Here is a 60,948-nt window from a genome sequence, read left to right as displayed (position 1 = left end):
TGGGAGTGGGGCACTATAAATACAAGATGCGATCAGATTGGGAGTGGGGCACTATAACAATACACGATGCGCTCAGATTGGGAGTCGGGTACTATAACAATACAAGATGCGATAAGATTGGGAGTGGGGCACTATAAATACACGATGCGATAAGATTGGGAGTGGGGCACTATAACAATACACGATGCGCTCAGATTGGGAGTCGGGTACTATAACAATACAAGATGCGATGAGATTGGGAGTGGGGCACTATAAATACACGATGCGATAAGATTGGGAGTGGGGCAATATAAATACACGATGCGATCAGATTGGGAGTGGGGCACTATAAATACACGATGCGATAAGATTGGGAGTGGGGCACTATAAATACACGATGCGATAAGATTGGGAGTGGGGCACTATAAATACACGATGCGATAAGATTGGGAGTGGGGCACTATAACAATACACGATGCGATAAGATTGGGAGTGGGGCACTATAACAATACACGATGCGATAAGATTGGGAGTGGGGCACTATAAATACACGACAAGATGCAATAAGATTGGGAGTGGGGCACTATAACAATTCACGATGCGATAAGATTGGGAGTGGGACACTGTAACAATACACGATGGGATAAAATTGGGAGTGGGGCACTATAAATACATGATGCGATCAGATTGGGAGTGGGGCACTATAACAATACACGATGCGATCAGATTGGGAGTGGGGCACTATAACAATACAAGATGCGATAAGATTGGGAGTGGGGCACTATAAATACACGATGCGATAAGATTGGGAGTGGGGCAATATAAATACATGATGCGATAAGATTGGGAGTGGGGCACTATAAATACACGATGAGATAAGATTGGGAGTGGGGCAATATAAATACACGATGCGATCAGATTGGGAGTGGGGCACTATAAATACAAGATGCGATAAGATTGGGAGTGGGGCACTATAACAATACACGATGCGATCAGATTGGGAGTGGGGCACTATAACAATACACGATGCGATAAGATTGGGAGTGGGGCACTATAAATACACGATGCGATAAGATTGGGAGTGGGGCACTATAACAATACACGATGCGATCAGATTGGGAGTGGGGCACTATAAATACATGATGCGATAAGATTGGGAGTGGGGCACTATAAAATACACGATGCGATAAGATTGGGAGTGGGGCACTATAAATACACGATGCGATCAGATTGGGAGTGGGGCACTATAAATAATATACACGATGCGATAAGATTGGGAGTGGGGCACTATAAATACACGATGCGATAAGATTGGGAGTGGGGCACTATAAAATACACGATGCGCTCAGATTGGGAGTGGGGCACTATAACAATACAAGATGCGATAAGATTGGGAGTGGGGCACTATAAAATACACGATGCGATAAGATTGGGAGTGGGGCAATATAAATACATGATGCGATCAGATTGGGAGTGGGGCACTATAAATACACGATGCGATAAGATTGGGAGTGGGGCACTATAAAATACACGATGCGATAAGATTGGGAGTGGGGCACTATAACAATACAAGATGCGATAAGATTGGGAGTGGGGCACTATAAAAACACGATGCGATAAGATTGGGAGTGGGGCAATATAAATACACGATGCGATAAGATTGGGAGTGGGGCACTATAAATACAAGATGCGATAAGATTGGGAGTGGGGCACTATAACAATACACGATGCGATAAGATTGGGAGTGGGGCACTATAAATACACGATGCGATAAGATTGGGAGTGGGGCACTATAAATACACGATGCGATAAGATTGGGAGTGGGGCACTATAACAATACACGATGCGATAAGATTGGGAGTGGGGCACTATAACAATACAAGATGCGATAAGATTGGGAGTGGGGCACTATAAATACACGATGCGATCAGATTGGGAGTGGGGCACTATAACAATACACGATGCGATCAGATTGGGAGTGGGGCACTATAAATACAAGATGCGATCAGATTGGGAGTGGGGCACTATAACAATACACGATGCGATCAGATTGGGAGTGGGGCACTATAAATACAAGATGCGATCAGATTGGGAGTGGGGCACTATAACAATACACGATGCGATAAGATTGGGAGTGGGGCACTATAAATTCACGATGCGATAAGATTGGGAGCGGGGCAATATAAATACACGATGCGATAAGATTGGGAGTGGGGCACTATAAATACAAGATGCGATAAGATTGGGAGTGGGGCACTATAAATACACGATGCGATCAGATTGGGAGTGGGGCACTATAAATACACGATGCGATAAGATTGGGAGTGGGGCACTATAAATACACGATGCGATAAGATTGGGAGTGGGGCACTATAAATACACGATGCGATAAGATTGGGAGTGGGGCACTATAACAATTCACGATGCGATAAGATTGGGAGTGGGGCACTATAACATACACGATGCGAGAAGATTGGGAGTGGGGCACTATAAAATACACGATGCGATAAGATTGGGAGTGGGGCACTATAAAATACAAGATGCGATAAGATTGGGAGTGGGGCACTATAACAATACACGATGCGATAAGATTGGGAGTGGGGCACTATAACAATACACGATGCGATAAGATTGGGAGTGGGGCACTATAACAATACACGATGCGATAAGATTGGGAGTGGGGCACTATAACAATACACGATGCGATAAGATTGGGAGTGGGGCACTATAACAATACACGATGCGATAAGATTGGGAGTGGGGCACTATAACAATACACGATGCGATCAGATTGGGAGTGGGGCACTATAAATACACGTTGAGATAAGATTATGAGTGGGGCAATATAAATACACGATGCGATAAGATTGGGAGTGGGGCACTATAAATACACGATGCGATAAGATTGGGAGTGGGGCACTATAACAATACACGATGCGAGAAGATTGGGAGTGGGGCACTATAACAATACACGATACGAGAAGATTGGGAGTGGGGCACTATAACAATACACGATACGATCAGATTGGGAGTGGGGCACTTTAACAATACAAGATGTGATCAGATTGGGAGTGGGGCACTATAACAATACACGATGCGCTCAGATTGGGAGTGGGGCACTATAACAATACAAGATGCGATCAGATTGGGAGTGGGGCAATATAAATACACGATGCGATAAGATTGGGAGTGGGGCACTATAAAATACACGATGCGATAAGATTGGGAGTGGGGCACTATAACAATACAAGATGCGATAAGATTGGGAGTGGAGCACTATAAATACACGATGCGATAAGATTGGGAGTGGGGCACTATAACAATACACGATGCGATAAGATTGGGAGTGGGGCACTATAACAATTCACGATGCGATAAGATTGGGAGTGGGGCACTATAAATACACGATGCGATAAGATTGGGAGCGGGGCACTATAAATACACGATGCGATAAGATTGGGAGTGGGGCACTATAACAATACAAGATGCGATAAGATTGGGAGTGGGGCACTATAACATACACGATGCGATAAGATTGGGAGTGGGGCACTATAACAATACACGATGCGATAAGATTGGGAGTGGGGCACTATAACAATACACGATGCGATAAAGATTGGGGAGTGGGGCACTATAAATACACGATGCGATAAGATTGGGAGTGGGGGCACTATAAATACAAGATGCGATTCTTGCGGCAGGATTGGATGAGGAGTGGGGCACTATAAATACAACGATGCGATTCAGATTGGGAGTGGGGCACTATAAATACAAGATGCGATCAGATTGGGAGTGGGGCACTATAACAATACACGATGCGATAAGATTGGGAGTGGGGCACTATAACAATACAAGATGCGATAAGATTGGGAGTGGGGCACTATAACAATACACGATGCGATAAGATTGGGAGTGGGGCACTATAACAATACACGATGCGATAAGATTGGGAGTGGGGCACTATAACAATACACGATGCGATAAGATTGGGAGTGGGGCAATATAAATACACGATGCGATAAGATTGGGAGTGGGGCACTATAAATACACGATGCGATAAGATTGGGAGTGGGGCACTATATAATACACGATGCGATAAGATTGGGAGTGGGGCACTATAAATACATGATGCGATAAGATTGGGAGTGGGGCACTATAAATACACGATGCGATAAGATTGAGGAGTGGGGCACTATAAAATACACCGATGCGATCAATTACACGATGCGATCAGATTGGGAGTGGGGCACTTTAAAATACACGATGCGATAAGATGGGAGTGGGGCACTATATAAATACACGATGCGATAAGATTGGGAGTGGGGCACTATAATTTACACCGATACGATAAGAATTGGGAGTGGGGCACTATATACAATACACGATGCGATTAAGATTGGAGTGGGGCACTATAACAATACACGATGCGATAAGATTGGGAGTGGGGCACTATAAATACATGATGCGATAAGATTGAGGTGGGGCATGGGCTATAATTACACGATACGATAAGATTGGGAGTGGGGCACAATAACAATACAAGATGCGATAAGATTGGGAGTGGGGCACTATAACAATACACGATGCGATAAGATTGGGAGTGGGGCACTATAAATACACGATGCGATCAGATTGGGAGTGGGGCACTATAACAATACACGATGCGATAAGATTTGGGAGTGGGGCACTATAAAATACAACGATGCGATAAGATTGGGAGTGGGGGCACTATAAATACACGATGCGATAAGATTGGGAGTGGGGGCACTATATATAATACACGATGCGATAAGATTGGGAGTGGGGCAATATAAAATACAAGATGCGATCAGATTGGGAGTGGGGCACTATAAATATTGATGCGATCAGATTGGGAGTGAGGGCACTATAACAATACAGCGATAAGATGTGGGAGTGGAGGCACTATAAATACACGATGCGATCAGATTGGGAGTGGGGCACTCACTGTAAAATACCAAATCATTTAAGAAAGATTTACAATGATATCATTTACCAGATAATTTTTCCCACCATGTCAGATTATAAAACAAAAAAAATCCATCAAGTATTTATTGGACAGTTTACCATGAAGATATACAGGCAATTGATCACCCATGTTTGTATATAGAAACATCATTTAAAGTTATGTATCCCCACCTGTCAACACGTGCCATCACCCAAATTTTGTATTAGAAAAATTACCCAATAACGTCAGGATTATCAATTCGAGTTTTGTTAATATTCAAATTTTAAAGAGACACCAGCTTTAAAGCGTGGGTCTTTCAAAACATGAAAATTACTAACGAGAGTTCAGTTGCACATGATAAATATCAAATCACAGTTACGCACTAGGGAACTTGTTTATCCCATAACTTTATATTTATTCCGTGGTGATAATTTGTTTTTCTCGACTAAATTCTATTAAGCTGTTTAATCATTGAACTATACGTTCGTAATGCCGTATTTAACCAACGATGCTATTTTTATAAACGTAAAAATGTTCGCTATGAAAAACACTTGTATTTTTATGATGTTGAAGGCAGTCAGAAATCAAGCTGATGTAAAGTATTTTGCCGTAAGATGTGTCACGTGATCAAACACTTAACCAATTGTTCGCTTGGAAACTAAAATCTCCAGATGCGTTCATACCTATCAATGTCCTAAATAAAATCGGATGTGTCGTCAACATTTTAATAATAAATTTTATCTGAAGCATATTTTAACTATAAACATTTATACTACAAATCAAGATATATTAACAATAATGCGATCTATTGCGATCGTATAAAATACTTTCGTATTTTAAAATAATGTCTCAACACACGATGCGATATACACATACAAACTCACGGATTATATATACACATACAAATACACGGATTAAGATACACATATACAACACATGGGATATATACACATAAAAATACTCATGGAATATATAAACATACAAACTCACGGATATATACACATACAAACTCACGGACTATATACACATACAAAAACTCACGGAATATAAATATACAAACATATCACGGATATATACAAATACTACAATAAACTGGATCACGTTCCTACAAAACTATACAAAGCAAACTCAAATATATATAAATACTCACGGATATACAAATACAAATCACGGAATTATACAGACACATACAACAATGGCATATATACCTACACATACAAAATCACGGATATATACACATGATATAAAACTCACGGATATATACAATACAAACACGGATATATACACATACAAACTCACGGATATATACACATAAAACTCACGGATATTATAACAATAAACTCACGATATATATACACATACAAAAATGGATGCATATATACACATACAAATTCACGGATATATATACACATACAAATCACGGATATATACACATACAAACTCACGGATATATACAAATACAAATCACGGATATATACACAACAAACTCACGGATATATACACATACAAATCACGGATATATACACATACAAACTCACGGATGATATATACACATACACATCACGGTATATACACACACATACAAACACGGATATAATATACACATACAAATCACGGATATATACACATAAAAACTCACGGATATATACACATACAAACTCACGGATATATACACATACAAACTCACGGATATATACACATACAAACTCACGGATATATACACATAATAAACTCACGGATATATACACATACACAAACTCACGGATATATACACATACAAAAACTCACGGATATATACAAATATACAAAACTCACGGATATATACACAATACAAACCCACGGATATATACACATACAAAAACACACGGATATAAATACACGGTATATATATACAAACAAACACGATATATATATATATACAAATTAAACTCACGGATATATACACATACAAACTTCACACGGATATATACACATACAAACATCAAACCACGGATATATATATAATACATACAAACCCACGGATATATACACATACAAATACGGATATATACACATAAAACTCACGGATATAAATACACATACAAAACTCACGGAATATACACATACACACTCACGGATATATACAATACAAACCCAGTATATATATACACACAAAACACAAATAGGACGGTATATACACAGTATATACAATAGTAAACTCACGGATATATACACATACAAACTCACGGAATATATACACATACAAACTCACGGATATTATAACACATACAAAACTCAGATATATCATTAATACATACAATTTTCACGGATATACACACATATACAAACTCACGGATATATACACATCAAACTACAATAAAATACTCAAATATACATACAAACATATATACAAAACTTTATATATACAAATACAAACTAAATACAATATAAACAAACTACGGTATAACACAAAACTCAAACGAATATATTACACACATACACGGATATTATACAAACAAACTCACGGATATATACACATACAAACTCACGGATATATAAAATACAAATCACGGATATATACACATACAAACTCACGGATATATATAAATACAAACTCACGGATAATATACATACACATACAAACTCACGGGTATAAACACATACAAACTCACGGATATATATACACATACAAACTCACGGATATATACACATACAAACTCATGGATATATACAAATGCAAACTCATGGATATATACACATACAAACTCACGGATATATACACATACAAACTCACGGATATATACAAATGCAAACTCACGGATATATACACATACAAACTCACGGATATATACAAATATAAACTTACTGATATATACAAATGCAAATTCACGGATATACACACATATAAACTCGCGGATATATACAAATGCAAACTCACGAATATATTCACATACAAACTCACGGATATATACACATACAAACTCACGGATATTTACACATACAAATTAACGGATATATACACATACAAACTCACGGATATATAAACCTACAAACCCACAGATATATACACATACAAACCCACGGATATATACACATACAAACCCACGGATATATACACATACAAACCACGGATATATACACATACAAACTCACGGATATATACACATACAAACTCACGGATATATACACATACAAACTCACGGATATATACACATACAAACTCACGGATATATACACATACAAACCCACGGATATATACACATACAAACTCACGGATATATAAACATACAAACCCACAGATATATACACATACAAACTCACGGATATATACACATACAAACTCACGGATATATACACATACAAACTCACGGATATATACACATACAAACTCACGGATATATACACATACAAACTCACGGATATATACACATACAAACTCACGGATATATACACATACAAACTCACGGATATATACACATACAAACTCACGGATATATAAACATACAAACCCACAGATATATACACATACAAACCCACAGATATATACACATACAAACCGCTATTATAAAGGAATGTTTGTTTGTGTTCTAGTCCTAAGTATTATACATGTAGATATCGTTACAGAAATAAAATATGCCTTCCCCTTTTGTACCACTGATATATGTAGACATCGTTACAGAAATAAAACAAATATATCCAATTTTTGTACCGCTGTTACATGTAGATATCGTTACAGAAATGAAATATATTTCCCCTTAATTTACCGCTGTTATAAAAGAATGTCTTTGTGTGTTCTAGTCCTAAGTATTATACATGTAGATATCGTTACAGAAATAAAATATACCTTCCCCTTTTGTACCGCTGATATATGTAGACATCGTTACAGAAATAAAACAAATATATCCAATTTTTGTACCGCTGTTACATGTAGATATCGTTACAGAAATGAAATATATTTCCCCTTAATTTACCGCTGTTATAAAAGAATGTTTTTGTGTGTTCTAGTGTTCTACAAGTATTATACATGTAGATATCGTTACAGAAATAAAATATACCTTCCCCTTTTGTACCGCTGATATAAAGGCATGGCTTTGGCTTTGATACTGGAGGGAGATTGTTGAAGTGTTATCTGAATGTCGTAGGAGAAAAATACCTGAAAGTAATATCTATTTAATTAACCGTTGTAATGAGATTGAAGCCGTCATGAGGTCCATCCTCGTTAAGTGTACATATTTAACCAGCAACATGTCTATTCGCATACCTTATTTACAAACTCCTTTTTTTCCGTCGATCGTGACTTTGAATCGGTTTTAAAAGACAGTACCACCTTTAGTTTAGATCATTGGGATTTGATGTGTGATGAATCACACATTTACTGATTTTCTAATGCAGACAGGTTTTGTTTTGGCCTGCCGTCCATTAAGTGTGTCGGAGGCTATTGCTCCACCAGAAACAAAAACAAACACGAGAGTGAAGAGTTACAGTTGATCTGATAGTGATGAGCCCTCACGCTATCGCCAAAGTGTCGGATTAACGCCCTAACAACTGACACATGCATTATAACCTGAAGTATGGACCTGGAATGTGTACAAAACTTGGTTTAATCGTTTATGTAGCATTTCTGTTTGTAAAACTGTTGTGATGAACCCCACACAGAAAGTTATGTCAGAGGCAGTAAGGGTTAAAGGCGAGATCACTGGATACAGATTAGCGGTCACGAGTGGGATTATCGGCTCAGAATCACAGTTATGAATTCAACATCGTCAGTGGAGGGTCATTGTCCATATCTAACCATTAGATACATGGGACCTCAGACATAAAAACAGCGACCAACAACCATCATACTCTGTATGACAGGATTTTCGGTTTGTGGTCACCGAAAGAAAGTTGCAGTTTTGTAAACAAATGATTTTTTTTTAAATCAAGATGAGCGGATCACATTGATAGGCCCATAATTACACGGAAACGATAACATCTTCGTGTGCTGATCGTTAGCGGCCCGGAGCACAGTTCTAAGATTACAGATATTGTCATTTAGTGATAGAACCCGAACTACAGACACATACAATGTATAAAATCCGCGTTTGAAGGCCACACTAGTTATTGGTGCATAATTACAGAAATACATAACATTTGATTCGATCTAGATCTTAGTACAATGGTCAGTTTATATAACTCTGTTGGCCTATATCATCGGTCAGACCATCCAAATCTCAGACGATATTGGCGAGTAAATCTAAATGAGAAATTTCTTACGTTTTACTCTCCAAACATTGATGACTCAAGATATTTATTCAGCAAATTAGATAATTCTAACGTCTATAAAGAGCTACAAACATTTCATTCTGTAGGTAACTTAAAACTTTTGTTGATTTGCCATGTCAGAAAATCTTTTGTACCGATCAGATTACTGTAGCTCGTAATGCGAAACACCCGCGGGAACTACAAACACTAACAGCGCGCGAGCGTATTTAATGAACTTGAGGCTACACCATGTACGTAGTAGGTTTATTGTTACCGAGCTGGTCATCTCAATGGTCAGTGAGACACATGGCGGCCCCTTTAGACAACAGCACGCTCTTAGATGATGTACAATGGGAGAGAATTGTCATTGGAATTGTTATGTATGCCATCATTCTTATTACAATATTTGGGAATGTATTGGTACTAACAGCGGTGGCTAAAAACAAACACTTACAAACAGTGTTTAATTACTACGTAATTAATTTAGCCGTGACAGACACGCTGGTGGCGGTCACTGGAATGATTTCGTACGCTACAGAAATACTCTTAGGTTACTGGCCTTTCGGAGAGTTCTGGTGTGGTGTGTGGATATTTTTTGATTATGGGATGACTTTTGCATCCGTATTTACCCTGTTGGTCATCTCTATAGACAGGTTCTGGTCAGTAACTTGGACAATCCACTACAGAGTTCATCACAACACCAACAAGTGTGTTCGTCTCATCGTTGCTGTTTGGTAAGTGTTGTTGCTACCCATGCACAACTTTATTGCTACCTTCTCGACGTTTGTCACACTTAATTCATTACCATGGAATGTTACGTGTTCTATAAAACATTATTTAGTTATATGTATGAACGTCTTAAAACGTTGTTTGTTCTAAAGGTGTCACTTCCTGTATAATGTTTTTTCTCAATTGGTTCCTATTACATAAGCCGTTACTCATTTAAGGGTGTCGTTTCCGATATAATGTTATTTTAAAATTTGATCCGAGTATAAAAATCGTTGCTGGTAACAAACAAATTATTTCGATCAATATTGTTGTTCCTTAAGTTCTTCTCTGTAAAACGTAGCTTATTTGAAGGTATCAAATATGTTATACTCCATCGTCAAAGCCTGTGTGATTTAAAGGTATCAGGTATGTAATACTCCGCCGTCAGAGCCTATGTGATTTAAAGGTATCAGGTATGTAATACTCCGCCGTCAAAGCCTATGTGATTTAAAGGTATCAGGTATGTAATACTCCGCCGTCAAAGCCTATGTGATTTAAAGGTATCAGGTATGTAATACTCCGCCGTCAAAGCCTATGTGATTTAAAGGTATCAGGTATGTAATACTCCGCCGTCAAAGCCTATGTGATTTAAAGGTATCAGGTATGTAATACTCCGCCGTCAGAGCCTATGTGATTTAAAAGTATCAGGTATGTAATACTCCGCCGTCAGAGCCTATGTGATTTAAAAGTATCAGGTATGTAATACTCCGCCGTCAGAGCCTATGTGATTTAAAAGTATCAGGTATATGATACTCCGCCGTCAAAGCGTATGTGATTTAAAGGTATCATGTATGTGATACTCCGCCGTCAAGGCCTATGTGATTTAAAGGTATCAGGTATGTAATACTTCATCGTCAAAGCCTATGTGATTTAAAGGTATCATGTATGTAATATTCCGCCATCAAAGCGTATGTGATTTAAAGGTATCAGGTATGTTATACTCCGCCGTCAAAGCCTATGTGATTTAAAGTTATCAGGTATGTAATACTCCGCCGTCAAAGCCTATGTGATTTAAAGGTATCAGGTATGTTATACTCCGCCATCAAAGCGTATGTGATTTAAAGGTATCAGGTATGTAATACTCCGCCGTCAAAGCCTATGTGATTTAAAGGTATCATGTACATTTTTCCGCCGTTAAAGCCTATGTAATTTAAAGGTATCAGGTATGTAATACTCCGCCATCAAAGCCTATGTGATTTAAAGGTATCATGTATGTGATACTCCGCCGTCAAAGCCTATGTGATTAAAAGGTATCAGGTATGTTATACTCCGCCGTCAAAGCCTATGTGATTTAAAGGTATCATGTATGTGATACTCCGCCGTCAAGGCCTATGTGATTTAAAGGTATCAGGTATGTAATACTTCATCGTCAAAGCCTATGTGATTTAAAAGTATCAGGTATGTAATACTCCGCCGTCAGAGCCTATGTGATTTAAAAGTATCAGGTATATGATACTCCGCCGTCAAAGCGTATGTGATTTAAAGGTATCATGTATGTGATACTCCGCCGTCAAAGCCTATGTGATTAAAAGGTATCAGGTATGTTATACTCCGCCGTCAAAGCCTATGTGATTTAAAGGTATCATGTATGTGATACTCCGCCGTCAAGGCCTATGTGATTTAAAGGTATCAGGTATGTAATACTTCATCGTCAAAGCCTATGTGATTTAAAAGTATCAGGTATGTAATACTCCGCCGTCAGAGCCTATGTGATTTAAAAGTATCAGGTATATGATACTCCGCCGTCAAAGCGTATGTGATTTAAAGGTATCATGTATGTGATACTCCGCCGTCAAGGCCTATGTGATTTAAAGGTATCAGGTATGTAATACTTCATCGTCAAAGCCTATGTGATTTAAAGGTATCATGTATGTAATATTCCGCCATCAAAGCGTATGTGATTTAAAGGTATCAGGTATGTTATACTCCGCCGTCAAAGCCTATGTGATTTAAAGTTATCAGGTATGTAATACTCCGCCGTCAAAGCCTATGTGATTTAAAGGTATCAGGTATGTTATACTCCGCCATCAAAGCGTATGTGATTTAAAGGTATCAGGTATGTAATACTCCGCCGTCAAAGCCTATGTGATTTAAAGGTATCATGTACATTATTCCGCCGTTAAAGCCTATGTAATTTAAAGGTATCAGGTATGTAATACTCCGCCATCAAAGCCTATGTGATTTAAAGGTATCATGTATGTGATACTCCGCCGTCAAAGCCTATGTGATTAAAAGGTATCAGGTATGTTATACTCCGCCGTCAAAGCCTATGTGATTTAAAGGTATCATGTATGTGATACTCCGCCGTCAGAGCCTATGTGATTTAAAAGTATCAGGTATGTAATACTCCGCCGTCAGAGCCTATGTGATTTAAAAGTATCAGGTATGTAATACTCCGCCGTCAAAGCCTATGTGATTTAAAAGTATCAGGTATATGATACTCCGCCGTCAAAGCGTATGTGATTTAAAGGTATCATGTATGTGATACTCCGCCGTCAAGGCCTATGTGATTTAAAGGTATCAGGTATGTAATACTTCATCGTCAAAGCCTATGTGATTTAAAGGTATCATGTATGTAATATTCCGCCATCAAAGCGTATGTGATTTAAAGGTATCAGGTATGTTATACTCCGCCGTCAAAGCCTATGTGATTTAAAGGTATCAGGTATGTAATACTCCGCCGTCAAAGCCTATGTGATTTAAAGGTATCAGGTATGTTATACTCCGCCATCAAAGCGTATGTGATTTAAAGGTATCAGGTATGTAATACTCCGCCGTCAAAGCCTATGTGATTTAAAGGTATCATGTACATTATTCCGCCGTTAAAGCCTATGTAATTTAAAGGTATCAGGTATGTAATACTCCGCCATCAAAGCCTATGTGATTTAAAGGTATCATGTATGTGATACTCCGCCGTCAAAGCCTATGTGATTAAAAGGTATCAGGTATGTTATACTCCGCCGTCAAAGCCTATGTGATTTAAAGGTATCAGGTATGTTATACTCCGCCGTCAAAGCCTATGTGATTTAAAGGTATCATGTACATTATTCCGGCGTTAAAGCCTATGTGATTTAAAGGTATCAGGTATGTAATACTCCGCCGTCAAAGCCTATGTGATTTAAAGGTATCAAATATGTAATACTCCGCCGTCAAAGCCTGTGTGATTTGAAGGTATCAGGTATGTAATATTCCGCCGTCAAAGCCTATGTGATTTAAAGGTATCAGGTATGTAATATTCCGCCGTAAATGCCTATGTCAATGGATAACAATATTTAACATATAAATGCATAAAATTAGATCTTTTGGTATTGCTCATTCAGTACTTTATTTCCTTAACGTTATATAAGGGATAAGCTTAAACTTTGCTTGTGTACTAAATATTAGGGATAAGCTTAAACTTTGCTTGTGTACTAAATATTAGGGATAAGCTCAAACTTTGCACTGGTGAGAACAATGTAAATACAACATTAATATTATATCAAGACCATTTTCTTTGCATTCATTTATTCGTTTTTTTTTTTCAATTCATATCTTTATTCTTTTATGAATATTTCATGAAAAATTATAAGTATTTCTAAGAAATATAAATAATTTTAAGTGCCGAGTATTAGCAAATAATGCGAGAAAGAACATTTTAACAACAAGAGAGGATAAGAAAGCTAAATAATAATATAAAAAACTGTGCTTTAAGACTATTCGTCTATACAATGCATGCCTTTGTTGTGTAAAAAGACAATTTCGTCTATGTACAATGAATGTATTTATAGACACGTTGATCTAAAGCAAAAAGTCACTATCTCGTGTTCTTATTTGATAAGAAATGTTTTTAATGTCCGAAGGGTATCTATCCCTTAACCTTGTTCTATACAAAGGAAAAGTCATAATGGGCTAGAAATCTGTATTGTATTCATAAAATGTATCTGCACAATGTTCTATTATTATATGCTTTGGACGGCCGTGGCGTATTAATGCGTAATTTTGCATTTGGCTCATTTCATGCACCCCTCTAGAGCCCCATTGAGACCCTAGAAAACTAAATATTATTTTGTTGAAATCAGGTCTAGAGACCAGGGCCTGGCGCCTAAAACTTTGTCAGACATATTTTTTACTCAAGACTACATAAAATCATACATTTGAGTAAACATCTATCTGAGGATAGTTTTATGGTGCCGGTGTAACGTGAAAAAGGACCCCCGTTGATAACTGACCTCGGGTCATTTTTCAACGTTGAAAAATGATCCGAGGTCAGTTTTCAACAACACAACACGACACCATAACACCACGAAACCACACAGCATCACACAGCATAGCACCACACCAACAACACAACAACACTACACAACACAACACCACACAACAACACATCACACCACACAACAAAATAACACATCACACAACACAACATCACACAACATAACATCACAAAACACAACAACGCATCACACTTAACACAACATCACACAACCACGCAACGACAATACAACAACATCCAACAACAACACAATAACCCTCAACAACACTACACAACACATCATCACACAACACAACATCACACAACACAACAGCACATCACACAACATAAACCAAATACACACCACCCAACAACAACACACAACAAGTACGAAAGACAGGAATTCGTAAGGACCCGGATTATCATGGTGAAAGGCAAACGCGGCACAGGATGTGACTGCACATTAGAAAAGCAGAAGGCTATTATTGTGTAGACAAGGATTAACCACTCACACATTCTAAACAAAACCCTCTATAATGAACAAAAATATGCGTTGGTGTCTCTTATTCCTCCTTTATCGTTTTAGCTATATCCTAATTTGTAACCTTTGTTTTGTTTTGATATATAAAGTAAACATATATAGACATATTGAAGCTATCACGTGACAAAATATCATTGTAATTATATATTTATTTGTTCGGGAAGGACGCCAGTAAGTTGTAATAACTTTTGTCCAATCCATTTGTGTTTTGTTACAATAAAATTGTTTTAAACTAAACACACAACACCACAAAAACACTACACACCTCACAACCCAACAACACATAATACAACACACCACCCAAAAACAACACATAATACAACACACCACCCAAAAACAACACATAATACAACACACCACCCAAAAACAACACAATAACACACAACAACACAATACACGACAACATCACACAACATAACATCACACAACATAACACAACACAAAATCACACAATAAAACATCACACAAAAACACAACACAATACCACACAACACAACCACACCACAAGACACGACACAACACAACAATAATACAACACAACCTAACAATACACAACAACACAACACCCGACAACAACACAACATCACACAACATAACGCAACAACACATCACAAAATCATCAAGTAACAACACATTACACAAACACAGAACAACAACACAACACACAACAACACAATAAAACAAATAACACAGCCAGACAGCACACAACAACACACAACACAACAACACACCAATGACACACAACACAATAACATGACAAAACCACACATAACGACACAACACAACACACAACACACAACACCACACAACATAACAACACAACATCATACAACAAGAAAACAACACACAACAACACCACACAACAAACAACACACAATACAAAAACACACAATCACAAAACAACACAACAACACAACCATACGCAGAACACAACATGACCGATCCATACGCAGATATATAATACATGCATTCTTGTATTGCAGGGAATAAATATATATTAACAATTACTGAATATCTGACAAACGTAAAATCGTCGAAAATATAATCATAAAAAATCATTAAGAAACAAATTACAGTATAATATATAATAATATCCCATAATAATAGTTTTGTAACACTATCCACTGGTACTAGGAAGTGAACACCACATAGTACAAACTTTGCATGCAGTTGATAACAACAATTCCTTTTTATTTACTACGTTACCTCAGTTTGAGAACAATTAAATAAACATTATCTACACGGACGAACAAAATGACTATAGAAAAAATGAAAGTTTTGTAGTGCCGTATTCTCCATAATAAACACACAAGCACCTAACATATTTAAATGAGGTATTTGTTACGATTACAACAAAACCAAATTTCAATTCAAATCGAGGTGATTACGCAATTTAAATACCAGCACAGAAGAATCGCTTATATCAGAAATGGCGATAACAGAATTCGAGAATTATGTTTGTGCAACAGTTATATATGTGAATGTACTAGGGTCATATTTCAACAGACCATCCGTTGATAGTTTGCCAAGGTCATTTTTCAACGGTCATTTTTCAACAGACCTGCCGTTGAGATTTGACCCTAGACACTGTCAATTTTCAACGGCATGTTCAATTTTCAACGGCTTTCGGGGTCCGTTTTCAACGTTGAAAACTGACCCGTGGTCAATTTTCAACGGAGGTCCATTTTCAACGTTACACCGGACCCTGTTCTCAAGATACGTGGATGGTCTCAAACGATAGAGGAGATAACAAAAATGGGCAAGAGAAGGAGAGAAATGCCATCCGAAAATATCAAACCAAAATTTAGACGCAAACTGCTTTCATAAATGGCATTTATTATAACCTACTATCAATATTGATTCAGGTTAGAATACTGCCGGACGTCGAAAGTTTATATATATTCATCCCTTAAAACATTGGTTGGTCAATAGGAGTTTCTACATTAAGGCCCTTGTCCCCTATACATGACAACCAGTCAAAACAAATTGTGGTCAAAACTATCTTTTTATAAGCAATTATTATGATGTTTTGAACATTTAAGGATTAATTTAAATATATTTTTTATGTTATGGAGATATAACACAACAATCTGTGTGTTCTCTAAATAAACCGCGAAACTTTTAGGACCATATAGTCTTAAGCACTGTTAGGATCTACAAACGCCATGTACGTAACAGGACTATTGCTACCGGGCTGCCAATCTCAATGGTACAATGGGAAAGAATTGTCACTGCAATTGTTATACGAGTATGGGGTATGTACGGGTATTATAGTGGTACGAGTATGGGGTATGGACGGAGTATTATAGTGAGTACGAGTATGATATATGGACGGCGTATTATAGTGAGCACGAGTATGATATGGACGGGGGTATTATAGTCGGTACGAGTATGATATATGGACGGGATATTATAGTGGGTACGAGTATGATATGGACGGGGTATTATAGTGGGTACGAGTATGACATGGACTGGGTATTATAGTGAGTACGAGTATGACATGGACGGGGTATTATAGTGAGTACGAGTATGATATATGGACGGGGTATTATAGTGGGTACGAGTATGACATGGACGGGGTATTATAGTGGGTACGAGTATGATATATGGACGGGGTATTATAGTGAGTACGAGTATGACATGGACGGGGTATTATAGTGATCACGAGTATGATATATGGACGGGGTATTATAGTGTGTACGAGTATAAAATATATGGACGGGGTATTATAGTGAGTACGAGTATGATATGGACGGGGGTATTATAGTGAGTACGAGTATGATATATTGACGGCGCATTATAGTGGGTACGAGTATGATATGGACGGGGGTATTATAGTGGGTACGAGTATGATCTGGACGGGGTATTATAGTGGGTACGAGTATGACATGGACGGGGTATTATATAGTGGGTACACGAGTATGACATGGACGGAGTATTATAGTGAGTACGAATATGACATGGACGGGGTATTATACTGAGTACGAGTATGACCTGGACGGGGTATTATAGTGGGTACGAGTATGACCTGGACGGGGTATTATAATGGGTGCGAGTATGAAACATGGACGGGGTATTATGGTGGGTACGAGTATGACATGGACGGGGTATTATAGTGAGTACGAGTATGACATGACGGGGTATTATAGTGGGTACGAGTATGACTGGACGGGGTATTATAGTGGGTACACGAGTATATGGACGGGATAGGACGAGGGTATTATAGTGAGTACGAGTATGACATGGACGGGGTATTATAGTGAGTACGAGTATGACATGGACGGGGTATTATAGTGAGTACGAGTATGATATGGACGGGGATATTATAGTGAGTACGAGTATGATATATTGACGGCGCATTATAGTGGGTACGAGTATGATATGGACGGGGGTATTATAGTGGGTACGAGTATGACATGGACGGTGTATTATAGTGATCACGAGTATGATATATGGACGGGGTATCATAGTGTGTACGAGTATAAATATATGGACGGGGTATTATAGTGTGAGGTACGAGTATGATATATGGACGGGGTATTATAGTGGGTACGAGTATGATATGGACGGGGTATTATAGTGGGTACGAGTATGATATGGACGGGGTATTATAGTGGGTACGAGTATGACATGGACGGGGTATTATAGTGGGTACGAGTATGACATGGACGGGGTATTATAGTGGGTACGAGTATGACCTGGACGGGGTATTATAGTGGGTACGAGTATGACCTGGACGGGGTATTATAGTGGGTACGAGTATGAAACATGGACGGGGTATTATAGTGGGTACGAGTATGGGGACGGGGTATTATAGTGGGTACGAGTATGAACATGGACGGGGTATTATAGTGGGTACGAGTATGACATGGACGGGGTATTATAGTGGTACGAGTATGACCTGGACGGGGTATTATAGTGGGTACGAGTATGACCTGGACGGGGTATTATAGTGGGTGCGAGTATGAAACATGGACGGGGGGGTATTATAGTGGGTACGAGTATGACATGGACGGGGTATTATAGTGTACGAGTATGACATGGACGGGGTATTATAGTGAGTACGAGTATGACATGGACGGGGTATTATAGTGAGTACGAGTATTACATGGACGGGGTATTATAATGGGTACGAGTATGACATGGACGGGGGTATTATAGTGAGTACGAGTATGACATGGACAGGGTATTATAGTGAGTACGAGTATAATATGTGGACGGGGTATTATAGTGGGTACGAGTATGACATGGACGGGGTATTATAGTGAGTACGAGTATGATATATGGACGGGGTATTATAGTGAGTACGAGTATGATATGGACGGGGTATTATAGTGAGTACGAGTATGATATGGACGAAGTATTATAGTGAATACGAGTATGACGTGGACGGGGTATTATAGTGGGTACGAGTATGACATGGACGGGGTATTATAGTGGGTACGAGTATGACATGGACGGGATATTATAGTGAGTACGAGTATGACATGGACGGGGTATTATAGTGGGTACGAGTATGACATGGACGGGGTATTATAGTGAGTACGAGTATGACATGGACGGGGATATTATAGTGAGTACGAGTATGACATGGACGGGTATTATAGTGAGTACGAGTATGATATGGACGGGGTATTATAGTGGGTACGAGTATGACATGGACGGGGTATTATAGTGAGTACGAGTATGACATGGACGGGGTATTATAGTGGGTACGAGTATGACATGGACGGGGTATTATAGTGGGTACGAGTATGACATGGACGGGGTATTATAGTGAGTACGAGTATGACATGGACGGGGTATTATAGTGGGTACGAGTATGATATGGACGGGGTATTATAGTGGGTACGAGTATGATATGGACGGGTATTATAGTGAGTACGAGTATGATATATGACGGGGTATTATAGTGAGGTACGTGTATGATATGTGACGGGGTATTATAGTGGTACAGAGTATGAAATGGACGGGGTATTATAGTGGTGTACGAGTATGAACATATGACGGGGTATTATAGTGAGTACGAGTATGACATGGACGGGGTATTATAAGTGAGTACGAGTATGACATGGACGGGGTATTATAGTGGTACGAGTATGACATGGACGGGGTAATTATAGTGGAGTACGAGTATGACATGGACGGGGTATTATATAGTGAGTACGAGTATGATCCTGGACGGGGTATTATAGTGAGTACGAGTATGACATGGACGGGGTATTATAGTGGGTACACGAGTATGACATGGACGGGGTATTATAGTGAGTACGAGTATGACATGGACGGGGTATTATAGTGGGTACGAGTATGACATGGACGGGGTATTATAGTGAGTACGAGTATGACATGGACGGGGTATTATAGTGGGTACGAGTATGACATGGACGGGGTATTATAGTGAGTACGAGTATGACATGGACGGGGTATTATAGTGAGTACGAGTATGACATGGACGGGGTATTATAGTGAGTACGAGTATGACATGGACGGGGTATTATAGTGGGTACGAGTATGACATGGACGGGGTATTATAGTGGGTACGAGTATGACATGGACGGGGTATTATAGTGGGTACGAGTATGACATGGACGGGGTATTATAGTGAGTACGAGTATGACATGGACGGGGTATTATAGTGAGTACGAGTATGACATGGACGGGGTATTATAGTGAGTACGAGTATGACATGGACGGGGTATTATAGTGAGTACGAGTATGACATGGACGGGGTATTATAGTGGGTACGAGTATGATATGGGACGGGGTATTATAGTGGGTACGAGTATGACATGGACGGGGTATTATAGTGAGTACGAGTATGACATGGACTGGGTATTATAGTGGGTACGAGTATGACATGGACAGGTATTATAAGTGAGTACGAGTATGATATATGGACTGGGTATTATAGTGGGTACGAGTATGGACATGGACAGGGGTATTATAGTGAGTACGAGTATGACATGTACGAGGTATGGATAGTGGGTATTATAGTGAGTACGAGTATGACATGGACAGGTATTATAGTGGTACGAGTATGACATGGACGGGGTATTATAGTGAGTACGAGTATGATATATGGACGGAGTATAATAGTGAGTACGAGTATGATATGGACGGGGGTATTATAGTGGGTACGAGTATGACATGGACAGGTATTATAGTGAGTACGAGTATGACATGGACGAGGTATTATAGTGGGTACGAGTATGACATGGACGGGGTATTATAGTGAGTACGAGTATGATATGGACGGGGTATTATAGTGAGTACGAGTATGAAATGGACGGGGTATTATAGTGGCGAGTATGATATGGGACGGGGTATTATAGTGGGTACGAGTATGATACATGGACGGGGTATTATAGTGAGGTACGAGTATGATATATGGACGGGGTATTATAGTGGGTACGAGTATGACATGGACGGGGTATTATAGTGAGGCACGAGTATGACATGACGGAGTATTATAGTGGGTACGAGTATGACATGGACGGGTATTATAGTGAGTACGAGTATGACATGGACGGGGGTATTATAGGTGGGTACGAGTATGACATGGACGGGGTATTATAGTGGAGTACGAGTATGATATATGGACGGGGTATTATAGTGAGGTACGAGTAATGAAATATGGACGGGGTATTATAGTGGGTACGAGTATGACATGGACGGGTATTATAGTGAGTACGAGAATGACATGACGGGGGATATTATAGTGGGTACGAGTATGATAATGGACGGGGTATTATAGTGGGTACGAGTATGACATGGACGGGGTATTATAGTGAGTACGAGTATGACATGGACGGGGTATTATAGTGAGTACGAGTATGACATGGACGGGGTATTATAGTGAGTACGAGTATGACATGGACGGGGTATTATAGTGGGTACGAGTATGACATGGACGGGGTATTATAGTGAGTACGAGTATGATATGGACGGGGTATTATAGTGGGTACGAGTATGACATGGACGGGGTATTATAGTGGGTACGAGTATGACATGGACGGGGTATTATAGTGAGTACGAGTATGGCATGGACGGGGTATTATAATGAGTACGAGTATGACATGGACTGGGTATTATAGTGAGTACGAGTATAATATGTGGACGGGGTATTATAGTGAGTACGAGTATGATATGGACGAAGTGTTATAGTGAATACGAGTATGACATGGACGGGGTATTATAGTGAGTACGAGTATGACATGGACGGGGTATTATAGTGGGTACGAGTATGACATGGACGGGGGGTATTATACGAGTGAGATATGGAGTATGATATGGACGGGGGTATTATAGTGAGTACGAGTATGACATGGACGGGTTATTATAGTGAGTACGAGTATGACATGGACGGGGTATTATAGTGAGTACGAGTATGATATGGACGGGGTATTATAGTGAGGTACGAGTATGACATGGACGGGGTATTATAGTGGGTACGAGTATGTGTACATGGACGGGGGTATTATAGTGGTGTACGAGTATGACATGGACGGGGTATTATTACGAGTATGACATGGACGGGTATTATAGAGTACGAGTATGATATGGACGGGGTATTATAGTGGGTACGAGTATGACATGGACGGGGTATTATAGTGAGTACGAGTATGACATGGACGGGGTATTATAGTGGGTACGAGTATGAAATGGACTGGGTATTATAGTGAGTACGAGTATGATATATGGAGGGGGTATTATAGTGAGTACGAGTATGACATGGACGAGTTTTTAACAATTGTATTTATAGTGAGTACGAGTAATGACATATCAGGACGGGGTATTATAGTGGAGTACGAGTATGAACTTGGACGGGGTATTATTTACATGACGGGTATGAATGTATGATATGGAACGGGTATTATAGTGGTACGAGTATGACATGGACGGGGTATTATAGTGTGGGTACGAGTATGAAATATGGACGGGGTATTATAGTGAGTACGAGTATGACATGGACGGGGTATTATAGTGAGTACGAGTATGACATGGACGGGGTATTATAGTGGGTACGAGTATGACATGGACGGGGTATTATAGTGGGTACGAGTATGACATGGACAGGGTATTATAGTGGGTGCGAGTATGACATGGACGGGGTATTATAGTGATTTACGTATGAACATGAGTATTATAGTGAGTACGAGATGTACATGGACGGGGTATTATAATGGGTACGAGTATACGATGGACGTGACGGGTTATTATAGTGAGTACGAGTATGACATGGACGGGGTATTATAGTGAGTACGAGTATGACATGGACGGGGTATTATAGTGGGTACGAGTATGACATGGACGGGGTATTATAGTGGGTACGAGTATGACATGGACGGGGTATTATAGTGGGTACGAGTATGACATGGACGGGGTATTATAGTGAGTACGAGTATTACATGGACGGGGTATTATAGTGAGTACGAGTATGACATGGACGGGGTATTATAGTGAGTACGAGTATGACATGGACGGGGTATTATAGTGAGTACGAGTATGATATGTGGACGAAGGGTATTATAGTGAGTACGAGTATGATATGGACGGGGTATTATAGTGAGTACGAGTATGATATGGACGGGGGTATTATAGTGGGTACGAGTATGACATGGACGGGGTATTATAGTGGGTACGAGTATGACATGGACGGGGTATTATAGTGGGTACGAGTATGACATGGACGGGGTATTATAGTGAGTACGAGTATGACATGGACGGGGTATTATAGTGAGTACGAGTATGACATGGACGGGGTATTATAGTGAGTACGAGTATGACATGGACGGGGTATTATTGTGAGTACGAGTAATGACATGGACGGGGTATTATAGTGGTCAGTATGACATGGACACAGGGGTATTATAGTGGAACCCCCCCCCCCCCACCGTATTATAGTGGGTACGAGTATGACATGGACGGGGGTATTATAATGAGTACGAGTATGACATGGACGGGGGTATTATCAGTGAGTACGAGTATGGAACTATGGACGGGGTATTATAGTGAGTACGAGTATGACATGGACGGGGTATTCTATGTGTACGAGTGTATGACATGGACGGGGGTATTATAGTGAGTACGAGTATGGACATGTGACGGGGTATTATAGTGAGTACGAGTATGAGTATGGACGATGTATTATAGTGGGTACGAGTATGACAATGGACGGGGTATTATAGTGATTACTAGTATAGACAGAAGTATGACATGGACGGGGTATTATCAGTGGGAACGCGAGTATGACATGGACGGGGTATTATAATGAGTACGGAGTATGACATGGACGGGGTATTATAGTAGTAACGAGTATGCTACATGGACGGGTATTATAGTGAGTACGAGTATAAGGACATGGACGGGGTATTATAGTGAGTACGAGTATGGACATGGTGACGTAGTATTATAGTGAGTACGAGTATGATACGAGTATGACATGGACGGGGTATTATAGTGGGGTACACGAGTATGACATGGACGGGGTATTATAGTGGTAGTACGAGAAGTATGACATGGACGGGGTATTATAGTGAGGTACGAGATATGACATGGACGGGGTATTATAGTGGGTACGTACGAACGGTATGAACATATGGACGGTGTATTATAGTGGGTGCGAGTATAGACATGGACGGGGTATTATAGTGGGTACGAGAATGACATGGACGGGGTATTATAGTGAGTACGAGTATGACATGGACGGGGTATTATAGTGAGTACGAGTATGACATGGACGGGGTATTATAGTGAGTACGAGTATGACATGGACGGGGTATTATAGTGAATACGAGAATGATATATAGACGGGGTATTACAGTGGGTATGAGTATGATATGGACGGGGTATTATAGTGGGTGCGAGTATGACATGGACGGGGTATTATAATGGGTACGAGTATGACATGGACGGGGTATTATAGTGAGTACGAGTATGACATGGACGGGGTATTATAGTGGGTACGAGTATGACATGGACGGGGTATTATAGGGGGTACGAGTATGACATGTGGACGGGGTATTAAAGTGAGTACGAGTATGACATGGACGGGGTATTATAGTGGGTACGAGTATGACATGGACGGGGGTATTATAAGTTAGGTTACGAGTATGATATGGACGGGGTATTATAGTGAGTACGAGTATGACATGGACGGGGTATTATAGTGGGTACGAGTATGATATGGACGGGGTATTATAGTGAGTACGAGTATGATATGGACGGGGTATTATAGTGGGTACGAGTATGACATGGACGGGGTATTAAAGTCGGTACTGAGTATGGCATGGACGGGGTAATTAGAGTGATAAACGAGTATGGTCATGGACAGGGTATTATGGTGAGTGAGTACGAGTATGACATGGACGGGGTATTATAGTGGGTACGAGTATGAAACATGGACGGGGTATTATGGGAGTATTGTGGGGTACGAGTATATGGACATGGACGGGGTATTATAGTGGGTACAGGTGTATGACATGGACGGGGTATTATAGTGAGGTACGAGTATGATCTATGAGACGGGGTATTATAGTGGGTACGAGTATGAAACATGGACGTGGCGTATTATATAGTGGTACGAGTATGACATGGACGGGGTATTATAGTGGATACTGGGGGGACGAGTATGACATGGACGGGGTATTATAAGTGAGTACGAGTATGACTACATGGACGGGGTATTATAGTGAGTACGAGTATGACATGGACGGGGTATTATAGTGGGTACGAGTATGACATGGACGGGGTATTATAGTGAGTACGAGTATGACATGGACGGGGTATTATAGTGAGTACGAGTATGACATGGACGGGGTATTATAGTGAGTACGAGTATGACATGGACGGGGTATTATAGTGGGTACACGAGTATGACATGGACGGGGTATTATAGTGAGTACGAGTATGACATGGACGGGGTATTATAGTGAGTACGAGTATGACATGGACGGGGTATTATAGTGAGTACGAGTATGACATGGACGGGGTATTATAGTGAGTACGAGTATGACATGGACTGGGTATTATAGTGAGTACGAGTATGACATGGACGGGGTATTATAGTGAGTACGAGTATGACAATGGACGGGGTATTATAGTGAGTATCGAGTAATGACATGGACGGGGTATTATACGTATACTATGTATTATAATATGAGTACGAAGAATGATGGACGTGGTATTATAGTGAGTACGAGTATGACATGGAGACCGGGTATTAGGGTATTAATAGTGATTATGTACGAGTATATGACATGGATGACATGGGTATTATTAATTGAGTACGAGTATGACATGGACTGGGGATATTAATATGAGTGGGTACGAGTATGTAACGAGTAAATATGGATACGGGGTATTATAGTGAGTACGAGTATGACATGGTACGGGGTGTTATAGTGGGTACGAGTATGTGTAATGGACGGGGTATTATAATGTGAGTACGAGTATGATATGGACGGGGTATTATAGTGGGTACGAGTATGACATGGACGTATTAATAGTGGTATGATATGACGAGTATGACATGGACGGGGTATTATAGTGGGTACGAGTATGACATGGACGGGGTATTATAGTGAGTACGAGTATTATGACATGGACGGGTTATTATAGTGGGTGTACGAGTATGACATGGACGAGGGGTATTATGTAGTGGGTACGAGTATGAAATATGCGACGGGGTATTATGGTGGGTACGAGTATGACATTTGGACGGGGTATTATAGTGAGAAACGAGTAATGACATGTACGAGTATGAAATATTAATAGTGAGTTACGAGTATGACAATGGACGGGCGTATTATAGTGGGTACGAGTATGACATGGACTGGTTTATTATAGTGGTACGAGTATTGACAGGTGACGAGGTATTATAATAGTGAGTACGATTATGAAATATCGCCGGGTATTATAGTGGGTACGAGTATGACATGGAACTGGGTATTATAGTGAGTACGAGTATGGACATGGACGGGGTATTATAGGTGGGTACGAGTATGAAATATGGACTGGGTATTATAGTGGGTACCGAGTATGACATATGGACGGGTATTATAGTGAGTACGAGTATGACATGGACGGGGTATTATAGTGAGTACGAGTATGGACATGGACGCGGGTATTATAGTGAGGTACGAGTATAAGATGGACGGGGTATTATAGTGAGGTACGAGTATGACATGGACGGGGTATTAGTGATACACGAGTGACATGTGACGGGGGGTATGAGATGGTACGAGTATCTGACATGGACGGGGTATTATAATGGGTACGAGTATGACATGGACGGGGTATTATAGTGAGTACGAGTATGATATGGACGGGTACTGGTACGAGTATTATATGACGAAAGTGGTTTATAGTGAGTACGAGTATGACATGGACGGGGTATTATAGTGGGTACGAGTATGACATGGACGGGGTATTAATAGTGAGTACGAGTATTTACATGGACGGGGTATTATAGTGAGTACGAGTATTGACATTGGACTGGGTATTATAGTGGGTACGAGTATGACATTGACGGGGTATTATAGTGGAGTACGAGAATGACATGGACGGGGTATTATAGTGAGTACGAGTATGACATGGACGGGGTATTATAGTGAGTACGAGTATTACATGGACGGGGTATTATAGTGAGTACGAGTATATGGACATGGTATTATAGTTGGTACGACATATGAGTTCATGACGGGGTATTATAGTGAGTACGAGTATGAAATATGATATCGACGGGGTATTATAATAGTGAGTACGAGATATACATACGGGGTATTATAGTGAGTACGAGTATATATGGACGGGGTATTATAGTGAGTACGAGTATTGACATGGACGGGGTATTATAGTGAGTACGAGTATGAAAATATGGACTGGAGGTTTTTTAAAGTGAGTACGAGTATGATGATTATGACATGGACAGTGAGGGGTAATATAATGGGTACGAGTGACTGACATGCATGGTGGGTATATAGTGAGTACGAGTATGACTTGGACTGTGGTATTTATAGTGAAGTACGAGTATGAAACATGGACGGGGTATTATAGTTGGAGTACGAGTATTGACATGGACGGGGGTATTATAGATGATTTACGTGTATGATATGGACCGGGGAATTATAGTGGTATTAAATATGGACGGGATATATAGTGAGTACGTGAGTGGACGACGAGGTTATTATAGTGAGTACGAGTTATGACTATGGGACGGGGGTATTATAGTGAGTAACGAGTATGTACATGGACTGGGGTATTATAGTGAGCACGAGTATGATATGGGACTGTGGTATTATAGTGACGAGTACGGAGTATATAGGAGTACGGTATGACAGGTACAGGGTATTATAGTGAGTAGACGAGTATGACATATGGACGGGGGTATTATAGTGGGTACGAGTATGACATGGACGGGGTATTATAGTGAGTACGAGTATGACATGGACGGGGGTATTATAGTGGGTACGAGTATGACATTGGACGGGGTATTATAGTGGAGTACGAGTATGACATGGACTGGGGTATTATAGTGAGTACTGAGTATGAAATGGACGGGGTATTATAGTGGGTACGAGTATGACATGGACGGGTATTATAGTGAGGTACGAGTATGACATGGACGTATATTATAGTGAGTACGAGTATGACATGGACGGGGTATTATAGTGAGTACGAGTATTACATGGACGGGGTATTATAGTGAGTACGAGTATGATCATGGACGGGGTATTATATGAGTGGTTACGAGTATGACATGGACCGGTATTCATAGTGAGTACGAGTATGACATGGACTGGGTATTATAAAGTACTGATGGGATATGGACGTGGTATTTATATGGGTATGGACGGGGTATTATAGTGGGTACGAGTATGACATGGACGGGGTATTATAGTGAGGTACGAGTATGACATGGACTTGTATTATAGTGGAGTACGAGTATTTGATATGGACGGGGGTATTATAGTGGTACGAGTATTATCATGGATGGACTGGAGTATTATATGGGTAGTATTATAGGTCGAGTATGACATATGGACGGGTATTATAGTGGTGTACGAGTATGACTATGGACGGGGTATTATAGTGGTACGAGTATGGACATGGACGGGTATTATAGTGGGTACGAGTATGAAATATGGACGGGGTATTATAGTGGGTACGAGTATGACATGCACGGGGTATTATAGTGGGTACGAGTATGACATGGCACGGGTATTATAGTGGGTACGAGTATGACATGGGACGGGGTATTATAGTGGGTACGAGTATGACATGGACGGGGTATTATAGTGGGTACGATTATGACATGGACGGGTATTATAGTGGTGTACGAGTATGACATGGGACGGGTATTATAGTGAGTACGAGTATGACATGCACTGGGTATTCATAGTGTGTACGAGTATGACTATGACGGGGTATTATTAGTGTGTACGAGTATGACATGCACGGGGTATTATAGTGGGTACGAGTATGACATGCACGGGGTATTATAGTGGGTACGAGTATGACATGCAGGGGTGACAGGGGCACGTTATGAATATGGACATATTATACAGTATGGGATTATGTACGGGGTATTCTAGGAGGGTAACGAGTATAAATATGGACTGGGTATTCTACCAATTCAGACATTGTGTGGTGATCTAAATAAGATGATAAGTGCCTACATTGACTTTGGCTGGGTTTCCAGGGGTCGTGAAACTCGGTCTTTTTACTGCGTCATTGCGGGTCTCTAAACATGAAGAATATAATATAAACTTATCGGCGAGGTTATATAATATTACATAGGACCAGAGTAGTATATCGAGTGTGGTAGCAAGTACTACAGTAATAACGATAACGTGTTCAATAAGTCTCAATAGTCTTTGTTGTAACAGGTTATGACTGACTAGAAATAATCATAAAGAGGTAAACCTATTACAACATTTGGCTATATGCAAATTACCTCCACTCATACTTAAAAAAACAATATTGTTCAAATTTCTCATCTTTAAAACATCAAATTCATATAAGTAAAATCCGAAATAAAAGGCCAAAAATAAATTCAAAGTAAACATCAAAATCATTTCTAATGGAATATATATTCAGCCACTATAGGGCCTTCTTCAGAAGAACGCATTGATCCAGTACTACACGTTGAAATTGTATCAATGAAAGGTAGAGATACGGAATAGCACCTTGGGTGGTATATACTGATCAATACTACTTACATAAAGTGATCTCCATTAATGTGGCCAGGTGTTATATAGGTAAAGATGTGATTAGTGGGCGATAGGTCAATACACACAGGTGAGAGGCCAACACGTGGAGGACTGCCTCAGGCTAAACTCACAATTAATACCTGTATTTACTGTGATATAAAACCCCTACAATAGACGGTCGCGATTGGTAACTGTACTGTAATACACGTACAATACTCCTCAATACATTTTAGCAAACAATGTACATGCATATATATTTCTTATAGGATCTTAAATAATAGAATATTCAAATTGTAAAAAGCAGAAATAGCAAAAACAACTTCTTACAGTCGTTTCATAAAATCACATATGAAATGAACACGAATTTAAGATATTTTTCATCCGCTGTTATATAATGCTACACTGTAACGAATACATTGTTACAATATTCCTCATAAATACATAATGCTACACTGTAACGTATTGTAACATTTTCTCTTACTTACAAAATTCTACACTGTAACATATTGCAACAATATTCGCCATAATTACATAATTTTACATTGTAACACAGTGTAACAATTTTGCCATAGTTACATTGTCCGACACTGTGGCATAATATAACGATATTAGTCATAAGTATACATTTTCACACTGTAACGTATTGTAACAATATTCTTCAAAAATATACAATTATATACTGTAACGTATTGTAACAATATTCCTCATATATATATAATTTTACACTGTAATGTATTTTAATAATATTCCTCATATTTATACAATTTTACACTGTAACGTATTGTAACAATATTCTTCATATATATATAATTTTACTCTGTAACGCATTGTAGCAATATTCTTCATATATAGCCTATATATATATATATATAATTTTACACTGTAACGTATTGTAACGACATTCCTCATATATATACAATTTTACACTGTAACGTATTGTAACGACATTCCTCGATTATATACAATTTTACACTGTAACGTATTGTAACGACATTCCTCGATTATATACAATTTTACACTGTAATGTATTGTAACGACATTCCTCATATATATACAATTTTACACTGTAACGTATTGTAACGACATTCCTCGATTATATACAATTTTACACTGTAACGTATTGTAACGACATTCCTCATATATATATAATTTTACACTGTAATGTATTGTAACGACATTCCTCGATTATATACAATTTTACACTGTAATGTATTGTAACAATATTCCTCGACTATATACCATTTTACACTGTAATGTATTGTAACAATATTCCTCGTATATATACAATTTTACACTGTAATGTATTGTAACAATATTCCTCTTTTATATATACAATTTTACCCTGTAACATAGACATGATTTTGATTTTACTTTGAATGTATTTTGGCGTTTTATTTCGGATTATTAATATACTAGCTCTATACCGTTTTTACCTCATTATATTGTAACAATATTCCTCTTATATATAAAATTTTACACTGTAACGTATTGTAGCAATATTCCTCATATATATATAATTCTTCGCGATAAGATATTGAGATTCATACTTACGTACACTATTTTTAGGTCTGCTTTAATCGTTATTTTAACTTGGTCATAACAACGAAACAGTAATGGATCGGAAGTTTACCCGCATCTTCTCAAATATCTATGTACTTCAATATAGCCAAATATGTTTAAAACTTTAAAAAAAAAAGTTACGCATTTTGTACATGCCAAAACGCGAAACACATAATGCGATTTCCGTTTGTTACACAATAACTACAATATTTTGAATGGATGAATGAATTCGAAAATGTGTTATTTTTCGTAGATTTATTGCGTTTTAGACCACTTTTTGTGGCTAGTTTTCTTCGTGATAAATGAGTGATTTATAATATGTATGTTTATTGAAATGTTGTTGTTCATTTTAGGTGTCAGTCTTGCTACCTCTCGGAAGTTGTGGAAACACTTAACCCTAGTGAAAAAGTATATGTTGTCAAATATACAACCTACAAATATGTACATCAACCAGAAAAAAATCACAGATTTAATTTTGTACACTCCTATAAATATCATCATTTCGGTCTAATAGTAGTTTCGAGATAACATTAACCCTATAATTTATAATGGTAACTACACACTGTAATGACTCTATATACAGGTGCAACATAAGTACACAGAGGTGTAAATTGTGCATCAAAATCTGTTTGTTGTCAATTAATTACTGGTGCGTGACAGAGCGACTCTACCAGGAATGTATTCGATCTATAATTGATTAGTGTTATAAATTACCTAAATGATTGCTGTACACACTGGTCGATCATCGTCAGGTCAAACCGACCAGATGTACCACAGAAATGATGTGATAGCAGTTATATTCCTATACCACATGTAAAAGTCGGCAAATGCAGATACAGCCAAATGGGATAGTTATAATGTCGTAGCAGTTATAGTTTGCTTTATATATCACAGCGATAATGTAACATAACATTGGGATAGTTATACATAATTCTTCGCGATAAGACATTGTGAAATAAACATCATATGCAGTGAATATAATTATATACCGTAATATATTATTGTATCATAATTTTACAATATTATTTTAAACCAACGCACTATACTAAATCATTTTACTCTCCAAATTTCAGTTAGTTTAAAAATGCTAATTTCCCTCAATAAAACAACTCAGAGCAAAAAATGTGATAAATCCAAAACATATAAAAGTTATAATGTCGCAGCAGTTATAGTCTGTTTCATATACCACAGTGATGATGCAAAAGTGGGCAAATGGAGATACAGTCACATAACATAGAGGTAGTTATAATGTCGCAGCAGTTATAGTCTATTTCATATACCACAGTGATGATGCAAAAGTGGGCAAATGGAGATACAGTCACATAACATAGAGGTAGTTATAATGTCGTAGCAGTTATAGTCTATTTCATATACCACAGTGATAATGTAAAATGTGGGCAAATGGAGATACAGTCACATAACATAGGGGTAGTTATAATGTCGTAGCAGTTATAGTCTGTTTCATATACCACAGTGATAATGTAAAATGTGGGCAAATGGAGATACAGTCTTATAACATAGGGGTAGTTATAATGTCGTAGCAGTTATAGTCTGTTTCATATACCACAGTGATAATATGAAATGTGGGCAAATGGAGATACAGTCACATAACATAGGGGTATTTATAATGTCGTAGCAGTTATAGTCTGTTTCAGAAGTTCTCACATAAATACTTGTATAGCGAACAGTTTGAAGACAAACTCATTTTTCTCCATTTTCTACCATATCACGATAATATACAATTGTCAGAGTTTCATTTTTTTAAGTATAAAAAAGAAATATACTTGAATGAACTAATTTTTCATTATAAATATAACATAAATGATTTTCCATAATAATTTCTATAAGAACCTAGTTCTTGATAAATCATGGACTTTGGAGTAGATTTTTTACTCTCAAGTATACTTTTACAGTTATTTACTTTAACTCAAATGTAATTTTGCAATGTCGAGCGCTTTATAAAAATTCCAAATTCTACCACCATAAGTGTGAAATACATGAGAATGGGTTTCAATATTGAAGTAATTGTCCTTACCTGAATAAATCAAAGAAATTATACAAACACTTTAGACCAATGACACTCCAATTATAGTCCGTTCTGATTCAGTGCAGAAATGATACAAACACTTTAGACCAATGGCACTCCAATTATAGTCCGTTCTGATTAAGTACAGAAATGATACAAACACTTTAGACCAATGCCACTCCAATTATAGTCCGTTCTGATTAAGTACAAAAATGATACAAACACTTTAGACCAATGGCACACCAATTATATATATTTTTTTAAATTTTTTTTTGCATCAATCACATGTAAGAGTTACAATTTTCTAAATGCTCTCCATGAAAATATGTATAACAGAAACAATATATGTTAATAAAGTTATAATAATACTTCATTCTAAAATAAGCTTGATGCTTTCCCATTTCTGTCGGTTCTTGTTTGCTGCGTTTGGAGTAAGCATATAGGTCGAATACTGATCAATGGCTCTGTAATTTCTAATAAATGTCTTACATATTTCCCAATTTGGAATATTATCATATTGTCGCATTAAAGATATATATTTCTTAACCAATAATATGCATACATTTAGACCTGTCAATTGAATGTTTTCTACCAAACCAAATAGGAAAATAACAGGATTTCTTTCTAATACAACATTATATTTAAGACTAACAGAATTTATTAGACCTGTCCACAGTGCTTGGCTATGTGGACAATTCCAGAAAAGATGCAATATTGTTTCAGATGCCCCACTACAAAAACTACATTCCTAATGTTCTAAAATATTTCGTTTTAAAAGCATAGAATTTGTGAAGAAGATTCTATGTATTATTCTAAATTGTAAAGTTTGTAATTTTGAGTCGTTTGTCTCCAGAAATGGAAGAGCATGGATGCTTTCTCATTGATCTTTACTAAGGGAAACATCTAAAACAACATGCCATTTTTCATGAGTTTGCTGAGGATAGACAAACACCGAGGATAATACTTTGTGATAGAAATATCTACATGGTTTTTCAAGTATTCTGATCTGTTTTAAATTATCATGTAAAACATTTTCAATATTTTGGCCATAGTTCTTTACCATTCTCTTCCAGTTTCTAGGTATTGCGCTAATAATACATTATAACACATAAAATTGATAATTTACATGATATTTCTGAACAAGATTATCAAAAGATATAATATTTCCGTTTTCGTCTATTATGTCGTTAAAATAGAAAACGCCTTCATTGCATAATATTTTTGAAAGTATTGTTTTTCTATTAACTTATATTTCTTTATTGAACCATAGAGGCTGGGAGAGAACGACTTCTGGGGCTGCTGGGGGATGTCGTACAGATTTCCCCAAATAGACAAAATTTCACTCCAAAACTTTCCAAAATTGTGCCTTTCTATAACTTCATCTAGACCACATTTTGTTAAGCTCCATATTCTATTTCCTCCAAAATGCTCAATGTCATCAATTAATATTTTTTTCCAATCTGCGTAATTATTTGTGTCTAAGCATTTTTTAATCCAGATAAGTTTTAAAGATTTGCTGTAAGAAAAAATATCATTATAGTCACCAATTAAAAGATTTCGCTTAAGCTTGTCAACTTTACTATTCCATAAAAAATGAAAAAAAAAATACTTGAAATTTCTTTAGGATCTTAAAATGTGGACTAGGAATTACAGTTAATATTTGCACAATAATGGGAAATGCTAAAGTTTTGATAACAGTCACTCTCCCAATAATAGACAGGTTTCTAAAAGACCAATCTGAGAGAAGAGATTCGATAGATTTCAGTTTGTCAGTAAAATTATCTTCATAAATGTTTTCTTTTGATAAATCATATTTAACCCCTAAAAGTTTGAATTTCCCTTGATGATTCCATGAAAGATTATGTTCTGTTTCAATTTCCTCCCCGCAGCCTCGTTTCACCCCAATCCATACAGCCTGTGACTTATCAAAATCGGTTTTAAGACCAGAACACTCTCCATAGATGTCGATCAAATATAGTGATTTTGCTAAGGATCATGCATCATCATCAAGTATCAGTGTGGAGTCGTCAGCGTATTGACTGATAAGATATTCAAAGTTATTAATAATTATCCCTTTTACATCGGGTTCAAATTTAACTGATGCACTAAGTAATTCAATACATATAATAAAAAGGTATGGAGACAAGGGATCACCCTGTCGTACTCCGCGTGTAACTTGAAAAGAGTTGGAGAGGTGACCATTGTTTTCTACAGAGGCTGAAATGTTTGAATATAAAGATTTAAAACAATTTGAAATAAAATCACTAAAACCAAAAAAACGCAAACATCTTTCTATGAATGTTCAAAATCTAACATTAATAAAATTCCTGCTTGATTATTCTCTTCTGTCTTTTCAATTATGTCACTTATAATTCTTGTGCATTCTCCTATATACCGACCTTTGACAAAGCCTAACTGACTTGGGCTAATGATGGCACACCAATTATAGACCATTCTGATTCAAAGCATGTTTTTACGGGTATATTTTTTTATCTGTACTCTGACAAATAGTTACTATTTCATCTTTTTTTGTTACACATATCATTCATATAACTAGGTTTGAAGTAATAAAATAAATTGATCTAAAATTTAAAAAAAGTACATCAGTATATGAAACTGAGTATAATGGACATTGGTGAGAAATAATTCATTAAAATAAAGATAAATATTAATTTTTCTTTGTTTTCATACTAAATCTGGCATTCTGATTAGCGGATGGTTTTTCATACCACTATGAAAAAAAACCCAGAGAACGGCGCGAAATCCCGAAGTTATCGTGATGTTACAATAGAAACAACCTACGTTGCGTATTTATTGATTTGGGAAAATAATTTCTTAGAAAATCAACGGAATAGAATGTGTAAATGTATTTTATTTGGTCCAATAGTCGGTAGAATTAATTATATGTATTGATGAAATTTTGTGAGATTCCGCTATGCAGAAGAAAAACCTCCAAAAACTAAAAACCTGGATAAAATACTTTGGTTGAAATAATGATACATGTAAGTATACTTAAACGCTTACTCTGATACCAAATAGATCCATGTTGTTTTCATTTGCAAACTGCATGAACAAGTAGAATATATGAATAATATAAGTTTAATTCAAATTACACCATCTTTTCATTGCTTTCTCACTTGTTATATGTACTAACACAAAAGATAGTCAAACCTGTCTGTAACGACCATTCAAGGAATAAAGGGGTTTTATAGCCAAGTTTTATATACTTTATACGTGTGCTTTATATAACAGAGGTAGGCGTTAAGGCAGGTTGCCGATTTTATAGCCAAGTTTTATATACTTTATACGTGTGCTTTATATAACAGAGGTAGGCGTTAAGGCAGGTTGCCGATTTTATAGCCAAGTTTTATATACTTTATACGTGTGCTTTATATAACAGAGGTAGGCGTTAAGGCAGGTTGCCGATTTTATAGCCAAGTTTTATATACTTTATACGTGTGCTTTATATAACAGAGGTAGGCGTTAAGGCAGGTTGCCGATTTTATAGCCAAGTTTTATATACTTTATACGTGTGCTTTATATAACAGAGGTAGGCGTTAAGGCAGGTTGCCGATTTTATAGCCAAGTTTTATATACTTTATACGTGTGCTTTATATAACAGAGGTAGGCGTTAAGGCAGGTTGCCGATTTTATAGCCAAGTTTTATATACTTTATACGTGTGCTTTATATAACAGAGGTAGGCGTTAAGGCAGGTTGCCGATTTTATAGCCAAGTTTTATATACTTTATACGTGTGCTTTATATAACAGAGGTAGGCGTTAAGGCAGGTTGCCGATTTTATAGCCAAGTTTTATATACTTTATACTTTATATAACAGAGGTAGGCGTTAAGGCAGGTTGCCGATTTTATAGCCAAGTTTTATATACTTTATACGTGCGCTTTATATAACAGAGGTAGGCGTTAAGGCAGGTTGCCGATTTTGATGAATAAATGACCATATGATTCGCTAAATAAGCAATATTGCATATGTATTGTTTATAATCTATCAAAGTATTTTGTGCCAATAAAGGATTGTATGCAATAATTCTTTACATTTGTTAATTCCTTTTGGCTGCTACAAGGTAATGCTATTTTGTCAATAATTACAATAACATTGCATGCATGTACTGTGTTGATTTCTAGTGCAACGTTTTAGAATAATTCATTGTTGGACCGTTCAAAAGGACCGATCTTTATATCAAATATGTTAAACCGCTTTGTACCGGAAGTCGGAAACCTTTTTTAAGCGGCAAAACCGACTTATTAAGATACTGTCATATTTGGCGGGAAAATACTCAGCCATTTTGAAAGATATGCCCCTGAAAATTGGCAGTGTTGTAGACTTTTATACCGACTACAAACATGCAAAACATCAGAGTGATATATTAAAACTCCTTTAAACAGGAAGCCGGCAAAGTGATGTGCAGAGACGCGTCTCATACGTGACGAACTTTACGGAGCCATATTTTGGTCATTTTTAAAGTTATGCAACCCGGACTTTGTGATATTGTCATCATTTTTTACCATCTATCGTTGTACAGAAAATTAGCGCTCTAGCTCACAAAACCATTTTTCTCAAATATCTGTATGTGCAACCTTGAAACGTTTGTGAAACTGCTACCATAAAATTAGATTTATAAAAATTAATACGTAGAAGATTATCTGTACAGATAACCATGAAATTGAATATACATTTTAGGCCTGACAAACTTATTTATAAGTTTAACAGATCGGATATCTAAACTGTGTTCTAGTAACCTAATCTAAACCTTTCTTCAATGAATTTGTTTAAAAAAGATTAAGAAATGAGAACAATGTGAGTATCTATATACTTATGTATGTGAAAAAGAAATGTGCTTGACTTAGATACCAATATATGATGTTTAAAGCATATATCTGACGTCAGAAAAAATACCCAAATTGAACTTCCATTAATTTACTATCATAACAATGAAGCTGTAATGTACTGATTTAATCAGAAAAAATATCCTTTCATAAACTAATTCTCTGAAATAAAAAGATATAAAAAAGTATATCTTAATAGCATAGCTGGCATCGATAAATCAAAAACATGAAAATGGTATATCAATCTGATATATAAACATTGGCCAAATATGCATGTAGAACCATGTTATATGAGAGAACACGTGCAGAATTAAGATAATACAGAAAACACAGGTCAAATTAAAGTAGTGGCTTTATGAAGCTGACCATAACTACCGATGTGTTAAATATTTTCTAAAATAACTGACTTTATTATTTTTCTGGATTTTTTGTCACTTCTCATTGGTCAAAAACACGCCACGTGCTCACCGATAAAAACTATATTGCACGATTTTTCCGGAAGTAGTTTATAAAAAAAAGGATATTGCACGTTTATTTTTAGATAACGTTATCGTCTACTTTAACAAAACGCTTGGTGTTCCTGGCGCTTTGAAACAAACGCTTTGATGTCCTGAGTTTGAAGCGTAACCACAAAATGTGACAGACGACGTTGATTGTTTCGGATTCTAACAAAGATGATGATGACTTCCAACTGATGACTACAGTTTAAGCTTTTAAATTTTCATAACAAAGCAGAATTTACAATGCGATGCTTATTTAGATTTGCACTCATTTCAAAATGTAAAAAATCCAGAAAAATAATAAAACAATAAAACAAATATAGCATTTTGATTTCGGTCAATACACTACGTCCTCAGTCAATATTTTTTCTTTGATCGATATAACAATGTATCGACCTCATTAAAATGCTATATTTGTATATTGTTAGCATTTGGAAGGGATAAAAAAGGTGGTTTCATTTGTGAATCAAAATGTATTTTAATACAACTATTCTTCTAAATGGTGTAACAATTTTTTTAACCACTGTGCTATTCTTTTATCTATTGTAATTATTGCTTTATTATGATTTATATTACCCATTTCAACCAGATTTACTGAAAATTAAATTTTTAAAAGAATACATTTTATTTCCCCATGTTAGCTTCGACCTGTAATGATAGACGTCGCTTTTATGCTTCCAATTCAAATAACATTTGTTTTTCATGGTTTATTTTAAGCTAGAATTTGTCCAAAACGGTCTAGTATAAATACTAGGTTCATCAAATGATTTCTGAGATCCATCTAAAATGAATGTTTATGTATCCCATCTACATGTATCAATAAATCGGTAATATTTCCGTTATTGTGTTACCATAATAGCTAGGACTTCTGCAACCAGCACAGACAGATAGGGTGATACAGGGTCGCTTTGCGACATCTAAGACAAATAAGAGAAAAAAAGAGTCAGACCATACGTTCCATTTGCAGATTCGTACCAGATCTATCGGAACGCGCCGTACCAGCAGAACTGTGCCGGTACAAGTAGTTCTTTTCAGAAGCGTACCATGGCCACTTGTTTCCAAGATGGCGGGCCCGAAATTTTTCATTTGTCACCGGAATGTTTTCGTTGTTGAAAACAAGGCAGAGCGTATTTATATCCGATAAAATTACATGGATTGTTTATTTCAATGTATGCCGAAACTATTAGGTATTTTTTTAAATCCATTTTATTGTGAACACCGAAAATACTAAGCTTTTATACTCGAAGCGTATCTTTCATATAGGTGCCGCCATCATGGAAAAGTCCAAACGCGTTTCATTTGGCGGTGCCGTATCACTTAGTATAACTGGTGCTAATCCGAAAATGGAACGCACGGCACGAACAAGTGTTAATGGAGACATTCGTTGATGATATTCATTGATTTATTGTGCGAGAACGGTGATGATGCTGAACAAACTAGGGATACAATCAACTACAATATTTATAATTTATTTAGATAGTTATTTAACATTGATATACAAATCGAACCACCATGCTCACACATATTCATTCAGTCTCCCTCACTAAGCTTATGTATATATGTATATACGGGAATGGCTTGAAACGTTCATATAATTTTACAACGATGTCGTCACACAGACGTACATTTATAAAATTGTTTCCGCTGTCTCGTTAAGGACCCGAGAACACTCTCTCGCTCTTATTTGTCGCTCAGACACTAAACATGGGATGCTGAGGCCTCAGCCGAAGATAACAGCATTCTATAGGCGACCCCGACCCCTACAAACACAATTAGGAGCATTCCATTTGTGGAAGGAGGTTCACGATAGTCAAATCCTCGGCAAACCTCTTGTAAAACAGCTCCTTCTTGGGTAGAGATTGCTCTTTTCTACCCTCAAGGCAGGGGAACATCCTATCAATCTTATTGTCACTTTGCTATGTAGTGATCTAAACGCTATCTTTTTTCTTTTTCAGGGTTGTGATGGTGGTTCTGTGGCTCCCCCCATGTATACTAGACAGGATGTACAACTCTGTACCATATCAATGTGTTTGGGAACCTTCTAAAAACAAAGAGTTTGTTATCGTCATAGCAACCATCGGTCACCACGGGTCATTTGTAATCTTGTTACTATGCTACATACGAGTTTTCCTTGTTGTCCTCAACCGGAAGAAGGTTGGGAGCTCCTATCAACATCCTAGCCCAGAGATAGTTAAGAAAACAACGAATCTAGTTACAATTCACGCTAAATCCGACACTGACATAACGAACTCGGAAAACTGCATAGGGAAAACTATGAAATCTTCATCAGCGGAAAAAGTAGGCGAATCACCAGCGGGAACAGTAGTGACAAAAAGTCCGACGTTACTTTGGAAAAGCGACCCGCACCTCCGTCCTGATTCGTGTAAGACGCTGTTAGAAAAGGACGACCACAAAATGTTTACCTCTAACGCAACAATAGCAACAGCTACATCAGGAGTTATAGATACTGACCTGGATACCAGTGATGTCTGTTATCCTGACAAACCTAGAGACCGAGGCCAGTCCAAGAAACGGAAACAAAAAGAAGATAGGAAATATGAGCGGAACGAGAGGAAAGTGTTTAAGACATTAACTTATATCTTAATTGGTTACGTAATCTGTTGGCTTCCGTTTCACGTGGTGTTTGACGTGAGATGTGCGATGCCGGAAGCCGTACCGCCACTGCTTTACAATATCACATTCTGGTTATCCTATATGAACTCCACTATCAACCCCTTCCTATATAACTTTAGTAGTACTGAATTCCGTGCTGCTACCAAAGCTTTACTTTGTAGGAAACGTCGCACCTAAAATTGTACTGCATCAGAAACATAGTATGTCAGTATAAAGCGTGTGCTTCTATTGCTTACTATAACTTTATCATATTGAGTAACACACCATTCTTATCTTACTCAAACAAGATGCAGGCAGTGCAGGCATTCAATTCAACAGTGTTAGTCATAAAAGTTATATCAACTATAAACATATATTCTACTTCCAGTTTCGCGTTTAGTCTATGTTAAACCAGATGGAAAATAACAGGATATGAACTCCTATCTGGTCAAAACTATGGATATTTAACGTGACAATGTATACGATGTCACGGTCAAATGATTAAAACGTGGTTTTAAAGTTGTGAGGTTTAAATTCAGATATTATTATCGTGTTGACAAAATAGCATGTATTGAAGAGCCCATATGTCTTATAAGCATAGTTTTAATTTGTTCGCTTGTAAACCGTTACCAGATTTGACATATTCCTAACGGGCGCCATTCTATTTATCCCTCTTCCAGATGGTCTTTGTATCAACGGTATGTCCAATCTGGTAACAGTTTACTGCTTAAGCATACATCAGCGTAATCGAAAATTGTACATTAATTATGCAAAAATGGACATAAATGTCCTAATATATCCAAGTGTTCATCAATATAAGTATAAAGTATATGTCTTATTACATATATACATGTATGTATGTACCACTCTCCAGTGACAAAAGTATAAAGTAAGTCGTATTACATGTCCGTATGTACCACTCTCCAGTGACTTAAGTATAAAGTAAGTCGTATTACATGTCTGTATGTACCACTCTCCAGTGACATAAGTATAAAGTAAGTCGTATTACATGTCTGTATGTACCACTCTCCAGTGACATAAGTATAAAGTAAGTCGTATTACATGTATGTATGTACCACTCTCCAGTGACATAAGTATAAAGTAAGTCGTATTACATGTCTGTATGTACCACTCTCCAGTGACATAAGTATAAAGTAAGTCGTATTACATGTCCGTATGTACCACTCTCCAGTGACATAAGTATAAAGTAAGTCGTATTACATGTCCGTATGTACCCACTCTCCAGTGACATAAGTATAAAGTAAGTCGTATTACATGTCCGTATGTACCACTCTCCAGTGACATAAGTATAAAGTTAGTCGTATTACATGTCTGTATGTACCACTCTCCAGTGACATAAGTATAAAGTAAGTCGTATTACATGTCCGTATGTACCACTCTCCAGTGACATAAGTATAAAGTTAGTCGTATTACATGTCCGTATGTACCACTCTCCAGTGACATAAGTATAAAGTAAGTCGTATTACAAGTATGTATGTACCACTCTCCAGTGACATAAGTATAAAGTAAGTCGTATTACATGTCCGTATGTACCACTCTCCAGTGACATAAGTATAAAGTAAGTCGTATTACATGTATGTATGTACCACTCTCCAGTGACATAAGTATAAAGTAAGTCGTATTACATGTATGTATGTACCACTCTCCAGTGACATAAGTATAAAGTTAGTCGTATTACATGTCCGTATGTACCACTCTCCAGTGACATAAGTATAAAGTTAGTCGTATTACATGTCCGTATGTACCACTCTCCAGTGACATAAGTATAAAGTAAGTCGTATTACATGTCTGTTGTACCACTCTCCAGTGACATAAGTATAAAGTTACGTATTACATGTCGTATGTACCACTCTCCAGTGACATAAGTATAAAGTTAGTCGTATTACATGTCCGTATGTACCACTCTCCAGTGACATAAGTATAAAGTTAGTCGTATTTACATGTCGTATGTACCACTCTCCAGTGACATAAGTATAAAGTTAGTCGTATTACATGTATGTATGTACCACTCTCCAGTGACATAAGTATAAAGTTAGTCGTATTACATGTATGTATGTACCACTCTCCAGTGACATAAGTATAAAGTTAGTCGTATTACATGTCTGTATGTTACCACTCTCCAGTGACATAAGTATAAAGTTAGTCGTATTACATGTCTGTATGTACCACTCTCCAGTGACATAAGTATAAAGTTAGTCGTATTACATGTCTGTATGTACCACTCTCCAGTGACATAAGTATAAAGTTAGTCGTATTACATGTCTGTATGTACCACTCTCCAGTGACATAAGTATAAAGTAAGTCGTATTACATGTCCGTATGTACCACTCTCCAGTGACATAAGTATAAAGTAAGTCGTATTACATGTCTGTATGTACCACTCTCCAGTGACATAAGTATAAAGTTAGTCGTATTACATGTCTGTATGTACCACTCTCCAGTGACATAAGTATAAAGTAAGTCGTATTACATGTCTGTATGTACCACTCTCCAGTGACATAAGTATAAAGTAAGTCGTATTACATGTCCGTATGTACCACTCTCCAGTGACATAAGTATAAAGTTAGTCGTATTACATGTATGTATGTACCACTCTCCAGTGACATAAGTATAAAGTTAGTCGTATTACATGTCCGTATGTACCACTCTCCAGTGACATAAGTATAAAGTTAGTCGTATTACATGTCCGTATGTACCACTCTCCAGTGACATAAGTATAAAGTAAGTCGTATTACATGTATGTATGTACCACTCTCCAGTGACATAAGTATAAAGTTAGTCGTATTACATGTCTGTATGTACCACTCTCCAGTGACATAAGTATAAAGTTAGTCGTATTACATGTCGATGTATGTACCACTCTCCAGTGACATAAGTATAAAGTAAGTCGTATTACATGTCTGTATGTACCACTCTCCAGTGACATAAGTATAAAGTAAGTCGTATTACATGTCTGTATGTACCACTCTCCAGTGACATAAGTATAAAGTAAGTCGTATTACATGTCTGTATGTACCACTCTCCAGTGACATAAGTATAAAGTAAGTCGTATTACATGTCTGTATGTACCACTCTCCAGTGACATAAGTATAAAGTAAGTCGTATTACATGTCTGTATGTACCACTCTCCAGTGACATAAGTATAAAGTAAGTCGTATTACATGTCTGTATGTACCACTCTCCAGTGACATAAGTATAAAGTAAGTCGTATTACATGTCTGTATGTACCACTCTCCAGTGACATAAGTATAAAGTAAGTCGTATTACATGTCCGTATGTACCACTCTCCAGTGACATAAGTATAAAGTTAGTCGTATTACATGTCTGTATGTACCACTCTCCAGTGACATAAGTATAAAGTTAGTCGTATTACATGTCCGTATGTACCACTCTCCAGTGACATAAGTATAAAGTAAGTCGTATTACATGTCTGTATGTACCACTCTCCAGTGACATAAGTATAAAGTAAGTCGTATTACATGTCCGTATGTACCACTCTCCAGTGACATAAGTATAAAGTAAGTCGTATTACATGTCCGTATGTACCACTCTCCAGTGACATAAGTATAAAGTTAGTCGTATTACATGTCTGTATGTACCACTCTCCAGTGACATAAGTATAAAGTAAGTCGTATTACATGTCCGTATGTACCACTCTCCAGTGACATAAGTATAAAGTAAGTCGTATTACATGTCCGTATGTACCACTCTCCAGTGACATAAGTATAAAGTAAGTCGTATTACATGTCTGTATGTACCACTCTCCAGTGACATAAGTATAAAGTAAGTCGTATTACATGTCTGTATGTACCACTCTCCAGTGACATAAGTATAAAGTAAGTCGTATTACATGTCTGTATGTACCACTCTCCAGTGACATAAGTATAAAGTAAGTCGTATTACATGTCCGTATGTACCACTCTCCAGTGACATAAGTATAAAGTAAGTCGTATTACATGTCGTATGTACCACTCTCCAGTGACATAAGTATAAAGTAAGTCGTATTACATGTCCGTATGTACCACTCTCCAGTGACATAAGTATAAAGTAAGTCGTATTACATGTCCGTATGTACCACTCTCCAGTGACATAAGTATAAAGTAAGTCGTATTACATGTCTGTATGTACCACTCTCCAGTGACATAAGTATAAAGTAAGTCGTATTACATGTCTGTATGTACCACTCTCCAGTGACTTAAGTACAAAGTAAGTCGTTATCAAATGTATAGTAGTGTCATAAGTATTAAAATAAGTCGTATACAAGTCTGTATGTTCCACTCTCCAGTGACATAAGTATAAAGTTAGTCGTATTACATGTCCGTATGTACCACTCTCCAGTGACATAAGTATAAAGTAAGTCGTATTACATGTCTGTATGTACCACTCTCCAGTGACATAAGTATAAAGTTAGTCGTATTACATGTCCGTGTATGTACCACTCTCCAGTGACATAAGTATAAAGTTAGTCGTATTACATGTCGTATGTACCACTCTCCAGTGACATAAGTATAAAGTTAGTCGTATTACATGTCTGTATGTACCACTCTCCAGTGACATAAGTATAAAGTAAGTCGTATTACATGTTAGTACATCTCGTAAGTATGTATGTACCCACTCTCCAGTGACATAAGTATAAAGTTAGTCGTATTACATGTCTGTATGTACCACTCTCCAGTGACATAAGTATAAAGTAAGTCGTATTTACATGTCCGTATGTACCACTCTCCAGTGACATAAGTATAAAGTAAGTCGTATTACATGTCTGTATGTACCACTCTCCAGTGACATAAGTATAAAGTTAGTCGTATTACATGTCTGTATGTACCACTCTCCAGTGACATAAGTATAAAGTTAGTCGTATTACATGTCTGTATGTACCACTCTCCAGTGACATAAGTATAAAGTAAGTCGTATTACATGTCTGTATGTACCACTCTCCAGTGACATAAGTATAAAGTAAGTCGTATTACATGTCTGTATGTACCACTCTCCAGTGACATAAGTATAAAGTAAGTCGTATTACATGTCGTATGTACCACTCTCCAGTGACATAAGTATAAAGTTAGTCGTATTACATGTCCGTATGTACCACTCTCCAGTGACATAAGTATAAAGTTAGTCGTATTACATGTCCGTATGTACCACTCTCCAGTGACATAAGTATAAAGTTAGTCGTATTACATGTCTGTATGTACCACTCTCCAGTGACATAAGTATAAAGTTAGTCGTATTACATGTCTGTATGTACCACTCTCCAGTGACATAAGTATAAAGTAAGTCGTATTACATGTCTGTATGTACCACTCTCCAGTGACATAAGTATAAAGTTAGTCGTATTACATGTCTGTATGTACCACTCTCCAGTGACATAAGTATAAAGTTAGTCGTATTACATGTCTGTATGTACCACTCTCCAGTGACATAAGTATAAAGTTAGTCGTATTACATGTCTGTATGTACCACTCTCCAGTGACATAAGTATAAAGTAAGTCGTATTACATCTGTATGTACCACTCTCCAGTGACATAAGTATAAAGTAAGTCGTATTACATGTCCGTATGTACCACTCTCCAGTGACATAAGTATAAAGTAAGTCGTATTACATGTCCGTATGTACCACTCTCCAGTGACATAAGTATAAAGTAAGTCGTATTACATGTCTGTATGTACCACTCTCCAGTGACATAAGTATAAAGTAAGTCGTATTACATGTCTGTATGTACCACTCTCCAGTGACATAAGTATAAAGTAAGTCGTATTACATGTCCGTATGTACCACTCTCCAGTGACATAAGTATAAAGTAAGTCGTATTACATGTCGTATGTACCACTCTCCAGTGACATAAGTATAAAGTAAGTCGTATTACATGTCCGTATGTACCACTCTCCAGTGACATAAGTATAAAGTAAGTCGTATTACATGTCCGTATGTACCACTCTCCAGTGACATAAGTATAAAGTTAGTCGTATTACATGTCTGTATGTCCACTCTCCAGTGACATAAGTATAAAGTAAGTCGTATTACATGTCTGTATGTACCACTCTCCAGTGACATAAGTATAAAGTAAGTCGTATTACATGTCTGTATGTACCACTCTCCAGTGACATAAGTATAAAGTTAGTCGTATTACATGTCCGTATGTACCACTCTCCAGTGACATAAGTATAAAGTAAGTCGTATTACATGTCTGTATGTACCACTCTCCAGTGACATAAGTATAAAGTTAGTCGTATTACATGTCTGTATGTACCACTCTCCAGTGACATAAGTATAAAGTAAGTCGTATTACATGTCCGTATGTACCACTCTCCAGTGACATAAGTATAAAGTAAGTCGTATTACATGTCTGTATGTACCACTCTCCAGTGACATAAGTATAAAGTAAGTCGTATTACATGTCTGTGATGTTACCACTCTCCAGTGACATAAGTATAAAGTTAGTCGTATTACATGTATGTATGTACCACTCTCCAGTGACATAAGTATAAAGTAAGTCGTATTACATGTCCGTATGTACCACTCTCCAGTGACATAAGTATAAAGTAAGTCGTATTACATGTCTGTATGTACCACTCTCCAGTGACATAAGTATAAAGTAAGTCGTATTACATGTCCGTATGTACCACTCTCCAGTGACATAAGTATAAAGTTAGTCGTATTACATGTCCGTATGTACCACTCTCCAGTGACATAAGTATAAAGTAAGTCGTATTACATGTCATGTCCTCTCCATGACATAAGTATAAAGTAGTCGTATTACATGTCTGTATGTACCACTCTCCAGTGACATAAGTATAAAGTTAAGTCGTATTACATGTCGTATGTACCACTCTCCAGTGACATAAGTATAAAGTTAGTCGTATTACATGTCCGTATGTACCACTCTCCAGTGACATAAGTATAAAGTAAGTCGTATTACATGTCCTGTATGTACCACTCTCCAGTGACATAAGTATAAAGTAAGTCGTATTACATGTCCGTATGTACCACTCTCCAGTGACATAAGTATAAAGTTAGTCGTATTACATGTCTGTATGTACCACTCTCCAGTGACATAAGTATAAAGTTAGTCGTATTACATGTCCGTATGTACCACTCTCCAGTGACATAAGTATAAAGTAAGTCGTATTACATGTCGTATGTACCACTCTCCAGTGACATAAGTATAAAGTTAGTCGTATTACATGTCCGTATGTACCACTCTCCAGTGACATAAGTATAAAGTTAGTCGTATTACATGTCTGTATGTACCACTCTCCAGTGACATAAGTATAAAGTAAGTCGTATTACATGTCCGTATGTACCACTCTCCAGTGACATAAGTATAAAGTTAGTCGTATTACATGTCTGTATGTACCACTCTCCAGTGACATAAGTATAAAGTTAGTCGTATTACATGTCTGTATGTACCACTCTCCAGTGACATAAGTATAAAGTTAGTCGTATTACATGTCTGTATGTACCACTCTCCAGTGACATAAGTATAAAGTTAGTCGTATTACATGTCCGTATGTACCACTCTCCAGTGACATAAGTATAAAGTAGTCGTATTACATGTCTGTATGTACCACTCTCCAGTGACATAAGTATAAAGTAAGTCGTATTACATGTCTGTATGTACCACTCTCCAGTGACATAAGTATAAAGTTAGTCGTATTACATGTCTGTATGTACCACTCTCCAGTGACATAAGTATAAAAGTAAGTCGTATTACATGTCTGTATGTACCACTCTCCAGTGACATAAGTATAAAGTAAGTCGTATTACATGTCTGTATGTACCACTCTCCAGTGACATAAGTATAAAGTAAGTCGTATTACATGTCGTATGTACCACTCTCCAGTGACATAAGTATAAAGTAAGTCGTATTACATGTCGTATGTACCACTCTCCAGTGACATAAGTATAAAGTAAGTCGTATTACATGTCTATGTACTGTCGTACCACATCTCCAGTGACATAAGTATAAAGTTAGTCGTATTACATGTATGTATGTACCACTCTCCAGTGACATAAGTATAAAGTAAGTCGTATTACATGTATGTATGTACCACTCTCCAGTGACATAAGTATAAAGTAAGTCGTATTACATGTCTGTATGTACCACTCTCCAGTGACATAAGTATAAAGTTAGTCGTATTACATGTATGTATGTACCACTCTCCAGTGACATAAGTATAAAGTAGTCGTATTACATGTCTGTATGTACCACTCTCCAGTGACATAAGTATAAAGTTAGTCGTATTACATGTATGTATGTACCACTCTCCAGTGACATAAGTATAAAGTAAGTCGTATTACATGTCTGTATGTACCACTCTCCAGTGACATAAGTATAAAGTTAGTCGTATTACATGTCTGTATGTACCACTCTCCAGTGACATAAGTATAAAGTAAGTCGTATTACATGTCTGTATGTACCACTCTCCAGTGACATAAGTATAAAGTAAGTCGTATTACATGTCTGTATGTACCACTCTCCAGTGACATAAGTATAAAGTAAGTCGTATTACATGTATGTATGTACCACTCTCCAGTGACATAAGTATAAAGTTAGTCGTATTACATGTCCGTATGTACCACTCTCCAGTGACATAAGTATAAAGTAAGTCGTATTACAAGTCTGTATGTACCACTCTCCAGTGACATAAGTATAAAGTAAGTCGTATTACATGTCTGTATGTACCACTCTCCAGTGACATAAGTATAAAGTTAAGTCGTATTACATGTCCGTATGTACCACTCTCCAGTGACATAAGTATAAAGTAAGTCGTATTACGTCTGTATGTACCACTCTCCAGTGACATAAGTATAAAGTAAGTCGTATTACATGTCCGTATGTACCACTCTCCAGTGACATAAGTATAAAGTAAGTCGTATTACATGTCTGTATGTACCACTCTCCAGTGACATAAGTATAAAGTCGTATTCAGTCTTAGTCGTATTACATGTATGTATGTACCACTCTCCAGTGACATAAGTATAAAGTAAGTCGTATTACATGTCCGTATGTACCACTCTCCAGTGACATAAGTATAAAGTAAGTCGTATTACATGTCGTATGTACCACTCTCCAGTGACATAAGTATAAAGTAAGTCGTATTACATGTCTGTATGTACCACTCTCCAGTGACATAAGTATAAAGTAAGTCGTATTACATGTCTGTATGTACCACTCTCCAGTGACATAAGTATAAAGTAAGTCGTATTACATGTCTGTATGTACCACTCTCCAGTGACATAAGTATAAAGTAAGTCGTATTACATGTCTGTATGTACCACTCTCCAGTGACATAAGTATAAAGTTAGTCGTATTACATGTCTGTATGTACCACTCTCCAGTGACATAAGTATAAAGTAGTCGTATTACATGTCTGTATGTACCACTCTCCAGTGACATAAGTATAAAGTAAGTCGTATTACATGTCCGTATGTACCACTCTCCAGTGACATAAGTATAAAGTTAGTCGTATTACATGTCTGTATGTACCACTCTCCAGTGACATAAGTATAAAGTTAGTCGTATTACATGTATGTATGTACCACTCTCCAGTGACATAAGTATAAAGTTAGTCGTATTACATGTATGTATGTACCACTCTCCAGTGACATAAGTATAAAGTAAGTCGTATTACATGTCTGTATGTACCACTCTCCAGTGACATAAGTATAAAGTTAGTCGTATTACATGTATGTATGTACCACTCTCCAGTGACATAAGTATAAAGTTAGTCGTATTACATGTCGTATTACCACTCTCCAGTGACATAAGTATAAATAGTCGTATTACCCACTCTCCAGTGACATAAGTATAAAGTTAGTCGTATTACATGTATGTATGTACCACTCTCCAGTGACATAAGTATAAAGTTAGTCGTATTACATGTATGTATGTACCACTCTCCAGTGACATAAGTATAAAGTAAGTCGTATTACATGTATGTATGTACCACTCTCCAGTGACATAAGTATAAAGTTAGTCGTATTACATGTCCGTATGTACCACTCTCCAGTGACATAAGTATAAAGTTAGTCGTATTACATGTCCGTATGTACCACTCTCCAGTGACATAAGTATAAAGTAGTCGTATTACATGTATGTATGTACCACTCTCCAGTGACATAAGTATAAAGTTAGTCGTATTACATGTCGTATGTACCACTCTCCAGTGACATAAGTATAAAGTAAGTCGTATTACATGTCGTATGTACCACTCTCCAGTGACATAAGTATAAAGTAAGTCGTATTACATGTCTGTATGTACCACTCTCCAGTGACATAAGTATAAAGTAAGTCGTATTACATGTCTGTATGTACCACTCTCCAGTGACATAAGTATAAAGTAAGTCGTATTACATGTCTGTATGTACCACTCTCCAGTGACATAAGTATAAAGTAAGTCGTATTACATGTCCGTATGTACCACTCTCCAGTGACATAAGTATAAAGTAAGTCGTATTACATGTCTGTATGTACCACTCTCCAGTGACATAAGTATAAAGTAAGTCGTATAATTATACATGTATGTATGTACCACTCTCCAGTGACATAAGTATAAAGTAAGTCGTATTACATGTCCGTATGTACCACTCTCCAGTGACATAAGTATAAAGTAAGTCGTATTACATGTATGTATGTACCACTCTCCAGTGACATAAGTATAAAGTTAGTCGTATTACATGTCTGTATGTACCACTCTCCAGTGACATAAGTATAAAGTTAGTCGTATTACATGTCTGTATGTACCACTCTCCAGTGACATAAGTATAAAGTTAGTCGTATTACATGTCTGTATGTACCACTCTCCAGTGACATAAGTATAAAGTTAGTCGTATTACATGTATGTATGTACCACTCTCCAGTGACATAAGTATAAAGTAAGTCGTATTACATGTCTGTATGTACCACTCTCCAGTGACATAAGTATAAAGTTAGTCGTATTACATGTCCGTATGTACCACTCTCCAGTGCCATAATTATATATTATATGTCTTATCACATGAATGAATGAATGATTGAATGAATATATCTATTTCCTCCAACATGTGAAGATTGATAATGTGTACAACTCAACTCAAAACGGAAAAAAAGAAATTAGATAGAAAAAAAGATAAGTACAGTCAGTTAGGAATTGGAACTATTAATTGTCAATGACTTAAGTTAAACAGACTGATCCAGTTAGGTAATCCAGACTGATTTTTATTGAATTAATGTCTCATCAAAGTAGAATTTTAACTAGATCATCATCATCATTAAGAATGTCTTAAAACATTCATGTATGTATAACTCCCAGTAACATAAGTAGGTCACCCATTCCTTGTATGAATACTATCTGCTGTACTGATGTGCAGGTATTCGGAGATCTAAATTATGTTTTGTTTGAACGTATTCTTAGTATGAAATTTAAAAATTCCAAGTGAAAACGATTGTATTATTCTAAATAGAAACGCCACCATTACCTGAATATTCAATTGTTATGCATGATATGCATTTTATAAATGAGAATACGATGAACAATTTTAAATGTTGTAATGATGTCTCAAAAATGGATGCATATATCAATTACAGGTATGGCCCTGTCCTTTGTTGAGATTATTACTAACGGGGTAGTATAACATCATATTAACCGAATCAAAGGTCCCTTGTTCCCATTAGAAATGGGATATTTTTTGACAGGTGCATATTACTTACAAGAACAACGATGACCATAGGACATCACCCTGTTGAACTCAACAATTGGACATTGAAATTTACAATAGTTCATAATTATGTAATATTAACTCGTTTTCAAAATAGGCAACAGAGTCGATATGCTGTATCTACCTCTAGATGACCACGTATTAGATGACAATAGTGGAAAATCAGAGTATATATAATATAATATATATTGGACAAGGAAGTAATTCCAACCGTGTGGACAAAACAAAATTTTCTAATTTTCGAGGCGATCTGCCCCTTTATCAAGACAAACAAAACGAACACGATTACATAATAGGGTACGAACAATAATGCGGGACAAAGTAGACAAATATTAAACTATACAGCACAATGGAGCGCAATATACCCTTCGGCTGTGACAGCCGAAGGCTGGATCTACAAAAATGTATCCATGCTGGTCGGCAGAACGCTAAACTATGAGCGATGACTTGAAAGCGTGCCACGTGTGACGTCAAATGTGTGGCGAAATTTACATATATAAAATGCTCATTGGTATAGGATGCAAACCTATCTTCTCAGTGTGTTGACAAAGAAGCAAAGTCCCAAATTTAGTCGCCTTTTGCTGGGCAGCATATGTAAAGGATCAAAAACGCGTAGAACAGAACGGAAAATGCTGGAAGTAGGGAAATGCGCAATGCAATACGTTGGGGAAACCGGTGGTCCACTCAACGTCAGAATCAACAATCACCGCTTGTCTATCAAACAGAACAAAACTGACTATCCGGTTGCCAGACATTTTAAATTACCCATTCATAGTTGGAAAGACATGCAGGTGATTGCAATTGAGCAATATTCCTACTAGACACAAACCAAGCGTCGATCGAGAGATAGATTCTGGATTACCTATCTACACACCCGCTATCCCAAAGGCATTAACGAACGTTTTATTTATATACTTATCGACATCTGTTCTACGCGTTTTTGATAATTTACATATGCTGCCAGGCAAAAGGCGACTAACTTTGGGACTTTGCTTCTTTGTCAACACACTGAGAAGATAGGCGACTAAATTTGCATCCTATACCAATGAGCACTATATATATATAAATTTCGCCACACTTTTGACGTCACACGTGGCACGCTTTCCAGTCATCGCTCATAGTTTAGCGTTCTGCCGAACAGCATTGATACATTTTTGTAGATCCGGCCTTCGGCTACCTCTGCCGAAGGGTAAATTGCGCTCCATTGTGCTGTATAGTTTAATATTTGTCTACATTGTCCCGCATTACTGTTCGTATCCTATTATGTAATCGTGTTCGTTTTGTTTGTCTTGATAAAGGGGCAGATCACCTTGAAAATTTGACAATTTTGTTTTGTCCACACGGTTGTAATTACTTCCTTGTCCAATATTTACCATTTGAAGTAATTCGTATCCAACAGACTTACGTTTGATTGGATCCCGTGTCATCTAAAAAATCCGGTTGATATTACTTCCTTGAACTTCATTACTTGCGTAACTTTATTAATTAGTCTACAAAAGCGTATCCGATACATTAGTCTGATCATATAGCTTAGCGCATCTCTACACCTAATTTAACCCACTATTTAACGTAATGCTATTTTAAATTTTGAATATGCACAGAATTGTGGTACGCAAATCAAATTTGACTTAAGCGTACTTCAATAAAATATATATGATTACTTGCATTTCAATATAGTTGCATTACCAACCATATAATATCATAGTAACGCAAATGTTTAAATACATGTAATTTTATATACTCAAGTAATGAATCAGACGGGAATTTTAGGTACTTATGGGAGACGTGTTGGTGATCGGCGTTCGACTTTTAGAGGATGTGTTAAATATGTTTATATACGATATCTAAATATTATTGTACAGTATACATTAAGTGTTTAAACGTTTTCAGTGTTAATGCTACATTGAGAGAGTCTATGGTAGATACGCGCCTGTTAAACTCGACAAATAGCAGCTTGTCGTACATAAGGGCTGGTCAGCTGGTCAATAGTGTACCATAACGTACTGGTAGACTAACGTAACCTCAGCGTAACTTTATTAGATAGTCTACAAAAGCGTACCCGATACATTAGTCTGATCGTATAGCTTAGCGCATTTCTACACATAATTTAACCCACTATTTAACGTAATGCTATTTAAAATTTTGAATATGCACAGAATTGTGGTACGCAAATCAAATTTGACTTAAGCGTACTGTCTTGTACCGTAACGTAGAATAATGCACCCTAACCTGTCTGAACTAATTGGTAAGCGTGCCGTAACGTACTGATAACTTTGCAAGCCCTTTTTTTGCCGCATGCTTCAACCAATAACAACGACGCTAGTTGAGCAACGTAAAGCTAGCACCGGATTCGGGATTCGAATAACGAATCCTGTGCCAGCACCTTATTCGTTATTCAGTACAACTTACATGTACCTTACTTCAAGTTTTGACAACCGTAAAACACCTCCTTAGATCGTCTTTCATTATTCAAACCCAATGCCAGCACCGCATTCGTTATTCGGTTTTCAATTTCGAATAGTTATTCGCTATTTAATAAAACTTACATAGACATAATTTAAAGACTTGAATACTTGAAGAATTTATCGAGGTATTCATTTTTTTGAGGAAATTATGTTTTTATCTCTTTTTTTTAAGTTTTGAAATTGTTATTTATTTGTTTATTTTTTCATTATTCGAATATAGTAGAAATCACAAAACACGAGTTTCCATTATCAATTTCGTCCGACAAACGATGTGTTCCGATGAGACTTTCTGCCATGTCTGAACGAGTTTGCGTTCTAAGACCAAGTATCCGTTTGGCTACATAATGTTGAAATTGAGATATTTGTACGTAATCCATATTTAACATGTTATTGCAAAGTTCGCAACCATATAAGGCGCTAGGTAGTACTTCTGATTTGTATAATTTTGTCACGGTCAATGGATTAATCGTTGTGAGATCGTTACCAATTCCGGAGAAAGCGTTCAGCGCATTTCTCCCTTTCCTACAGGATTTTTCGATTATAGTTGAGGACCTCATTTTCGAATCAAGCAGAATTCCCAGGTGCTCCTGAACATCCCGTATCGGTATAAGTTCGTCACCCATCCATCATAAATAGACACGCGCACCTCTACTCCTAACTTAACCCACGATTTAACTTAGCGTGATTTTAAATTTTAAACATGCACAAAATTGTGCACGAATTGTTAAGCGTGTCGTAAAGTGGCGATAATGTAGCAGCGCTGCCTGCTTCAACCCACATCACCGATACGTTAAAGTACTCTAAGGTACATTATGGTACGATGAGGCACGTCGAGTTAGCTACATGCTACATCCCTAATCACACATAGATGTAGGATGTGATACGCTAAGAAACGCTTTGCCACGCTAGCATCTAGGCTAATATAGGTTATTGTACGTTGATGTACGCTAGGTCACGCCATGTTAAAGATTAATGTAAATTGATGGATTTTATTCGGCGTAGAGCTAGGTTGAGGTAGATTGTTCTACGTCAAAATTAATTTCGATATAGTTCTTAAGGTTCTTGTTCTTAAAATTAAAAAAAAAAAAAAACGGACTTCGTAGGATCTAAGAACCAACCTTAAGTTCCCAATTAGCCATCATACACTTCAAACAAACAAACATACAAAATAACAAACAAACAAACAAACAAACGTGTGGCGCTGTAATGGCCTGATTAACTTGTCGAATATGTTAGGCACAAGAGGACATGTGAATATTTGTTTAGATCCTTCACAGATTATGCATGTCATCCACAGTATTAGGGGAGCATTTATGTTCATTACATTCGTGAAAAATTGGTTTCCTCATGCTGACGAAAACAAAAGTCGGGCGTTTTGCAAGTACGTTGTTGTGAATCCATGCAGACATATCCGAACCTACATTAGCGTATTTCTACCTAGTAGTACACACATTATTTCACCTGATTTAGCGTGTTATAACTTATCTAAACGTACCACAGTGTACCAAGGCGTACCTCCACTCCCTCATGTTTTCAATACGCTAAGGTAGGCTGATAGCGCAAGCATGACCGGGCCTTTACTGTCAGTCAGTTTGACTGAATCCTACTCCTATACATTGATCGCGCACAAAAACCAGCTCTACTTGTAATGTTTTATAGTACTTAAATGTATTGACTTATGAAAAAACTTTTTTTGTGATTTTGATATGAATATATATCATATCCTTCATGCTAGATTGATTTGTAAAACAAAAGCTGTAGTCTGAGCAGGAAAATAAAAGTAAAAATGCCAAACTGCTTATTTGTTATTTATGACAATGTGCTGGAACGCCGTTCGTCGCGAAGTTAATTTGGTGTACTAACACCCTATATTTCAAGCACCCGAGTGACTAAGAGTATTCTCCCCTGACATGGTGAACAGCATGGGCGATGCATTGAAAAGCAACAACAGAATCGTAAGCGCAATTGACGCACAGTGTAAGTTTTGTGATACGAACTACAAACAATACAAAGGCAAAAATACTCAAGTGCCCGCTGCATGAACCAGAAACCCTTGTCAAAACCATACTCTGCTTATTTCGGTGTTAAACATGTAGCGAATTAGTATAAGACACTTCGTCCCCTATGTTTTCATTTACGGAAAACCTATTATTATTTGTTTGTATTCAATGACACTTAAAGTTACTTATTCCATGTACCAATTTGAAGTGTTCCCTCTTATTCTAGTCACCTAGTTACATAAAATGCGGTTGTATGTGTACCTGTACGCAAACAAGGAAACTTTGTATAACCTTCATAGCCTTTTATTCAGACATTTTAGAATATAGACAAAACATTGTAACATTGTCTTGTATTTGTGTAATTGTAGTTTTACGGGATCCAATAAAAGATTGATGCAGTTATCTTGAGGAACTCTGTTATCTGTCTGTCTCAAACTTCACGGGGCAGAACAGACAACGTTCTATAGAACTAGTTCACTATGCGAACTAAGCGAACTCTTCAGAAGTTCTCGAAAGCAAATAGAATAAAAGTGGTACAACTGTAACTACAGTAATGTTTGTATGTACAAAAGGTGTTTTATGTTTACATTGATGGATGTTTATAACTATTGATTGATTATGTATGGACATCATTAAAGGGCCCCATATATTAGCTCAGGTGTACAGTTGTGTTACCACTTGACCAGAGCCAGAGACTATATGTTAATAGGTGACTGGAGCCAGAGACTATATGATAACAGGTGAACCGAGCCAGGGACTGTATGTCACCAGGTGACCACAGCCAGAGCCTATATGTTAACAGGTGACTGGGGCCAGAGACTATATGTTATATGGTGAACAGATCCAGAGAAAATATGTTACCAGGTGACCAGAGCCAGAGACAATATGTTACCAGGTGACCAGAGCCAGAGAGACAATATGTTACCTGGTGACCAGAGCCCAAGACTATTTGTTACATGGTGACCAGAGCCAGAGACTATATGTTACCAGGTGATAAGAGCCAGAGACAATATGTTACCAGGTGACCAGAGCCAGAGACTTTGTTTTACCAAGTAACCGGAGACAGAGACTATTTGTTACCAGATGACCAGAGCCAGAGATTATGTGTTACCTGGTGAACAGAGCCAGAGACTATGTCTTACCAAGTGACCGGAGACAGAGACTATTTGTTACCTGGTGACCATAGCCAGAGACTATATGTTACCAGGTGACCAGAGCCAGAGACAATATGTTACCAGGTGACCAGAGCCAGATACTATTTGTTACCAGGTAACCAGAGCCAGAGACTAAGTCTTACCAAGTGACCGGAGACAGAGACTATTTGTTACCTGGTGATCAAAGCCAGAGACTATTTGTTACCTGGTGACCAGAGCCAGAGGCTATATGTTACCTGGTGACCAAAGCCAGAGACTATGTGTTACCAGGTGATCAGAACCAGATACTAGATATTACCAGGTGACCAGCGACAGAGACAATACGTTATCAGGTGACCAGAGCCAGAGACTATATGTTACATGGTCATCAAAGCCAGAGAGTATATGTAACTGGGGACCAGAGCCAGAGGCAATATGTTACCTGGTGACCACTTGAAGAGCAAAGACATCTATTTCAGAGTATACATAGTGACTTTGCCAGTCATGTCATTTCTGACTTTTCACTTCATCCCCTTAGCTCATAACAGGAGGCGCAAATGATGTGTCGCTTTATTGTGGCGTAAAGGTCTTTTAAGTCGGGTGACAGTAATTGATTCTGCTGATGATCGAATCGTAATATTCATAATGCAAGTTTATCTTCCGACATCTCGTTATTTTGCAGACACTTTCTCTGAATATGTTGCAAAATTAAATTAATTCTGTGAGTCATTCGTTTCTGAAGGTTCAGTTATTATCATGGGTGATCTTAATGCACGGTTAAGTGGTCCCAGAATCAACGGATATGAGAACAACCGAAGTCAAGCAGTCTTTAATTGTCATAATCTTTTCGCGATAACAACGTCACTGATGTGCAATGATACTCCCCATACCTATGCTCACTCTGATGACGGCCAATCTTCATTGATCGATCACCTGAACATTGAATCCAGTAAACATGACCTTATTAATGAATGCTCAACTATAATTATCTTGATATATCTAATCATCGTCCGATTATCTGTGAAATGTGTTTTTCTGTCGACAATCCAACAACGTGTGAACCATTGCCGTGTACCTCATTTAAATAAAATTCAGCTGGTGGTTCTGAGTACTCCGAAATATATCGGCAATCATTACATTTAACATTTGTTAAATTCTGAT

General features: G+C 37.5%; 1 protein-coding gene across 1 annotated transcript; it reads left to right on the top strand.

Annotated features, from left to right (window-relative positions):
- The first annotated feature begins 9,350 nt into the window (after nt 1–9,350).
- LOC138335902 (alpha-2A adrenergic receptor-like) lies at nt 9,351–43,432 on the top strand. The gene is made up of 2 exons (XM_069285085.1): nt 9,351–10,902; nt 41,810–43,432. The coding sequence occupies exons 1-2, from the start codon at nt 10,418–10,420 to the stop codon at nt 42,663–42,665; spliced, it is 1,341 nt and encodes a 446-aa protein (XP_069141186.1). The 5' UTR covers nt 9,351–10,417; the 3' UTR covers nt 42,666–43,432.
- Nucleotides 43,433–60,948: the final 17,516 nt, after the last annotated feature.

Source organism: Argopecten irradians, chromosome 12 (genome assembly GCF_041381155.1).
Source record: "Argopecten irradians isolate NY chromosome 12, Ai_NY, whole genome shotgun sequence".
Classification (NCBI taxonomy): Eukaryota; Metazoa; Mollusca; class Bivalvia; order Pectinida; family Pectinidae; genus Argopecten; species Argopecten irradians.
Note: the sequence above shows the minus strand (reverse complement) of the source record. Positions and strands in the feature narration are given on the sequence as shown.

Bases quoted from the DNA above. Each gene is read 5' to 3' on its own strand.
- LOC138335902 (XM_069285085.1), top strand. From the start codon at position 10,418: ATGTACGTAGTAGGTTTATTGTTACCGAGCTGGTCATCTCAATGGTCA. The intron at 10,903-41,809 runs GTAAGTGTTGTT...TTTCTTTTTCAG, and splicing joins CGTCTCATCGTTGCTGTTTG to GGTTGTGATGGTGGTTCTGT.